We start from the raw sequence: 72,089 nt of genomic DNA on the forward strand, positions 1-72,089 counted from the left end.
TTCGAACTGTGTTAATATGAAAGAAATCACCAAAAAAAAAAGTTAGAAAAGCTATTTTCTACTGCTTGTCAATGGGCGAATTGATGCCCTAAACTGAACACCAGACCTGCTCACATATTATAGGAAGAAAGGTGATAGATGGAGCAGGAGAGATAAGAAAAAAGAACATAACACATGTCAAATAATCAATAATATATACAGATTGTGTATGTAGTAGCATACAGACAGACAAACATTATAGATAGACAGACAGACAGACAGACAGACAGACAGACAGGCTCTACACAGCAGACAAGACAGACAGACGATAAAATGTACTTACTGGAAGCGGCGCTTCTGCGCCCGGTGGCTCTCTCTCTCGTGTGTGTGTGTTCGTGTGTGTCTGTGTATGTGTCTGTGCCTATGCGTGTGCGTCTACGTATGCGTGTGCGTGTTCTCTCAACTTCTCTCTGTGTATCCATCTCTCTGTGTTACTCCTTACTCCTAAGCTACTCCTTACTTACTCCTTACTGCTTCCCCACAAATGGCCATTGGGTCCCACACACTTTTATAAACTTCTGTTGTGATCAGGTGGCCACGGCGGCACTTTGATCCACGGAGTCTCACAGCTTGTTTATGATCAGAGTTACAGACCCATAAGGGTCCATTTGGTTCCTAACTACCCATCATTTAGCTGGACCCCACTTTTAGAACCACTGTCCTAGACTGTGTGTGTGTGTGTGTGTGTGTGTGTGTGTGTGTGTGTGTGTGTGTGTGTGTGTGTTTGTTTGTTGTTAGCACTTAGCACTCATTAGCATGCAGCTCTATAGCAAGAAGTATTGCCAAACAGCGCCCAACTACGGCTATGTTTGTTCACCAACACGGTCGCGGAGGCTCTGCTTTTGCCCAATGACCACTTTAATAAGCTTCACTGGGCTTACACACCTGAAGCAAATGAATTAACGAGTGGAGCAACACGCGACGCGAGCACTACTCAGCTTCTCTGTCTTGAGTGAATGAGAGGCAACGCGTACGGTACACCATGTGAAACCCGACACCTACCCCCCCCCCCCCCACCCCCCCCCCACACACACACACACACACACACACACACACACACACTCTAGAGTCCTGCAGCTGCAGCAGCGAGACACAGAGGTAATCATCGGCTGTTCACATCGGCGCAATTTTGATATCGGACCGATACCGATTAATTAAAAAACTACTATATCGGCCGATATATATCGGTTGGCCGATATATCGCGCATCCCTAGTTACAAACTGTACAAGTGACTGGCTTTTGACTGACTCCACACACTCCTTAGCGGATTCCAACTTCCATGGCCACCGTCCTGCTGTCTATATCAACCAACACATTTTGTGGGGTCTGATGAGCGATCGCATCGGGCACCTTACCCCGGCGTTCGGTTCGTCCCGCAGCGCCAGTTCTGCTTACCAAAAGTGGCCCACTGGGCGCTCGCATTCCACGCCCGGCTCCGAGCCGGCGAGCCGGGCCTCTTACCCATTTAAAGTTTGAGAATAGGTTGAGATCGTTTCGGCCCCAAGACCTCTAATCATTCGCTTTACCAGATAAAACTGCGAGCTGTCGAGCGCCAGCTATCCTGAGGGAAACTTCGGAGGGAACCAGCTACTAGATGGTTCGATTAGTCTTTCGCCCCTATACCCAGGTCGGACGACCGATTTGCACGTCAGGACCGCTGCGGGCCTCCACCAGAGTTTGATTGATTGATTGATGTACTTTATTTAGTAAGACATGAGAACAACAGTACATGGAAGTACAAATTCACAATACAAGGTCTACTAAACTGGAAGACTCATAAAAGCACAGAGCTTGTTTCAAATGAGTTCCCCATGCACACAAATCATGATGACATATAAGAGACAGACAGATATACACAACTACTATAGAATGTCATACAATCAGTTTACAGGTTACTGGTATGAAGAGTGAGAAATATGTACAAAAGGAGAAGGAGAGAGGGGGGGGGGGGTAGGGGGGTAGGTTAGGTTAGGACTTAGACAGGGGCCATTTTCCAATTGCAGCCTCCTGAAGGTGTATCTTTAGGGCTGTTTTGAAAGAGAGTAGGGTTTTACACTCCTTTACTCCTTTTGGAAGGGCGTTCCACATTTTTGATGAATAGCATGAGAACGAGTTACTTCCCTTTGTTGAGCCAAAAAAGGGTTGGACAAGGTTTGTGGAGCTGCCTCTGGTATTGTGATCGTGGACATCATTAACATTTTGGAAGTATTTTGACAAATACAGGGGGATCCCAATGTTGTGATATATCTTGAAGACCAGGCCCATAGCAAGTTGCTGTACTCTGTCCGCAACCCTAAGCCATCCAATCCTATCAAAATGATCAGGGGTTAGATGGATTTTGTAGTTGAGGCCAAGAAGTAGCCTTACAAGTTTGTTTTGGGATGTTTGGAGCCTTGTTTTTAAGGCCTTGGTGGTGTTGTGATACCATGAAGTACATGCATAATCATAATGACCTTGTATGAGGGCCACTGCAAGAGTCTTCAGAGTCTTCTTACTGACTTTACGATCAATACTCCGCAAATAGCGTGTTTTTTTGTGGACCGTTTTGATCGTTTTCTCAGCATTTTTGTCACCAGAGAGGTCAGCCTCCAAGATAGAGCCCAGGTAGGTAATTTCGTTTTTTCTTTTGATGATATCATCACCCGCTTTGATCGTGAAGCTCTCTGCCTTTCTGAGGTTAGGAGTGGACCCAAAGAGGATGCATTCCGTTTTGCCCAGGTGTAATGAGAGCTTGTTGTCGGAGAGCCAGATGCAGATCTTGTTGAGTTCAGAGCTGAGAGTTTAAGGTGCCCTTAGCGATGAGGTAGTGGACGTGTACGGAGGAGGTCTGTCCGATGCGGTGGGCGCGGTCCTCAGCTTGTTTGAGCTGGCCTGGGTTCCAGCAGAGCTCTGCAAACACCACATGGCTGGCCGCTGTTAAGGTCAGTCCCTGTCCGGCTGCCTGGATGCTGAGGATGGCCACACGCGTGTCTGGATCAGTCTGGAACTTTTGGACCAACTGGCTTCTCTCAGAGGACGGGACATTGCCATCAATACGGATGTAACAGTTCTGAACATGCTTTAAAATCGCTTGCTGTGTTTTGCTGTGTCCACAGAAGCAGCAGTGGAAATGAGAACTTTTGATTCACAGTCCATGACACCTGTACATAATAAGTTATACAAATAACTTAACATTGTTAAGGCAATAAAAATGTTAACAGTATTCAAATTAGAATAAGTTAGTATTTAATATTACAATTGAGAGCTGCAACATTTATTTACATGCATAAATACCTCCATGTTTTAGAGCAGTCAGCCGGTGGGACTGAAGATGCGCAACAATTTTGCCATATTGTTCAACCTTGTTGCAGAGTCTGCATTTATAATTATTGGGGCCTTCAGGAATCGGTGGAATATAGGCATGATCTCCTTTAACAACAGTTGGGTGAATCTGAAAGCAAATGATTTTCTTCTTTTAAACTTATTTGCACTTCCAACAGTAAACATTCATATCACATAAATGACAGGAAGAATCTTAAATTAGATTTATTCTAATTATAATATGCTTATATAATTTAAGTGGGAACACATCATTCATATAATATTGCTAGTGTTTTGGCTCATTGATATTAGGTAGTTTATTATGTTATTCTTTAACCTGTCTTTTATAGTGTTAGGTGAGCTATTACATGTGTTGGATGACTAGACAGTGACTCTTCATTTAGCACACCTCTGATGATGCCCTAATTATATATTATCATTTTAAAGAGCCTGTTCAGGAACTACAGATATAAATTAGCGTATGGCCAACTCTGGCCCATTTACATAGATGTTAAAACTGACATGTTGATATAGTGAGCATTGTCCCTGTCAAATAAATAATGTTACATATAGAAGACAGATCTGCAGCTGACATTTAAGGGTCAATAATCTGTCTCTCGTGGTCATTACTATAGTTAAACTGTTAACAGTTACAACCTTAATTAGTACCACACATTGTATCACTCTATTCAACCACCAACTAGGCTTTGTTGTCTATCCATATCCATAACATTATTTGATTACATTACAATACGTAGGGCAGAGTACGTGTTTGTTTTGTTTTTGAATCATGCTAAGTGCTACCAGGTTAGCATCTAAGCCCCGGTTAGTGGTTACCATCTTAGCATCTACAATAAACTAAGCCGGTCATTAATTAGATTATCAATTTAGGTAACGCAAATCGGTATTGCTACCGACCATACTAATGTATTGACCGGTCTAAGCGTAGCGTTATTATAATACAGCTGTAAAGTGTATAGTAGGCCTGCATCATGCTAATCCTGCATCATGCTAATCTCTGATTATATTAAAGTCAACACCACAAACAGAGTCAAACTATGATTTACTTTATTAAAGGTAGGGTAAGTGATTTGCGTTGGTTAAAATAAGTGTTAAATAGCTCTATATTCTGATAGTACTCATTGCTATAGAGTGTTTGTTCAGTAAAAGGAGTCTCCTTGTCTCTCCACCTCTTTATTAAATAGAAAATGCATTTTCGTTTCAGTTTCAGTTTCATTTCCAATTTTATCCAATCAGGATAGAGAACTCAATCAGGATACAGATTAAACAAGTGAAATTGGAAGTGATGACACTAAGAAATGAGCAGACAAAATTGGAACTGAAACACTATACAAATTAAGCTTAAAAATGGGTACTTTCTCCTGATTGGCTGAGATTTTGACACCTACTGTACCGAAAAATGTATTTTCTGTTTATTAAAGAGCTGGAGAGACAGGGAGACATCTGTTACTGAAAAAAACACTCTATAGCAATGATTACTTTCAGAATATAGTATTTTAACCTTTTAACAAAATACTTTTTGTTTTAACCAAAAAATATCACTTACCCTACCTTTAACGCTTAACGAGGTTGGACAGTAGATTATTTACTTTAGTAAACTTTATTACTTTATTAAAAAATACATTTTTAATCAATACAAAAATGTAATGTATAAACCTACCACCCCTTCCTGAACGTAGTCCGCCATCTTGAAAGGACGTCTGCAATGGCGTCTTGTAGTTTTATGTAGTTTTCGGCCGTCTAACGATTCTATTGGATAATAATGAGGAATACGAAACGCCCCCCCCCCCCCCCCCCCCCCCACTACAATGGGAAACGCCCCAATAGGATACGCCCCTAGTCTGCAGTCTGCAGACAGACCCTGCTCCATGTAGCAGGACTTACTTACAGATAGTTTAAACCCCCAGTTATATGACCACTCCTCTACTTTTCCAATTGCTTCCTTAATTTGTCCTATTACACATTGGTTATTGCGTCCCCTTACCCAGATAGCCCCATCGTCTGCATATAAAGCGGACCCGATCCTTCTATCTAGTTTCATAAATATGTCATTAATCATTATATTAAATAGTACCGGACTAATTACACTTCCTTGCGGGATTCCGTTATCTATTATATATTCTTCTGACATCTCTGCTCCCACTTTAACCCTGAATCTTCTGTTAGTTAAAAAGTCGAGCACCCAGTTATAGAACCGTCCTCTAACTCCCATTTTGTCCAGCTTGATCAATAGCCCTTCCCTCCACATAGAGTCATACGCTTTTTCGATGTCATAGAATATGATTGCCATTAATTCTTTCATTTTAAATGTTTTTTCTATTTCATTGCTTACTTTAATAACCGAATCCATTGTTGACCTTCCTTTCCTAAATCCACTTTGGTATGGGGCCAGCAGTCCTTTCTGTTCCAAAAAGTAATTAAGCCTTCTGACTATTATCTTTTCCATCCACTTGCACAGGTGCGATGTTAAGGCTATTGGTCTGTAGTTACCTGCATCATTTGGGTCTTTACCAGGTTTGTTGAATGGTAGGATTACTGCACTCTTCCAGTTCTTTGGCATTCTTCCTTCTTCCCATATCTTATTAAACAAATGCATAATTAATTTTAGCACTTGTTCGGGCAGTTTTTGGAACATCGCGTAGCTAAGCTGATCCTCTCCTGTAGCCGTGTGCTTAATTCCATGTAATGCTAGTTGTAGTTCGTACAAGGTGATTTCAGCATCCAAGGCTCTTTCTTCTCTACTTTTCTTTCTATACACGTCCCTATTCTTTGTCTGTGTGTGTCATCCAGGTGATTACCACTGCACAGTGGTAATCACAAAATCTGCACAATTCTTTCCTAGTATATATGCCTTCTCTTTATCTGTTATTGCCATGTTCCCGTCCTCTACTAGGACTAGTATTTTGACACAAGCGTTTTTCCCATTCATCTTTTTTAACATCGCCCAGACATCTCCTATTTCCACTTCTCTTCCTATTGTTGAGCAGTAGTTTCTCCATGCATTGCGCTTACTGCTCTCAACTATCCTGCGGACTGACGCCCTTTTTTTTCTGATATTCATTAATGTTTTCTTGGTTCAAGTCTTTCCTCAGCTTTCTCATTGCTCTATTTCGGTTTTTAATAGCCTTGGTGCATTCTCCCATTATTTAAACAGACTAGTTCTCTTGCGTCCATCATTTCTTCCACTATGTTTCCGTTACTGTCTGTGTGTTCACTTCCCCATAAGTTATTGTGTGCGTTAAAGTCACCACACCATATTTCCCTTCTATTTCCTTGTCTGTTTGTTATTTGTTCTAGTGTTTCTAGATTTAATGGTTTACATGGATTGTATATATTCACTAGCATAATATTCCCATCTTTCTTACATATTTCGACTACTACATTTTCCATTTCTGTTGCTGTTACTATTCTTCTAAATGCTATCCCATCTTTAATAAAAGTTGCACACCCTCCACCGTTATTTTCCTCTCTGTCATATCATTCAGATACATACCCAGGTATGATGAAATCGAGGTGCGGCCGAAGCCACGTTTCTTGGATACAAATTGCCTCGGTTTAATTTCTGACTTTGCTATGTAGTGTTTTAGCTCTTGACCATTTGCTGTAAGGCTTCGTGCATTCCATTGTAGTATATGGAATACCATTATGATGAGTTTAGACATCATCCTGAGACACTCCATCCTGAGGTACTGTAGGAACATCGCATGAATTTCTTCTGCTTTCAGCTCTTCCATGTCTAAGTATTCATTTGCAGCTGTGACCACTGCCCTGATTCTGTCACTTCTCCCTTTGTGTAGTGGAACTACATTGACCATACTGCACATAAACATGATGATTTTTTTCTTGTCTACGATCAGGATATTATCCTTTACTTTACACTTGTGCATGGCTGTTGCTGTGCCATTGATCCGCTGGCCTTAGTTGGCTGGGCTTTCCTGGGGCCTGTTCCTCAAAAGGTGAATAAACTAAGCCTGGACTTAAGCCAAATCCAGACTTGACAAAGTCGGGTCCATATAAGCCTCGTTTATTCCGTTCCTCAAAGCAAAGCCAGGCTGAAAAGGAGCGACTTTGTCGAGCTAGGCCTTGCCAAGCCAGGCTGTGTCGAGCCAGGATAATGAAGCCAAGCTTCACGTATTTCTATAAAAGACCATGAAAGTCGATAGCAGAATCCTTGAACTTGACCAATCATGGAGTCCAAAACCAGAGTGGCGTTCCTCTCTGTGGCTGAGCAGCAGCATTGCAGCAGCTCATGGAATCATACAAGGAAGTGAAATGTATTATAAGCGAGAAACGCGACCGCAATAAATAGATCCAGGCAGAAAGCGTGGCAAAGTAGTGCAAGCACACACAGTGTGTGTGTGTGTGTGTGTGTGTGTGTGTGTGTGTGTGTGTGTGTGTGTGTGTGTGTGTGCGTGTGCGCGCAACGGGACGGGACGGGACGGGAGGGGGGGTGTACCGCTACTGGGGGCCGCGACGGGATGAGCGGGGAACGGGGGGACGGGGGTACGGGGGGGGACGGGGGACACGCAATAACCCCACATTTGCAAGACCACTTTGGTAGAGGTTTGGGTTGTGTAGTTCATGATGTAACTCCAAAGGTGGACAAGAAATAAAAAATAATTTCTCCATTGACTAGAAATTGATAATTTAAAATATGCTCCTCATTGACTTACATTCAGTGAAGAGGCTCTTTTAAACCCGTACAAAAAATATATATAAAAATATATAGACTTTTTTTTTATAATATTAAAAGAAAATCTGTAATATATTATCAAACATCTAACAACAATATGAACTATAGTGTTAACAGAGTGACAATGACATATCACGAGTCATTGTGAAACAATTATGATTCATGGTCACACTATTTCAGTAATCCTACTATAATTCTAGTAACCTCTGTGCGTTTGTAGTGGTGGTGAAGACACCCGGTTCTCCTCACTGGCTGGACCAATTGCTCTGATTTTGCACACAGCCATTGACCATTACCATCTGAACACAACTGTGAAGCCCCTTTTTCAATTTCATCAAATCTCAGCTTCTTATTAGCGTTTCTGTGTCAAACACTGTCGCCATGGTTACGGGGCTGCCCAGCTATGGGACGAACTGCCTCCCGGGTTGCCAGATCATGTGCGCATATCCCCCCACGGCTGCGCTGCGCCGACCGGGTATGGTCTAGTATAATTAATTTGATTATATCTTATTGTATTTATTTCATTTTATTTGAATGCAAGGTCATTAAAATGAGTCCATATTCAAACACATGTGTTGAATTAACTGTGGAAAAACTTGAAGAACAAGGCACTGGATTAAGTAAGCTTGGCTGTTAGCCTGCTCCTGACCAGGCTAACTTCACAGCTAAATTACCATGGTAACTAAGGTAGGATTGCTTCAATTCTCTTTTGAGGAATCGGGTCATGGCTAAACTTAGCCAGGGTGAACTGGCTAAACTAATCTTCAAGCTAATTCAGCTTTTGAGGAACCGATTCAGCCCTAATCCTGGCTAAATTAAGCCAGGATAGGTGTTAAAGGCAGGCTTAAACTCTAATTCCCTTTTGAGGAACAGGCCCCCGGTCATTAAGCTGGTGCTGGGTGCATATCCATAATAGGTAGGGCTGTTAGCCTGGCTATTGGAGGGGCTGTTCTCCTGTCTGCGGGGGGGGGGGGGGGGGGGGGGGGGGCTATTGTCCTGTCTGTGGGGGAGCCTGGGGGCCTGGTAGCTAGGGAGGCTGTAGCCTTGGCTGCTTTGGCCCTGTACCTCTACTTGATCATGCTGGCTTTCCCTCTCAATCGGCCTACTTCGTGTCCTTCCCTCTACTCCAACACTCCTTGCTGCCTCTGCATAATGACACTTTATTTATAGTCTTGAATCTCTGTACTTCCCTGGCTTGCTTTATAACTATACATCCCGCATAAGCAGCGCTGTGCTCGCCTCCGCAGTTACAACACTTCAACTTAGTATCCTTGTTACATTCCTCATATTCGTGATCACCTCCGCATTTTGCACACCTCTGTCTCCCTTTACACTGGTTTGCTGTATGCCCCATTCTCTGGCATTTAAAGCACCTTAGTGGTTGTGGAATAAACTCCCTCACTTTGAAGTTAATCCAGCCCATTCTTACTTCAGCAGGCAGTGCCTTCTCAAACGTTATCAATATGGACAAGCTATCCGCTTTAGTGCCACCTTTATAGGTTTGTAACCGTTTGGCCTCTATCACCTTTCCGCCTCTGATCTCTCGCTTCACCTCTTCCATGTCCATTTCCAATGGTACATTTGTTATAACTGTTAGGAAAATTAGATTTAAAGTCTAGAAGTATAATAAATGTGTCTATAGAAAACTGCATAAATGTAGGAGTTTAGAAGAGTAAAAAAGGGGGAACTAACACATACTTCTAGAATAGAGGACCTTTGATTTATAGCTACGGCCTGGTAGAGGTGTGCATTGGCACTGCCCTCACGATTCAATTCGATTACGATTCACCAGGTAACGATTCGATTCGATTGCAATTAACCTTGTAATAATTCGATTCGATTCGATTCGACGATGCATCGCGATGCATCACACTTTTCTATATTATTGTACAACATGGAAACCTTTTCATCAGTCAATACAAGCAGTCAGATATACTGAACGACATATAAATCTGCCTGCTTCTCTGTGCAATTGATTAAAAAACTAAAATTAAATACATTTAATAAAAAAAACATATTTTCTTTTTCAAAATTGATTATTCGATTAATCGATTACTGACATTTGTGAATCGATTCATAATTGTCCATGTCCGCATTGCGATTAATCGATTATTCGATTATTTTTGACACCACTACGGCCTGGTCATATGATGTTTTGATATTTTTATAGTGGCTCATGTTTATATCCTGCTGTTTAAACATATAACTGCTCTAAGTTCAGCTATTCTAGTCACTTAAGCCACACATTGATATATAGACTATTATACTGTGTACTACTGTGTATATATACGGTGTATATATACACCGTATATTTTAATCATTAGTATGACTAAAAGTGTTAAGTTTTAGTTTAACTGTGTCATTATTATATATTATAAAGATCTCCCTCCTCACACACCAGTGCATTTACGGTAATGCCCCCCCCCTACCTCAAAGAACTTCTCAAACCAAAACCGGCCACACGCAGCCTCCGCTCTTCCAAAACCAACCTTCTTCTCATCCCCGACACCAACCTCCGCACCATGGGCGACCGTGCCTTCTGTCACACAGCTCCTAGTTTGTGGAACGCTCTCCCTGATCACCTGAGAGCACCACAATCCACGGACGTTTTTAGAAACGGACTAAAAACCTACCTTTTTAACAAAGCTTTTAACTCATTTCTCTGGTTTTGTTTGTTTTGCCTAGTTTTATTTTGACCCTTTTTAGTTTCGCCAAGCTGGGTCCCCTGTAACTGTTTTGTTGCCTATATGTTGTTTTTATGTCACGCTTTTAACCTGTAGCACTTTGAGATTCGCAAGAATGTAAGGTGCGCGTTATAAATAAAATGCATTATTATTATTATTATTATTATTATTATTATTATTATTATTATTATTATTATTATTATTATTATTATTATAACCTTATTCAAAGAAAATGTGTTTACCAAGGATGAGAGGGGAGATCATAGTGAGAGGGGCCCTGTCTCTCCCCTCTCTCTCTCTCACTCCCATTTTGAAAGGAATGTCTCACTGAAAATACAGGCACCAGTGATGCCTAAAAATTAATATTAGGCCATGACAATCGTAGACTCTTGTTGTAATACTCTTATAGTAATATACTAAAAGCTTTAAATGGATATCAAAATGCCATAAAATTACACAGCAGAATTCAGGGTGTTAGTTCCCAGCCAGGAAATAGAAACTAAAAATGCCATATACCTTGGCCAACTTATTATAGACAATAGGTCTCATAGAAAGCTTATCAGCACACAAAAAGCAAAGGAAGTATAGCCATCCAGACGCCTTCCAGGGGAGGATGGAGGAGCCAAGGCTACCAACAGCGTGAGAACAGCAGGAAGCGGGATGAATCATCTTCGACAACCAACAGCGACACCTATTTGATAATGTTTTATGAGAATGTATACTATCGCTGGGATAGGGATAGGATGCTCCAGTACAGAAATAGCCCTGTCTGGAGCATCATTACTCTGTGAAAGGGATAGATTTTTGTATCCAGTGCGCTGTTATTGATTGGTATCGTATCTTTACTGTTTGTTTGATATTTCATTCTGATAGTTTCATAGGCTCATAAATAATTGTAAACTTAGTTTAAAGGATTATAAATGATTTGATCTTACAATTGTAAATCTCCTGTCACTTTCATTTAAGGGTGTTTTAACGTCTCCCCACTTCAAAGAACCACTGAACCAAGTACCTTGCTTATTTATGGAGTTAAGGTTCAGCTCGTAAATCTAACAGTCTCTATTACGTAACTTCAACCAGGTAGAGTCTTGTTGCAACAGGTCCTAATCACGCCCCTCACCCAGTCAGCCAGCCAGTGGTGGGTGGAAGGTGGAGAGTGGGGGAGGGTGGAGGGATGTGGAGGGGCCAACATTGTTCAGGGACAGTGAATGTTGGGCAATAATACTCAGGAGAATACTTATTTCATATTACTCCTTTAAAAAGTAATAATATTATATTACTTATTACTTGGAATCAAGTATATAAGTATATATACAAGTATATATTATATTACATATTACTTTTTGAGTACTTTTACTTAGGCACTCAAAGTATATTTTGATGCTGAAACATTTGTGTACACACACACACACACACACACACACACACACACACACACACACACACACACACACACACACACACACACACACACACACACACACACACACTCACACACACACACACACACACACACACACACACACACACACACACACCTCTCTCAACATTCCAACAGAGACTTTTTAACCCATTCAATCCAGGGAAGCATCTGTGTGTCATTTTAAGATTTCTTTGGCTTTTCAAAGAAATCTTTTCATAGCGCGGCACCGAGTGCCGCGCTATGAGCTTGTAGATCTGCTTTTTTTTTTTTAACTCTTGAAAATGTGTGGAAATCTTTGAATATTTATATATTTTTTAAAGCAAACATTTTGTAACTCAAATCTTTGCTTCTGGGGGGGTCCCTGGAACAACTTATTTTGAGATGGGGGTCCGTGGCCAAATACATATAATGTCGGGGGTCCTTGACATGAAAGAAGTTTGAGAACCACTGATATATATAATAAAAACATACTGCTGTTGAAAAAACTGTTAGGATTTAGAAGACTTTTGTAGAATCCTCCAGAAGCAAAGATTTGAGTTACAAATGTTCACTTTAAAAATAAATATATTCAAATAAAGATTAGCACAATTTTTTACAATCCCCCCCCCCACAAAAAAAATAGCAGATCTACAAGCTCATATGAGCTTGTAGATCTGCAAGTATAAAAATGAAAAAAACAAAGACAAAACATATTGGTCGACTAAAAGTACACGTTGTGAGCTTGTAGATCTGCTATTTTCATCACACATCTCAGTATGAATCAGGCATTACGTCACTGCGTCGACTAGAATCTTATAGTCGACTAAAACTAGACTAAAAGTAAAACATTTCAAAATTGACAAAATGACTAAAACTACATGGAATTTTATTCAAAAGACTAACGACACACACACACACACACACACACACACACACACACACACACACACACACACACACACACACACACACACACACACACACACACACACACACACTTAACACATTTGCACTCAAGGAATGGAAATAAGGTCTCTACGCTTTTACATGATTTAAATTCTCCCTTTTGACAGATATGAAGTATATTGTGTTCATGTATAATTATATATATGTGTCAATAAAAAACCTCATCAATCAATCTAAATGAAATCATGCAGGACCAGGAAAACAGTCCTCACCATTTATATTACTGACATGATACTGTACTTGTGGAGCATTTATAACAAACACACACGCTAAGGGTTTCCCACGGTCTTTCGGAAGGGCAATCTCCATTATGAAGTGTTAAGAGTCTGCTATTAAATGACCACACACACACACACACACACACACACACACACACACACACACACACACACACACACACACACACACACACACACACACACACGTTCCTGACCCTATAATTGCAACCTTACAAAGCCTGACTCATACTTACAGCTGCATGCCGGTATGTCAAGCCCAAAATAGCCGATCTACAAGCTCACACAAACGTTGCAGCGCGACACGTTGTGTGAGCTTGTAGATCGGCTATTTTCCCCAACGCGAGTGTAAAACCAGGCTGAACCCTGAACACCTAAACAGTCCCTTGAGAACAGAGCATTCACTCATCTTCTTATCTCTGTGAGGACTTCTGTTCAGAATAAAGACATGTTTTAAAGTCACACAGCGCTCAAAGTCTTTGTAAAAAAAAAAACGTTTGGAAAACAGCCGATCTACAAGCTCACAATGTGTTGCATCACAACTGGGAAAATATCACCATTGGATTTGAACCAACAACCAAGAGGTTGAAAGGCCTGTATCTTAACCACTACTCCAGTATGGTTCATACTTTCTCTGGTTTCTTGCACGCTCTTCACTAAAAGATTGGATAAAGGTGCAAGAGTCAAGTAAAAGTTGGAAAAATGCCCTGGTTGGATTTAAACCGAGAACCTTTTGGTTGCAAGCCGAGGTTGCAGAGGTTCTTACTTGCAGTGAACTTGCGTGGTATTCAGTGAAAGATTAGATAAAGGTAAAAGCCACAGGTATAAGTTGGAAAGATGTCCTTGCTGGTTTTGAACTCAGGACCTTCTGTGTGCAAGGCCTGTATCTTTACCACTTCTCCACCATGGTTCATACTTTCTCTGGTCTCTTGCACGCTCTTCATTGAAAGATTAGATAAAGGTGCAAGAGTCAGATAAAAGTTAGCCACGGAAACCCATGCCTTTTTTTTGTTTACTTCCCCACTGAAACTTCAACTCAGGCTGCATGTGATGATGATGATTATGATGATGATGATGATGATACAGACAATTTACTCCAGTCATGACCAGCGATGTTTGAGTTAATCTCCGTCAGTGTGGATCAATGTCAGTGTGGATCAATGTCAGTGCCAATTTGGCAGTCGCAAATATTTTGAAAAGTGATATTTAAAGAATTACGTTTTGCTAATCAATGCCAACATAGCTATGATACAGAGAGGTGTTGCACCGATAAACTATCTCCACATGATGGCAGGAGAGTGCTTCATCACTGTTTCAAAATCTATTCTCTTTTTGCCTGTTATTCATCAATGTGAATTCAAAACTGTTGAGAATTAAATCAAGTAAATTAATCTATAGGAGCAAATAACCCTTTATTCTGGGTTAACCCATTAAAAACGGGAACGCTGTGTCCTTTTAGATGTCTTTGGGCTATTAAAAAATAGCAGATATACAAGCTCATGTGCCGCGCTACGATCTTGTAGATCTGCTATTTTTGAAAAATCTTGAACATTTTGTATATATATCTTTTTTAAAACAAACATTTGTGAAATATTTTGTTCCAGGGGCCCCCAGAAGCAAAGGTTCGCTTTAAAAAGTATATATTCAAAGATTTGCACACATTTTCCACGATTTAAAAACAAATAGCAGATCTACAAGCTCATGAGCTTGTAGATCTGCTATTTTTTGAATAGCCAAAGGAATCCAAAAATTACACGGATGCGTTCCCGGCATTAAAACCGGGAATTTGTCATTTTAGATTTTTAGCTATAAACTGTATAGCAACATGTGTCATTAACTGTATGTGAGGTGATTACATCTCATTAATGTGTTCATAGCAGGTAAAGCAACCAATGGCCGTACAGTTTCAGACAGTACAGCATGTGTAGACTTTCACATTCATTTGCCATTTACTGGTCGTCAATTAGTGATCAAGGTATCGAGTTAATAATGATATCATAGGGAACAGTGGTGGAAAGTAACTAAGTACATTTACTCAAGTACAGTACTTAAGTACACTTTTGAGGAATTCTTATTTACTGGAGTATTTCCAATTTTCAATACTTCAACTCCATTACTTTTCAGAAGCAAATATTGTACTTTTACTCCACTACAATTATTTGAAAACTTTAGTTACTAGTTACTTTGCAGATATACATTATTATATTTTAAAACACACATTAACCACTTTAGCCCTATTTTATACCTAGGCTATTTGAAAATAGCCGATCTACAAGCTCACAACGCGTCGCATCGCGACGCGTTGTGAGCTTGTAGATCTGCTATTTTAAAACATTTTAGTACTTTTACCTTTGGTACTTTAAGTATATTTTGATGCCAATACTTTTGTACTTTTACTCAAGTAACATTTTGAACACAGCCTTTTTACTTGTAACAGAGTATTTTTATATTGTGGTATTGCTACTTTTACTTAAGTAAAACATTTGTGTACTTTTTCCACCACTGATAGGGAATTGACATCATAATTATGCCTTCATTTGTTTGTGTGTCTGTGTGTGTGTGTGTGTGTGTGTGTGTGTGTGTGTGTGTGTGTGTGTGCGTGCGTGCGTGCGTGCGTGCGTGCGTGCGTGCGTGCGTGCGTGCGTGCGTGCGTGTCTGTGTGTGTGTGTGTGTGTGTGTGTGTGTGTGTGTGTGTGTGTGCGTGTGCGTGTGCGTGTGCGAGTGCGTGCGAGAGCAGATATTTAGACTCATATAAGCTTTCATGAAAGTAGTTTTTTGGCTAAAATACGTTCCTCAAAACTAGATTCCCAGTTTACGTGTGCAGCAAGACTATTCACTTCAGGCTCCCTATAGCGTCAATGCGTCGTGAACTTGTAGATCTGCTAGCCTCTACCTTCACTATTTTAGAAAAATGTGGTAGAAATCTTTTGCCTAAAACATCATGTGTAACACAGGGACTCCAGGTTGAAAGTGGTTGATTTAGGCTCACAATTCTCACTATGAAACCTTACTTCAGCTCATTCCATGACAAAGTCTGTGCATCTTAATCCATTAAGACCGGGAACGCGTCTGTGTCATTTTAGATTTATTTGGCTATTCAAAAATAGCAGATATATAAGCTCATAGCGCGGCACTCATGAGCTTGTAGATCTGCTATTTTTGAAAAAGCATGTTTTTTTTTTGGCAAATCTTTTAACATATATTTAAAAGCGAACATTTATAACTGTCAAATCTCTCAATTAATGCCTATTTCTGAAAAAACTATTGTTGCTGGATCAGTGGTGCTCAAACTTTTTCTTGTCAAGGAGTAAGGACCCCCCAAAATTATATGTTTGGCCACCGATCCCCATCAAAATATTTTGTTCCAGGCACCCCCAGAAACAGAAGAGTCTGCTGGCTTAGCGGGCCAGGCGCATGCTGGTAATCCAGCATGACAGCGTGTCGCGAGTTCGATTCCTGGTCCCGATGGCCCTTTGCTGCATGTCACTCCCCATCTCCTGTCAGCCTGCTGTCCTATCAATAAAGCCCCAAAAATATCTTTAAAAAAAAAAACTGGTTACACAGATGCGGTGGTTTGAAGGGGTTAACACAACGTGTGCAGGAGGTGTGAAAGTTGAGCTGTTGGGAAGACGGAGAGAGAGCAGCCCTGCTGTTGACAGAGAGTTGATGAATTATGAATGTTGTGTTTCTACACGTTTTCATCACTTCAGCCTCCAACTTCCTGCCATCAAGTCTCTCTTTTTTTTTTTTTATGTTATTTGATGTATTTGGCTGACTCCAGGGTGGTTACCATGGTAACAAGCCCACCAGGTGCAGCATTTCAAGCTCTCCCATGAGGTGTCAAGTCTCACTGTTGTCTCCTATAAGAATGAAGGAGTCCAACACCTCTATATTCTATAACCTTTTTCATGTCAAGGACCCCCAAGATGATATGTATTTGGCTGTGGACCCCCATCTCAAATGTTTTGTTCCACTTCCAGGGACCCCCCCAGAAGCTTTTGAGTGACAAATGTTCGCTTAAAAATATATATATTCAACGGTTTGCACACATGTTCACAATTCTTTATTTTTTTAATTAAAAAATAGCTAAAAATGATTGTGATCCTATAACACATTTTGCTGGGGACCGCCTGGAACCCCATACTGTCGGGCAGACACCTCTTATCTCCATATTTTAACTCTTTTCGTAAAATTAATTCCGTACTTCGCCATTCTATGTCACACAAAAGTAGCAAAAACAGCCGATCTACAAACTCAAAACGCGCCGCTGTGTGACACGTTTTGAGCTTGTAGATCTGCTATTTAAAAAAAAAAATCCTGTTTTATTCTTTTCTTTGCTGTTTTTGAATCGGAATCCTGAAAAGTAACATTTTCATTTAATTTCAAATGTATTTAGTTATATTTATGTTAACTTGATGAAGTTAAATACAAATACGTTGGACATAAAAAAGACAACATACTGTAATTGTAATACTATTACTATTACTAAGACTGAAGTAATTAAAGCGGGTCATGTTTGCATGTTAGGAATCATAACAGCTGAAATCAATGATATATCACTATTCTGATATTAACCCGAGGGCCGCGTTAAGTGAAGGTGGAGGCCACATGTGGCCCCCAGGCCTCCAGTTGCTCATGTATGATCTAGTTAGTTGAGCTGCACAAAGTAACAAGCCCTGGTCTTTGGTCTATAGTAACAAGAACTACTGTAAGGTAATGAGACTGTCCATAATGTGTCTGTCAGGCACACCTGGGCAACGTAGCACGAGAGAGCGTGTGCTCCCAGTCCCCGCCTACCGTGGGGGGAGTTTAGCAGTGTTGCCAAGTCTGCCTGGTGGCTTGTTTCTCTCGCATACCTGGCAACGCTGGTTTGGCAGTGTTGCCAAGTCTGCTTGTTAAGCGATGCAGTTGGACATGCATTCACGGACCTGGTTGCTTGTTTCTCTCGCATACTTGGCAACGCTGGCTTGACAGTGTTGCCAAGTCTGCTTGTTAAGTGATGCATTTGGACATGCATTCACGGACCTGGTTGCTTGTTTCTCTCTCGCAATGTAACTGGCAACGCTGGTTTCACATTGAAAACAGGAAATACAAAGAAAAGGTTGAGATGTAATTTAGATATAGAGCATGTTGTCAACTGGACATGATGATAATAAATGGAGATGTTTGGACGTTGGAGGGACATCTACTGACATTGGTGAGTGCAGAATGCACACAATTAACTGGCCGCCGTGCCTGCTGTCAAAGTACTTGTACAAAAGTACAAAATGTACTTAAAGTATCAAAAGAAAAAGTACTCATTATGCAGAATGTGCCATTTCAAGTTGGCTGTGGACCCCCATCTCAAACATGTTGTTCCAGTGACCCCCCAGAAGCAAAGATTTGAGTTACAAATGTTCAAAAAAATGTATGTCCAATGTATTTGTAGGCCTATTTAAGTTCATAAAGTTAACATAGCTAAATGCATTTGAAATTAAATAAAAAATGTTACTTTTCAGGATTCCAATTCAAAAATAGCAAAACAAAATCTGGATTCCAATAAAAAAAAAAAAGCAAAAATAGCAGATCTACAAGCTCAAAACGTGTCGCAGTGAGCTTGTAGATCTTCTATTTTTGCTACTTTTGTGTGACATAGAATGGCGAAGTACGGCATTAATTTGCGGGAAAAAAGTTAACATCGGAGATAAGAGGTGTCTGTCTGCCCAACAGACAGACAACGTGGCCCTCTGGAGTGAGTGTAGAAATATAGTGGCCCTCTGCATCATCACAGTTGCATCACCCCTGGTGTAAGAGATCAGATGGCGCCTTTCTAGTAACCCAAAAAAAGACAGCTGGTTATGGAGTTTAGAAAACCTGGTAGGAAAAGAAGTGAATATCAATTCCACTTTGGCTGTAACAAACTTGAATTCACAAGCAAGTATAAACACCTTGGACTTTTCTTTGATGAACATATGTCATTTTTACACGGGACATCAGTGCTGGCAGTCGTGGCAGACTACATATACTCAGCTATACCAGTCATGTGCTTGTCCTTTATCTTGGATTATTACTCCTCTGGAGTCTGGGGTTTCAGGTACTTTAACAAAAGTGCAAGTGTGCACAATAGGGCTATTAGATCCTTTCTGGGAGTTCACAAATTTGCCCCTATAATGGCTGTTAACCCATTAAAACCGGGAACTGTCATGCTTATAGATTTCTTTGGGCTATTAAAAAATAGCAGACATACAAGCTCATGAACTTGTAGATCTGCTATTTTTGTGGAAAATCATGGGTCTTTGAATATATATATATATTTTAAACTCAAATCTTTGCTTCTGGGGATTCTACAAATGTCTTCTATATCGTAACAGTTTTTCTTTGGAAAAAACATATGTTGCTACAATATCAGAGGTGCTCAAAAATGGTATTTATTTGGCCGTGGACCCCCATCTCAAAATATTTTGTTCCAGGGACCCCCAGGAGTTGTAACAGGGGTTAAAAATGTTCGCTTTAAAGATAAATATATTCAAAGGTTTGCACAAGTCTTCACGATTTTTCAAAAATAGCAGATCTACAAGCTCACATGGAGCTTGTAGATCGGCTATTTTTGAATAGCCAAAGAAATCTTAAAATGAGACACAGACAGATGCGTTCCCGGTCTTAATGGGTTAATGGTGACATGGGATGAGATACCGTGTGACGTTAGGTGGAAGATTAACGTCATAAACCTGTGGAGCAGAATGCTTGCCAGATGACAGAGTGGCAAGTACTGTAGGATTTTCAGGTGGGATATTTTAATAGGAGGTTATTGGGCGCTGGAAGTGTCAGATCTTCTCCAGGAGCATGGAGCATGGACATCTCTACATCCACAGGCAGAGAGGGTGAATGTGGGGATGTTCAGGAAACACTACCCTTCCTCTTTGCCTGGCCTACTAGTTGTAGGAACTATTGTTGTATTGTTGTATTGGATCTATTAGCTCGTGCTCATTTGATTTGGCTATTTTATCTCATGTGTTAAGAAAGTAGGTAGCTGATATATTGCACTTTTACCTTAGCGCTAGGTATACTCTTGGTTGCTTGTTTTTACAGGAAATGCACTTAAGACCTCTGGTGATTAGTAGTTTCGTTCCCTACCTATGTTGAATGCACTTATTGTAAGTCGCTTTGGATAAAAGCGTCTGCTAAATGACTGTAATGTAATGTAATGAACTGGCCATGATGATAAATATAGAGCTAAATGGTTGGAAGAAATCAATGATAAACCTAAATTACGTACATATTGTCAGTTTAAAACTGTGTATCAATTTGAAAAATATGTTGTGTATGATATATCTAAGAGTCAGCCATCTCTGTGTGCACAGTTTCGCTGGGGAATATTGCCACTACATATTGAAACAGGAGGGTACAATATTATATACATTATATAATATTATATAATATAATATAATATTCTGTTACATATTGAAACAGGACGTACACTGGAACAGAATTAGATCAAAGACTATGTGGCTATTGTGACCTTGGTTAACACATTAACCCATTTTGGGCGGGAACCCCTAATTGTAACTATACCTTTCAGAATACCTTTTGGGGTTCTTGTTGCTATGTACAGTAGTGGTTCCCAAACTTTTTCATGTCAAGGACCCCCAAATTGACACTTATTAGCCCGCGGACCCCCATTTCAAAAGATATGCCAGGGACCCCCATAAGAGAAGATGTTTTACGGCTCTAGCAGTGATTCTCAACCATTTTAATTTCAAGGACCCCCAGTTTGACATACATTAGGGCTACAGAAATTAAATTAAATATTTTGAATAAATATTTGAAGTTTTTCAGAAAACTAAGGTCAGGATTTAGAAGGTGTTTTTAGAATCGGTCATTTTTTTATTTCTTTGGGCTATTTAAAAATAGCAGATCTACAAGCTCATGGCGCGAAAAAAAAACTACTTTTTTGACTCAAAACATTTGCTTCTGGGGGGTCCCTGGAACACAATATTTTGAGATGGGGGGGGGGGGTCCGCGGACAAATACATATCATTTTTGGGGTCCTTGACATGAAAAAAGTTTGAGAGCAACATAGGTTTTAGAAGACATTTGTACAATCCCCCCAGAAGCAAAGATTTGAGTTAAAAATGTTCGCTTTAAAAAATATATATTCAAATAATTGCACACGATTGTTCAAAAATAGTAGATCTACAAGCTCATAGCGTGGCACCGAGCTTGTAGATCTGCTATTTTTGAAAAGCCCAAAGAAATCAAAAAATGACACAGATGTGTTCCCGGTCTTTAAAGGGCTAACTGGAGGATGAAACCCACTTTCTATTGTACTGCCCATTTTATTATGATTTAAGAACATTTCTATTTGACTAAGTGTAGGTCTGTCCCTGGATAATGATTTAGTTGATTAACCATACATTCACATACTTTCATATTTTATGCATAAAGCCTGGAACCAAAGAAAACATAATACAACTTATACATAGTGGCACTGTGATGGATCATACTAACTTGTTCTCACCCCTACGCTTTGAGTTCTTTGTATTGATAATACAATATTTGAGTTCACAGTTTTGTCTAAGTTAAACATTCAAGTCTCTGTCTTCTGTTCATTCTCTCTCTCTCTCTCTCTCTCTCTCTCTCTCTCTCTCTCTCTCTCTCTCTCTCTCTCTCTCTCTCTCTCTCTCTCTCTCTCTTGCCCTCCACTCTCTAGTTTGACAATTAGAATAGTAAATTGTACTTCTGATCAGAGTTATGCATACAGTGTTGTATTTATTTATTTTGTTTATAATTTTTTTATGTCAGCATGTTGGCACTGGAAAAAAACTGTTTAAATTGTGTCTGATGGGTTGTGAAAGGCAGCCAGACACGAAAATAAATCATTCATTCATTCATTATAATAAGTACATTTTCATACCAATACTTTTGTACTTTTACCCAAAGTAAAATTTGAATTCCGGAACTTAATGACACAGATGCGTTCCAGGTCTTAATGGGTTAAAGGCTGGATTCTGAGATATGAGTGCATTGCAGGTTGACGACAGACCCAAGCACAGATGGCATTTGTTTTTTTTACTGTACATCACTGGTTCTCAAAGTGGGGTCCAGGGACCCCCAGGGGCCCTTGAGGGGGTTTCAGGGGGTCCCCAGCTAAATGATGGATAGGAACCAAATTACCCTTATGGGTCTGTAACTCTGTAACTCTGAAAGCGTACAATGGGGTCCATTTGGTTCCATTTGTACACTCTCAGAGTTAAATTAACATTGATTTTATAATATAAGTTGGGGTCCCACAGATAGAGATGCCATTAAACCTTTTTTTCAAAAGGGCACTTCTGGTCAAGAGGGCAAAGGGCAGGTGCTCTAGAACCACCTAGAGTCTATCTGTGCACGTCCCTGCCAGTGCTGTCAGAACGGCTGAATATCCACCGCGCTGTGTTCCTCCTTCAAATGAACAGAGGAGGACGGATGAGTGGAAAGGTGTTATGAATGAACAGAGGTGTTATGAATGAACAGAGGAGGACGGATGAGAGGAAAGGTGTTATGAATGAACAGAGGAGGACGGATGAGAGGAAAGGTGTTATGAATGCAGAGAATGTGTTAATGCTTGATGATTATCTTTTAATGACCCCGTCATTTCCCACCCACTCAACCATTTGAGTGTGTAAACAGATACGTAATAATCACTACCGTTTATTTGTATCTACTTTTATTTTATTACTTTTAACGTGTCATTTGCTGACAAAGGAACACAGGGGATTCAGAGGATTCTTGATTGCAAAGATAAAAGAACAAAAGAAAGAAAGAAAATGATATCCGTGCAAAAAATATATATATAAATATCCTGGTCACCTTGAAATAAAGGAACTGAAATAACACACCACTTATTTGAAAGTGCAAGAGAGACATTTTGAGGTTATCACAACATAGCTACAGCTAATCAGGGACGCAGAGAGCATATTGTAACCGAAGGGGACGCGTGCGTTCCGTGCATGTGTGCGCATTGGAGTCCCTGCGCGTGTGGAAATGTTATTTTTATTTCAGTTTTTTCTTACTTTCATTCGGTTAATTCGGTAAAAAAAAACATACTCCATGAAGTGTAGATGTGTGACAAAAAAGAAACGTCTCTCATCGCGCACCTCTCCATTCAGAAATGGATAACAAGAACCGTCGTCCTAAAACACCCTCGCCCCGGGTCTAATCCGGCGGCCTCGGTCCGCGGAAGAAAAAAAAACGGGTTAGTGTGTTTTAGGACGAGCTTTCTGTTTTCTACCCGTGAAAAAGGTTTTCTCTTTTTCGTTTTTCTTCATCCCAGAAGTGGGGGGGGGATATCCCCCCCACACAACCCCCCTATAGACCATATTCACACGGCGGCCATATTGCCATTAAGTCAATGAAATGCCACCCCAGTTGCCACAGAACGCAATGTTAAATTCCAATATGGCCGCTGTGTGAATATGGACTATGGAACTGGATACGTCTAAACCCCCCCCCCCCCCCCCCTCCTCCTCGCCCCACTGCGTCCCTGCTGCTAATACTAATGTATAAAGAACAGAGGAAAAGGGCAGAAGCTAAAATATTACGGACATCCTGGGATAACACAAACAGGCAAAACCAACACCTTGGTCTACTCACACAGACCTATACCAAGTTCAGTTTTACAATTCAATTATTATTTACAGTTGCATAATCGATTAAATAACAGTTTCACTTTCGAGCAACAGTGAAAAAATGTGTCCCTAGCCAAGGGTAGGAAGTACAAAGCTGTAATAAAATTAAGGTGAATAAATTAATAAAAAAAAACAGGAATCATAGAGGTTAAATCAGACGGTCAAAAGTGTGTCTCTGTTAACCAATAACACACAATTGCAATTCCACGAGGACCCCCTGTCAAGTGGTCCAGTTGTGATGAAAATGTTCTGAAAGTTCTTTCGGTTCCACAAACATAGACGGCTTTCCTGTAGATCGTTGGTTCTCAACCAGTGGTCCGGGGACCACCAGTGGTCCTTGAGGGGGTTCCAGGGGGTCCCCAGCAAAAGGTGTTTTTCACCCCTTTATAGATATGGTATTACGTTGGCTATAGCAAAAATAGCAGATCTACAAGCTCGCGTGCCGTGCTGCGAGCTTGTAGATCTGCTATTTTTGAACGTTTTAAAAAAATCTTCAAAGAATTTTGCATTTTTTAACACAAATCTTCTCCTCTGGGGGTCCCTGGTACGTTTTCAGATGGTGGTCCTCGGCCAAACGTATATCAATTTAGCGGTCCTTGGCATGAAAAAAAGGTTGAAAAATCCACTGCTGTAGATCTCCAAATAGTTCCAGAAAGCGCAAACCAACAAAGAGCCCTTTTTGGAGCCATGGCCTGTCCGATACGTTTTCGTGACGATATGTATCGTTTTGAGGGGAAAATGTCGTTTAAAAAAAATAAGAAAATAATAATAATAATCAGGCATGCAAACAGCCCCGAGGTGAAAAAAGTGACAACATGTCTTTGTTTTTTCGGGTCAGGTGTCACACTATTGCTCTATTTGGATTCAAAACGGCAATTGTAGCTGAAAAGCTACACGTTTGCATTGCTTTTTTCCCCCCCCCCATATATTTTCATAATAAAAAAGTGCCATATATCGTATCGATGTCGTGAGCCCAATATTGTATCGTATCGTTTCATGAAATTAGTGTATCGGCACACCCCTATAGGGCATAGCAGTGGCGGCCATTTTCTGGTTCCACTTCAAAATAGTCAATGCATTTTTCCCATTGACATTTCCAAAAATATTTATATCAATTAATTTAAGCCTAGAATCAAGCCATCCAGGGTCCTGGTGATTTTTTTCTGAGATTTTTTAAAATTTTATATTCAATTATATGATATACTATATTTAATAAATACCCTTTGTTTTGCCGTTTTCAAAAAAGTCTTTTCACACAATCAAACGTTTTATGGTCGTGATTCACCAGGACCCTGGATAGCTTGATTCTAGGCTTAAGATAATTGATATCGATATTTTTGGAAATGTCAATAGGAAAAATGCATTGACTATTTTGAAGTGGAACCAGAAAATGGCCGCCACTGCTATGCCCTATCTAGAATCATTGGCAACACCTGCGAAGGAAGTAAGGAAGAGGCCCAATTTCTTCCCAATATGGCTGCTGTGCATATAGAGCCTATGATACTGTACATGGGGGCTCAGGAGGTGAATGTGAACTGGTCCTGTTCTGTGGGTTTCTTCACCCAGCCCCCCAGGCCGGCCTTGTGGAAGGCCTGGACGAGAACCTGCGTGGCGCCGTGGTACTCCAGCACCGCCCGCTTGGCCTCGTGGTACGTGGCGGGTCGGGGCGTGTGGACCCTCAGAGTGGACGAGAACTAAACGCAGGTCACACGGGAGACGAAGACGTTTTAGATATCAGTGCATTTTTATAACTGGCATGAACAAACACATTGAGTAGCAGTTGTGTAAAGTAACTAAGTGCATTTACTCAAGTACTGTACTTGAGTATGCAATTTTGAGGTGCTTTTACTGTACTGGGGTAATTCCAATTTTCAATACTTTTTACTTCTACTCCACTACATCTCAGCTGCAAATATTATACTTTTACGCCAAGGTATATGGTCTGATGGTAATAGCTGATCAGCTATTTTCGGCACAAACATTTAGTGCAGAGGGCAAAGAATGAGGCGGCCAAGTATAGACCCCTGGGGGACCCTGCACTGTCTAACAAGTCTATGACACCTGATTCGGATGCTTTCAATGCATTGAATGGGACATTATCACCTTTTATTAGACCATTGAATGGGCGAGTAGGGCGACACACTGACCCACCCGCGACTTATCAGACCATTCATTGGGTGTTATCAAGACATACTGACCTACCGACGGAGATGACTTAAATAGTTTTGGTTTTGGTTTTGGTTTTGGTTTGGGACCATGACGGAGGCGCGCAGTCTCAGGCGAACTGGAGCCCCGCGAAGGACCACCGAGGGAGCTAAAGCGACCGAGTTGCCGTCCTGAACGTTGTGACGTTTGCCTGAGCCTACTCAGCGCCGTTGGAGTTATGTACCGATAGGTACAGAATGGTAAATCATGTTGTGGGGACTGCTCCGCCTCCGAGTAGGTCAGTAGCTCCTGATTACGCCCAATGAATGGTCTGACAAATCGCGGTAGGTCCGTATATCGCCTACTCATCGCCTACCCGCCCATTCAATGGTCTGATAAAACGTGATAATCTCCCATTCAATGCATTGATAGCATTCGAAGCCGGTGTCTATGAAGCCATCTATGAAATCTATGAAAAAGTTTAATCTGCAACACAATGTTATACAATATTTATAGTGGAGGGTCCCTGCTTCATATCTCTCTCTCTCTCTCTCAGCTAAGGGGTCCTTGGCCTGAATAATGTTGAAGACCCCCCGCATTAGACTTTGTCTCTCTGCGTTATGGTCCAGAGTAGTATACTGTACCTTGCCGTGCAGTCTCATCCAGCGGCTGTAGAGGGCGTGTTTGCACAGCCTGGAGGGCCGTCCCAGGTCATCCTTCCCCGTGGTGGCGTTGATCACCTCGAGTCCTGGATCTCCCACCGTCCAGTTCACGCTGAAGTTCGGCGCTTTCCCCGGCTGCCGGGCCTCTGCGTTGCTGATCCCTGCAGAGCAGAGTGTAGAGAATTATGTGAGGGAACCTCTGCTTTTGCTGATACCTACTTAAAGTACCAAAAAGTAGAAAGTACTCATTATTCAGAATGTCCCATTTCACAAGTTTTCAAATGTAAACAAATTATAAAAATCTTTTGAAAATAGCAGATCTACAAGCTCACAATGCGTCGCGACGCATTGTGAGCTTGTAGATCGGCTATTTTCGATTGGCCGAAATATATATAGGGCTGAAGTGGTTATATGTTTTGTAATAATAATACCCTGAGGAAGACTGTATTAGTCGAAACGTTGGTTTCATTTCATTAAACTTTTTGCATCGTGGCTAGAGTTGTGCGGCCTCATTCCTTTTTCAACATTATTATCTGCCGTGGCCAGCACCTCATCAACTCAGGTGTGCGCTCCTCACTCTGTGTTTGCCTTGTAATAATAATGAAAATCTAAGTTATTAGTAACTAAAGTTATCTAATAATTGTTAGTGGAGTAAAAGTACACTATTTGCCATTGAGATGGCAGTAGAGTAGAAGTAAAAGTACTGAAAATTTAAAATACTCCAGTAAAGTAAGAACATGCCATTCGGATGTAGTTTATTTATTTATTTTTTATTTTATTTTATTTGTTTTTTATTAAAAAAAAATCTGACCTACCAATGCGAAAACAAATAGCTTTCATCATGTTGCGCATGATCAACAATAAAGTTTGAGTGCATGCGCACTGTTTGCGCATGCACTCATTGTAAAGCGCTTTGAGCACTTCACAAAAAATGCAATTCATTATAACCCTTAACTAATATAGTTGGTTTCACTATTTTGTTTAGCCAGAGCAATTGTACATGTGCACGTGTGTGTTTATTATTGAACTACTATACATTATTTTATATAATTATATATTATATAAAATATTCAAATATATTCGAATATTAGAAATAATTAAGCATTGAAATTCAAATGGGATTATAGAGGAGAAGTGACAGCCCTAGTGTGAACCACTGAACACTGCAGCTTGCAGAGAGCTTGTAGCAGTCTATAGTGCGAGACAGACTCTCTGTGTGTGTGTGTGTGTGTGTGTGTGTGTGTGTGTGTGTGTGTGTGTGTGTGTGTGTGTGTGTGTGTGTGTGTGTGTGTGTGTGTGTGTGTGTGTGTTGTGTTTTCCGTCCTCCTCACCGCTGAGGAGGGGCTTGTTGAGCGTGAAGGGCTGCGGCAGCTCCTCCATGTCCGCGCTGATCCTCTGGTACACGGCCCGGGACAGGTGGTCGGCGTGGTACAGGCTGCCCAGGATGATGCTGCTGAAGTACAGAGGCTCCGTGAAGTAGCTCATCAGAGAGCCCTGGAAGCCCACCACGTTCCACCTGCAAGGACACACACACACACACACACACACACACACACACACACACACACACACACACACACACACACACACACACACACACACACACACACACACACACAGTTTAGCAATGTATTTATGTCCACACATAGGGACAACATACAGGGACACAAATATTTTAGGTGCAGTAAAGGTTGCATTCACAAACTCATGCATATGTCCTCATGGTACAACGCGCATGTCATTCAGCACTCCATGGACACAAGTAGTGGCGGCTATGAGCTTGTAGATCTGCTATTTTTTTCAGATCGTGATTTCTTTTTTGCAAATCTTTGGATATACGTATTTTTAAAGCGAACATTTGTAACTCAAATCTTTGCTTCTGAGGATTTTACAAATGTCTTATAAATCCTAGCTATTAGTGATGAGCGGGTTGGGTTTTTTCATGACCCGCACCGCCCCGCCCCGCGACGGAACCCAACCCGCATCAACCCGCCCCGCGAACCCATATATAAATCTATGGCTCAACCCGCCCCGCGACCCGCAATTTTCTTTTTAAATTCTGTAAAATCATGGTCAGAAAAGAATCCCCAAGTATATTCAAACTGTTTTATTGTTATTATTCTTATTCTTATAAGGAATACAGACAAAACAAGAGCATGTGATTATTTTTATTTTTTTTGCGTGTGAGAGCGGCTGACCCGCTCACCCACAGCCCGCATAATTGCATAAATTCTGACTCGACCCACCCGCGCCGCGGGTTGACCCGCGGGTCCCGCGGGTTACGGGTCGACCCGCTCATCACTACTAGCTATACTATCAGTGGTTCTCAAAAAAGGCCGCGGACTCCCATCTCAAAATATTTTGTTCCAGGGACCCCCAGACATTGTAAGAGAGTCAAAAATGTTTAAAAAAATATATATATATATTCAAAGATTTGCACACATTTTCACCATTTTTCAAAAATAGCAGATGTACAAGCTCGTAGCGCGGCACTCGAGCTTGTATATCTGCTATTTTTGAATAGCCAAAGAAATCTTACAATGACAGAGATGCGTTCCCGGTCTTAAAGGGTTAAAACAAAGACAATACAAGTGTAACTAAACATGTCATTGTCATTATGGGCCATATCACTTACATAGCCCTCCACCATATTACCCTAAATGAGTTCTTTAGATATGGTCTTTGTTTACATTTGTTTACCCATATTCAATAAACATTACAGAATGTACCTGAGATTATTTGGTCAGCGTTGGCTAAATCTCACTGAATCACTGAAAGCCATCAAAATGCATATTTAAATGAGGCTGTATGTATTAGAGCAATGCAGCAATTCTTTAGATAAAATAAACATTATAGTTACTTTCAAAAGGGTAACTTAGTAACTTTAACGTTACATAGGCTGAGCTCTGATAAAGTATACACTGCATATACAAGTGTTGAAGACGGGGGCAATCTGTGCTAATGGCTAGAAGTCGACATTAGACTGGTGGCGTGGGCCTTTTTAAATGGTGAATTCCCCGAGATTCCCTGGTTATTATTTTCCCAGAGATTCTTAGCACAGTGCCAGGCTCCCTGGCTTTGAATCAGAAGGCCCAATCAAGCTCCTGTGTCCTGAAGACACTTGGTAGAGCAGCTCACAGAGACAAACACATGGCTGCACCTCAGGTCCTTAGATTACATCCTCAGAGTCATTTCCTACACTTGCATCCTTTCTTTGCATGTTAGTCCCTCCCACAGAGGAAACATGTAGGAAACGAGAAGAGGAGAGAGGAAAGGAGGACATTTTGTTCACAGAAGTGGAACGTGAATTCCTCTTAAGTGTCATGTCCATTTCTGATGACAACAACACAGCTGACACACCCCCTCCCACTCCTAATCCTATTTCCTATATGTCCTTTGAACAGGCATAAAGCCAAATTCGCTCACTCCAGCTTGACCCGGAAATAGTTTCGTCCCAATAGAGTACAGAAGTCCTGACGTCACTCGTTCATCCCCTGGTTCGTAAAGTAATGTCTCTATGGAGAATAACATTGGGTCATCTTAGAATCGTCTCATATAAGAATTGTGGTCCAAAAATAAACAAACTGTCTCGGCGATATTGTCAGGGAGGAGGTTCTGTATCGTTTATGATAGTCAGTCACTCATATTTGATACAGTATGTTCCTGGCGAAAATTTTACTAATTCGGCGGAAGTAACATTAGCGTTTTCTCACCGTCAGTTGATATCCAGTTCATATCCATAAGAGTCAAACCGCCGGGGTCATTTGTTTATTTTTGGAACACAGTTCTTCTTTGATGCGATATTAAACACGTCTATGGTCCTCCTCCACATGTGTACGTATACATGTGGCCGAAAACACCGGCAAAATGGCGACCGACCGAGATAGGACAGATCAGAATAAGGACCTGAGATGCTGTGTACTGATGAGACCTGCGGTAACGAAGCTCAAAGAGAGAAACACAATGATTGTACTGATGACACGTGGGCTATGGCAGCTCACGGAGAGAAACACAATGATTGTACTGATGACACGTGGGCTATGGCAGCTCTCAGAGAGAAACACAATGATTGTACTGATGACACGTGGGGTATGGCAGCTCAGAGAGACAAACATAATGATTGCTACACGACAGGGAGGTAAAGTGGCTTCTTTTCAAACATTTCATAATCATTTGAATTGCAGTTGACTCTGGTGGAAGAAACAACAACATACTGAATTAAAGGAATTATCCCACATCATATTTCTTGTTTTGAAAGGAAATGAGAGCTGAATTACTGCTGTTGTTCCAACTGCACAGTTCAGCTGATGTCTTTGTAAATCAGACAATAACACTACATTACCCATAATACATTGTGGCACTGACTAGCAGACAACCAGCTGCTCACTGTACAGATACATATTTCTTGTTTTCTTCTGCTTTGTAAAACCTGTTCATTTCTACAGCAGAATGGTCATCATTCAGCAGTACAGCAGACATTATGTACTGTACTGTCCTATATTTGCTCCAACAAAAAACAACCAAAGGATTAATATTACTGTGGAAATCAGTTAATTTGATCACCATGTGACCAACGTATTTTATGATGATTAACTACTGTCAATTTCATCACAATCCGGGTTGACAATCAGCTATTAGAAATAATTATTGTCATTTACAAATAGCAGAAGCTTAGTACAGCATAATGTCTAGACTGTGGGAGCAGGAAATGAATAGACGTAGGTTTCAAAAGTCGACACGTTTTTTTCCAGTAACTTAGGAATATATAACATACTCAGAGTCTCAACTGATATGGAAATTATGTCATGAAACCTTGTGTTTACATTTACATTTGCAGCAGCTTGCGTGTGTGCGTGTGTGTGTGTGTGAGTGAGTGTTTGTGTGTGTGTGTGTGTGTGTGTGTGTGTGTGTGTGTGTGTATGTGTGTGGGTGTATGTGTGGGCAGTGGTGGAAAACGTACACATTTTTTACTTAAGTAAAAGTATCAATACTGCAATGTAGACATACTCTTGTTACAAGTAAAAGTCCGGAATTGAAAATGTACTTACTTTACTTACTTTCAGAGTAAAAGTAAAAAAAAAAAGTATTGGTATCAAAATGTACTAAAAGTACAAAGTACTCATTATGCAGAATGTCCCATTTCAAAAGTTTTCGAATGTATACAAATATTTAGAAAATAGCCAATCTACAAGCTCACAATGCGTCGCGTTGGAGCTTGTAGATCTGCTATTTTCAAATGGCCGAAATGAGCTGAAGAGGGTAGTGTATGTTTTGTTAAAAACTGTAGTGGAGTAAAAGTACAATATTTGCCTCTGAGATGTAGTGGAGTAGAAGAAAAAGTATTGAAAATTGAAAATGCTCCAGTAAATGTTACTTAAGTACTGTACTTGAGTACATGTACTTAGTTACTCTGCACCACTGGGTGCATGGGTGTGGAGGCAGTGACAGTACCTGGCTATCTTATCGCTACAGGACATGGTGAGAAGCCGCTCCCCTTGTAGAACTCCGTCCCAGGTCTGCAGGGTGCTGCTGGAGCGCACCGGGATGGTGCCCTCCCCCGACTCTATCTTGGTGCGCAGCTGTCCGCGGGCCTTCCTGTTGGGGTGCCTGTCCCCCTGGTCTGTGTGACAGAAAGGACATCAGTTTGCAAGCCAGGCCACTGACACGACCTTAAAGGTAGGGTAAGTGATTTTCTTTGGTTAAAATAAGTGTTAAATAGCTCTATATTCTGATAGTAATCATTGCTATAGAGTTTGTGTTCTGTAAAAGGAGTCTCCTTGTCTCTCCAGCTCTTTATGAAACAGAAAATGCATTTTCGTTTCAGTTTCATTTCCAATTTTATCCAATCAGGATAGAGAACTCAATCAGGATATAGATTAAACAAGTGGAATTGGAAGTGATGACACTAAGAAATAAGCAGGCAAAATTGGAACTGGAACACTATAAAAATGAAGCTTAAAAATGGGTACTTTCTCCTGATTGGCTGAGATTTTGACACCTACCGGAAAATGTATTTTCTGTTTATTAAAGAGCTGGAGAGACGGGGAGACTCCTGTTACTGAACAAACACTCTATAGCAGGGGTGTCAAACTCATTTTGGTGTCCGGGCAAGATTGGTCAAATGGTGACTTGAGGTGGGCAGGAACCAGTTGCGGATGCACATGCGCACTCACACGCATTCAGTTATACAGCATTGTTTTTCAATCTGTTGTCTTGTCTCAGAAAACAAACAATGCAATTTGTAACAACAATAATAATAATAATAAGGGTAATAATAATAATAATAATAATAATTACCCTTATTATTATTATTATTATTATTATAATTAGTATAAACCATTTTAAGTAGAATAATTACATTTGAAGTTAAACAATACCTGGTAATGTGTGTGGGTGGTTAAATAATTACATTTATAGAACAGTGGTGTAAAGTAACTAATTACATTTACTCAAGTACTGTACCTAAGTACAGATTTGATGTAGTTTTACTTTACTAGAGTATTTCCAATTTCCAGAACTTTCTACTCCACTACATCTCAGTCACTGCTATCTACAGTATATCACTTTAAAAAATGTTTTATGAAGATTAGCTACTTTAATTATTTACATTTACAAAAATAGCAGATCTACAAGCTCATAGTGCCGCACTATGAGCTTGTATATCTGCTATTTTTGAATAGCCAAATCAATCTTAAAATGACACAGATGCTTTCCCAGATTGAATTTAAATACGCTCTGAGTTCAATTAATACTGAGGATTTCACTGGGCAAGCTCCTGAGAAATAAAAGAAGCAGCTTTGATACATTTAAACTACCTATTACCATTATTATATTTTCAAAAATATCACATTTACATGGTGTAGCCAGCATGAAAATTCATCTAAATCACTTGCTGCTCCCAGACACATCTCTTTGCTTGAACAAACTCAGTTTTCATAACACTGCACTACGTTTGTGTGTGTGTGTGTGTGTGTGTGTGTGTGTGTGTGTGTGTGTGTGTGTGTGTGTGTGTGTGTGTGTGTGTGTGTGTGTGTGTGTGTGTGTGTGTGTGTGTGTGTGTGAGAGTGAGAATACATGTCCGTGCTGTGCTGACTCCTGTGTGAGGATCAAAGAGTAGCCATTACTACTCGACTAGTAGTTGAATAGACTCTTAACGAGACAATCAGCCACAACATTCCACAGCTGGGGAGACAATGGCAGGGCCATCAGAGGTACTCAGCCAAGTAGCAGCGAGTGAGGGAGAGCTGCTTGGCCGCGCACAGCAAGTGAGTGCAAAATGCGACTCTGTCTGTTAGATGTAGTATCAATTTACTATTTTTAAAAGTATTTCCTGGGCCGCCACGGACCTTTCCGTGGGCCGCAAAACGCCCGCGGGCCGCGAGTTTGACACCGCTGCTCTATAGCAATTACTATCAGATTACTATCAGAATATAGTGCTTTAACCTTTTAACGAAATACTTTTTGTTTTAACCCAAATATATCACTTACCCTACCTTTAACCCACATTCCCCCAAATCCTATAAACTACCATGAACCCTAAAGACCCTATTCTGGGCATATGTCATAGTACTGTAGGTGAACATTTGGCGAAAATAGGCGAAGGTTGTTAAATATTTCAGATCTATAAGCTCACAAAGCATCTCGTCCGAGTGCAAAAGAGAGGGGACCAAGTATAGACCCCTGGGGAAACCCGTCAACAAAGTATATAGGGTTTGAACCCCTTACAGGTGGTGTAAGTGATATTTTTGTCTCTCTTCCTTCATTGCCATTGAGTGTTTTTCAGTAACAGGAGTCTCCCCGTCTCTCTAAATCTTTAGTAAACAGAAAATACATTTACAGTTCAGGATACTAATGTTTATCCAATCAGGAGAGTGAAGTAATAAGGGATAAAGGCTATAAAAAAAGTGAAACGGGAAGTGAAATTGTAACTGGAACACTATAACATTGAAGCTGATGAAATATCTTTTGTAGGGTTCTCTCTCCTGATTTGATTTATATAGAGAGCTTTAACTGTTTAACAGAAAACATATCACTGAAAATTGTTGCCCATAATTTTTGCCTATAATAACATAACATAACTAGATAAAGTGCTCCTCGGAGCACAGGTCTCCGCCAGGTCAGATACGTTATTGTGGCCTCCTGGTGGCGCTATAATAGGCCAATGTGAAAAGGGTGCCATTTATTCTTAGGTCGTTCACGGCAATCGGACACTGCATTCATGATTTGAAGCATTTTGTTCCAAAAATGTGTTTTGCTAAATTAGACCTGCTGGTGGCGCTATAACAGGCCAATGTGAAAAGGGTGGCATTTCTTCCTCGGCCTAGTGGGAATGTGCGTGTGAAATTTCACGGAAATCGCACGTTGCGTTCATGGTTTGAGGCAGTTTGTTCAAAACGGACCAATCCTGCAAACTTTGGATGGCAACCTTAACCAATAAGGATGGAATATGGGAAATCGGACAGATCAGGGTTGATCACATGACTATAGAGTTACTGTGTACCGATTTGCATGACGTTTGGTTAAAAACTGTAGGAATAATGTGAAAAAAATGGGTTTTGCACAAATCGGCCTCCTGGTGGCGCTATAACAGGCCCATGTGAAAAATTTGAGGCAGAGGTTCTGAATTGGCATCCAGGGAGTGTGTGTGCACAGTTTCGCAGCGACCGGGCCAACGGTGCCGGAGATTTGGTGGTAACACACGGACACACGGACACACGGACGGACACACGGACGGACACACGGACGGAGGATAAAACATACTCTCTCGCCATGCCTTACGGCCTGGCGGAGACAATAACAACAGGTTGACAGTGGTTAATAGCACGCACAGTCATGCTGAACAACGTTCCAATCGTGTCAATGCTCCCAAAAGAAGAGAGAAAGCAAAGCAAAAAGGCCATTAAAGAAATATATGTGGCAGTGTTGTTTTTCTCCACTAACCCTCCATGTCAGCTTTGTGGAGTTAGAAGATGTTTAGTTTATGTTTAGTTCTAGTAAGTGAGAGGATATGTTTAGTTAATGTTTAGTTAATGTTTAGTTAATGTTTAGTTCTAGTTAGTGAGTAGATATGTGTAGTTAATGTTTAGTTCTAGTTAGTGAGTAGATAATGTGTAGTTAATGTTTAGTGTTCTCAGTAGAATCCACTCACCCTCCATGCCGGCTTCGTGTGGTGAGAAGATGCGTGCGTCCCCGCAGGGCGAGGTGCTGATGTACAGATGGAACTGGATGTTCTCCTTCAGCTTGAAGCCGTGGTTGTTGTTGTCACAGCGGCAGAAGACCGAGCTGTGCTGGTCCTCTTTGTTGGTGCTGCGGACACATACATAGCAGATATGTAGCTTCTTGTCCGCCCTGTCAGGTGATAACAAGCGGCTTGCTAGCTCTCATGCATTGAAGGAGGCATGAGCTCGGCTCTAGGCTCTCCCTAGGCTAGCAGAGGGAGTGTAGCGCCATGGATTACTTAGACAATTGGTCATGGGTGAAAAAATGGGTTACAAAATCGTGGGATAAAAAAAAAAAAAATTGGAGAGAGCTTTTCGTGCCAAGGAACCCCAAATTGATATATTAGGCCCGCGGACCCGCATCTGAAAATGTTTTGTGCCAGGGACCCCCAGAAGAGAAGAATTGTGTAAAAGAAAATGTAATACAAGCTTGCAGCGTGGCACAGAGTGACGCGCTGTGAGCTTGTAGATCTGCTATTTTTGACAACCACTGTTCTAACTACCATCACTGTCTAAATACTAATAATGTTCTGAAAAACGTATGGTGCTATATATATATATATATATATATATATAATACAAGCTATATATATATATATTGTATATATATATATAATACAATATATATATATATATATATATATATATATATATATATATATATAGCCTGGGATCAACACCGTTTTCGGGTTTATGATCTGGTCGGGAGCGGAAGTAACCCTACGTCACCATCCGCGTCACCAGGCTGCCGGAACCCGCAAGCCACACCCCAAAATAACTCCGGCCACGATCAAGGGCATTGTAATAGGGCCTACCTAATAAATTTCTTTATGCGCCGTAGTTTAGCTTATTTTTATTATAGTATTATATAAATGTGAGTGTACTTTCCGTAGACTATTTAGCGTCTGTCTACCTTTGTTATCCCACAGGGAAATTCTATTCCATTTAAATAGGGATTGGGGGAAACAAACAGGGGGAACGCCCGGAACCAGAAGCTTTTTTATTGTTTTTATTTTTTAGGCGTGGTCTAGACCAGATCACACAGGCAATTTAATAACGAATACCAGGCTTTCCTACGAGGTGGAAAGACTGGTGATGCGAGGTTAGGTGCTATATAGTTCAAATCGAAAATGGCACAGATGCTTTCCCGGTTTTAATGGGTTAATTATAATTGATTCATACATTTAAATAAACGTACACACATCCCCCAGGCATTCGTTGCTGTTGTCCAGCGTTATATATGAAGGTCTGCCACGTGGCCTTATTTAGTCCCAAACTAGCAGTCAGAAAATAGCATTTTGACCAACACAGCAACAGGAGTGGACATATGAGTTCATCTGAGTTCATTCTGCAGCGGGGTTGCTCACTGTGACAGTTCAGTGCACGGTGGAACTTTACCTTATAGCTTATTGGCCTGACCGGTCAGCTATTGCTGTATGAGTGAATGAGAGTCAAAGCAAAAATCAGACATCGTCTGTCTAACGGGAAAATGGTACTACCTCCTTTTTTGGCCTCCTGAAAGGTGAATTTTCAGGGCTGTTTTAAATGAATCCAGCGAACTGCATTTTTTGAGGGATGGGGTTAGACTATTCCAAACCTGGGTGGCTGTGGGTCCCAGGGGATGGCAATGGCCGCCCCCTAGCCTTCGCACTTAACCTCAAATTCAGTCCACGCCAATGAATCGCAACGCAACAAGTTGCAACTTGCAACCCCGTTGCAGGTTGGTGCAGTTTTGGGATGCGGTTGCAAGTTATAACCAAGCAGTTACAACCTGTTGCATTTTTTTGTTGCAAAAATTATTATTTTTTGCCACCCCACTATTTCCTTCAGAAATGCCCTCTCAGGCCTTACAGGGCTGATACATAACCATGCTATATGCCTGTCAGCTGTAGACTATCACTCCCCATACGCTCTCACTGCACTGATTGGTGCCTGTTTAAATAAGGTTGCTGCTGCTATCTGCTAAACTTCCTTCACCGCCCCAGCCGCCACCTGCTTCGGTTCTGCTCCGTATGCACCCTGAGTGGGTTTCAGTGGTAAATTAATCCTCATGGGGGATTAGGCAATACAGTGCTCCCTGCATGCTTTATCAGGTTTATTTCATGCTGTTTTGCTGGATGGCGGCAGCAGAGAGCCCTCCACGACGGTAGAACCATATACTGCCAAGTCAACATTACATTTAATGGTCTGGTTATGTGATACGGTATAGTGTAAGTGGTAAGATTATCAAGAGGAGACATGAGCCAATTAACTGACCTCTCTGACAAGCGTCAATGTTGAGTTACACACTATATAATTGAACTAACATTAACCTGAGGCCGATTCTTTTGAAAAAAATAAAAATAACGTTTTTTCAAAAAAATCTATGTTGCTACATGAGTGGTTCTCAAACTTTTTCATGTCAAGGACCCCCAAAATGACATGCATTTGGCCGCGGACCCCCATCTCAAAATATTTTGTTCCAGGGACCCCCCGGAAGCAAAGATTTGAGTTACAAATGTTCACTTTAAAAATATATATATATATATTCAAAGATTTGCACACATTTTCTCGATTTATCAAAAATAGCAGATCTACAAGCTCATAGCGCGGCACTCGGTGCCGCGCTATGAGCTTGTATATCTGCTATTTTTGAATAGCCAATGTGTAAAATAATGCGTTTTAGCTCAAATCTAAAAATGACACAGATGCTTCTCCAGGTCTTAATGGGTTAAAGGTAGGGTAAGTGATTTTCTTTGGTCAAAATAAGTGTTAAATAGCTCTAAATGGTGATAGTACTCATTGCTATAGAGTGTTTGTTCAGTAACAGGAGTCTCCATGTCTCTCCGGCTCTTTATTAAACAGAAAATGCATTTTCAGGTTGGGATACCAATGTTATCCTATCAGGATAGAGAACTCAGTCAGGATATAGATTAAACAAGTGGAATTGTAAGTGGTGACACAAAGAAATGAGCTGAACCAATTTGAACTGGATCACTATCAAAATGAAGCTGATAAATGGGTGCTATCTTCGGATTGGCTGACATGTTGTCACCCACCTGAAAATGTATTTTCTGTTTATTAAAGAGCTGGAGACACATGTAGACTTCTGTTACTGAATAAACACTCTATAGCAATGATTACTATCAGAATATAGAGCTTTTATTACAAAACTTTTTGTTTTATTTTTTCTTATATTTTGTTTTTTTTTGGCTTTTATTTATAGTTGTACAGTAGGGACAGACAGACAGGAGACGGGGGGAGAGAGATGGGGAGAGGACATGCGGCAAAGCTCGTCGGGCACGGGAATCGAACACGCGATGCGCTGTCAGGCTACATTGAAGCCTATAGGTGCCCGGACCGCTGCGGCAGCCGTCCGGGCCTAGTACAGTATATCCTTTCTTAGATTATTTAATGTTAACTAGTATACCGCTGTTCTGTTTGAGAGGTGCCGTTTCTTATCTTTTTGAGTGTTGTTTTTTTTGCCTCCACAAGAGAGCAACCCCACCAAGTCAAACTCCACGCGCATCAACGTGCGCGTTGGCAATGAATCCATTCTGATTCTGTGTGCTTTTGTTTCTCTCAGCGGTACAATTCTTAACCCTTTTAGACCGGGAACGCGTCTGTGTCATTTTTAGATTTCTTCGGCTATTCAAAGATAGCAGATATACAAGCTCGCTACTGTATGAGCTTGTAAATCTGCTAGTTTTTGAAAAATCGTGAAAATGTGTGTAAATCTTTGAATATATATTTTTTTAAAGCTACATCTTTTTGTACTGAAATCTTTGCTTCTGTGGGTCCCTGGAACAACATATTTTGATATGGGGATCCGCGGCCAAATACACATCATTTTGGGGGTCCTTGACATGAAAAAAGTTTGAGGAACACTGATATTATAGCAACATATTTCTTTTTCAAAAAACTGTCAGAAAATAGCAGATCTACAAGCCCATAGCGCGGCACTCGGTGCCGCGCTATGAGCTTGTATATCTGCTATTTTGGAATAGCCCAAAGACATCCTAAAAATGACACACAGATGCGTTCCCTTCCCGGCCTTAAAGGGTTAAGGCCAATTCACACTTCATCACACGATTGTGTCGCTGGATGAAAAGAGATGATTTTCAAAAGGAAAAGCAAGGCGGCGCGTTGTGAATGAATGAATGAATGAGCCCCCCTTCAGCCCCTACAGAGACTCACCTGAGTAGGCCCTTTCACCAACCCCTAGGTGGTGTTGGCGAAAGGGTTTGCTCTGTGTGGAGTTTGCATGTTCTCCCCGTGTCTCTCAGGGTAGTTAATACCCTCACAAAAACATGTAGTAATCCTGGTCACTATACCGCCTCCCCCATGACAGCCGGGGCGCCTGATGGAGGGGAAAGGAACTGGTTGGAATAACGTGTTTTTTCTGTTCTGGCCCCACAGTGGTGGATTGAACTTCCCACTGACAGGACAGCAGAGTCACTGCCCATCTTTCACTGCAGGCTGAAAACTCACCTCTTCAGGAAACACTACCCTTCCTCTTTGCCTGGCCTACTTGTGGTTAACTAGTTTAGTCGATACACTTATTTGTTTTAGATCTTGCTCATTAGGTTTCGAGAGCCTACCAGGCTTCGAAGCCTTATTACATCTCTACTGTTTCATGATCTTCCGCCGGTTTTGCCAGTTCTGGCCTAACCGCGTGGTCACTTTTTATGAAATTCGGCAATATGGTAGAGGGCTATGCCAAACGGCGAAAACCCGAAACTCACAACCATTGGCCAAAGGGTGGCGCTGTAGCACTCAATTGAAATATGCCAACTTTGAACAGGTACAACTCATGCCCTGTTTGACCCACAGCCATGAAACTTCGATGCACACATGCGTCTCCTCATGCCTAACAACTTTCACTGTTTGACTTTTGACCTCTGACCTTTAGATCTCCCACCATTTCGAATTCTATGAAAAGCAGTAAAAAGCAGTAAAAATCAAACTCCTCCTGGGATTTTTGAGCAATCTGTACGAAACTGTCTACACATGAACTTTGGACCAATGCCGACAGAACTAAGCAAGCGGATTTTCCATAAGTGAAAACGTTAAGCTTTTATAAGCCAATGAAAATTGCAAGTTTTATGACAATTATTCATCTGCCCCTAACACATACATGCAGACTCACATTTGTTTGACACTTTGCAATATTGTAGAGGGTCATTCCAAGTATCACTGAAACCAATCTTACTCCAATTGGTCAAAGGGGGGTGCTATAGCAATTTTTTGAAAATGCAAACTTTAAACAGGCAAAAGTCATGCCTCGTTTGGCCGACAGCCGTTAAACCTGCTTACACATGTGCCTTGACTCATGAGGAACACATGTATCACTTTGACCAGTAAGCTCTGCCCTTAGATTGTCTGCAATTTTGAGCAGTTTGAAAAACATTTAAATCCAGGATTTCTGAGCAATTTGCGTGAAACTGTGTCAAATACATGTTTGAGGCCCTTTTTCACAGGTTCAGGTGTGTTGGTTCAATAGCTTGATCGCTTAATCATCTGCCTTGAAACCATAGGGTAGCCGGTTCAAATCCCACCTCAGGTAGACTTCATTATAATTGCATTGCACACAACATGACTATATCAATGAATACATGTGCAATTGTTAAAGATGACGAGAAATGCATACTTGAAAGTAGTTATTTTCAATGTATGACGTACTTCATTCGCCCTTTTGTTTTGTTTTGTTGGATTCTCCCTTTTCACTGTTTAAGGCTGTGTATTGGATAGCTCCACCAGTAGAGTGTGAGTCTCATGTGCCGAAGGTCCCTGGTTCACAAGTCTATAGGTCCCTCGTTCAAACCCCAATTTAACCGGTCCAAATATAATTTACTGAACAAAAATCATGACTTTGTTAATTAATGCATGTTCACTTCTTCTCTCTCGCTCTCTTTCTCACTGCCTCTCTCTCTCTCTCTCCCTCTCTCTCCCTCTCTCTCTCTCTCTTTCTTTTCTCTTCCTCTCTCTCTCTCTCTCTCTCCCTCTCTCTCTCTCTTTCTTTTCTCTCTCTCTCTCTCTCTCTCTCTCTCTCTCCCCCCTCCTCTCTCTCTCTCTCTCTCTCTCTCTCTCTCTCTCTCTCTCTCTCTCTCTCTCTCTCTCTCTCTCTCTCTCTCTCTCTCTCTCTGCCACTCTGTCACTGTCTGTCTGTCTGCCAGTCTGCCACTCTGTCACTGTCTGTCTGTCTGCCAGTCTGCCACTCTGTCACTCTGTCACTCTGTCACAGTCTGTCTGTCTGCCAGTCTGCCACTCTGTCACTGTCTGTCTGTCTTCCAGTCTGCCACTCTGTCACTGTCTGTCTGTCTGCCAGTCTGCCAGTCTGCCACTCTGTCACAGTCTGCCAGTCTGCCACTCTGTCACAGTCTGCCAGTCTGCCACAGTCTGCCAGTCTGCCACTCTGTCACAGTCTGCCAGTCTGCCAGTCTATCACAGTCTGCCAGTCTGCCACTCTGTCACAGTCCGCCAGTCTGCCAGTCTGCCAGTCTGCCACTCTGTCACAGTCTGCCAGTCTGCCAGTCTGCCACTGTCTGTCTGTCTGCCAGTCTGCCACTCTGCCACTCTGTCACAGTCTGTCTGTCTGTCTGTCTGTCTGTCTGTCTGTCTGTCTGCCACTCTGTCACAGTCTGCCAGTCTGCCACTCTGTCACAGTCTGCCAGTCTGCCACTCTGTCACAGTCTGCCAGTCTGCCACTCTGTCACTGTCTGTCTGTCTGCCAGTCTGCCAGTCTGCCACAGTCTGTCTGTCTGCCAGTCTGCCAGTCTGCCACAGTCTGTCACAGTCTGCCAGTCTGCCAGTCTGCCACTCTGTCACAGTCTGCCAGTCTGCCAGTCTGCCATTATTCTCGAAACCGCTCATTGCTGCTTGCAGCTATATTTTGATTTTGCTATTTTGTCTCATCTGTTTAAAAAAGTAGGTAGCTTATATATTGCACTTTTACCTTAGCGCTAGGTATACTCTTGGTTGCTTGTTTTTGCAGAAAATGCACTTAAGACTTCTGGTGATTAGTAGTTTTGTTCCCTACCTATGTTGAATGCACTTAATCTAAGTCGCTTTGGATAAAAGCGTCTGCTAAATGACTGTAGTGTAATGTGTTCCTTCCACGCGCTACAAGAAGGTCAGTGGGCTCTCATGCATTGAAGGAGGCATGAGCTTGGCTCTGGGCTCCCTAGGCTGGCGGGGGGAGTGTAGCGCCCAGGATCACTTAGAAAATTAGACCGGGTGAAAAAGCGTTGCAAAAATCGTGGGACAAAGAAAAATAGGGGAAAAAAAGAAACTCACCCGAGGAAGAGCTCCAGCTGGCAGTAGAGGTATCTGATGAGGGAGCGGCGAGCCACGATCTCGGCGTGACAGTCGTTGAGCGCCAGGCCGCGGTCGCTCATGTACTCGCCGTTGATGCATTTGGTCCCCGTGGACACGCAGATGACCTGGGCCTCCTTCACGTCTGAGCCTGCACCGGTACAATGTATGGAGAATGACACTTCTTTTAGTTTTTGTGTTGCTTTTTCGCCCCCTTTTTCATTTTTATGTTAATATCGGCCGATATAATATCGGGGGGGACAATGTTAAGCTAGTTTCAAGCTTGTAGATCTGCTACTTTTGATGCTTTCGTGTGACGCTGTAGTATGATCAAGTAGGGAGCTAATTTACGAGAAAAAACACAAAAAGTTTAAATAACGGAGATAGCCTCGACAGCGACCAAATACCTGTAGTCATGACAACGCCGGCCAGGACTTTCCGCCGTGCGTGTGGAGACGAGAAGTTGTCCGTCAGCTCGCTGAACTTGTCAACGACCAGACGAGAGACGGCGTCCGCCAGGACCTGAGGAAAGCCACCGAGCCAAACATTAGAACAACAAAAAAAAAACAGTACAGAGGAAGGGTTCCTCGAGGTGAAGGATGGAACGGCCAAACAGGGAGGTCCTTCCAGAGGATAATGACTTCCTAAAAGAAACTGCTTCTGTCAGATGTTAGTTACTACACTGTCAGTTCTTTTTTCTCACAAATCTCGCCAACCTCACATTTGAGAGAAACCGAGACAGGGTCTAAACGGCTTGGCTTTCTTTCATGTGGATCTCATTATTGATGACGTCAGTCTTGCCCAAATATGGATGGACCGTGGGTCAGAGAATATGAATTCAGCGAAACGTGAGACAGACAGACAGACAGACAGACAGACAGACAGACAGACAGACAGACAGAGCATCTCTATATTCCGAGGAACATTAGCCGAAAATAGCAGATCTGCAAGCTTGTAGATCTGCTATTTTTTGGCAAAGAGGTTAGGAGCAAACAGACAGACAGACAGACAGACAGACAGACAGACAGACAGACAGACAGACAGACAGACAGACAGACGGGCCTCTCTTCTTGCCTCCTAGAACCGCACCATAAAACTCATGATCTGATATAAAGGGAGGACATTTTTCCTTTTTATTCGGTGGCCGAAATGGGCTTCCATACTAATAATAAGAATGAGCCATGATGTAGACATTAGCGTTCGGCACGAGAAAAAGCAGGTAAAAAGCACAGAAAGCACTGTCACCGTTTCAATTAAACAAGGTTGTGCTGCCGTGAATGACGGCTGGACAAGTGGGAGGCTTTAAACCGTAAAACTCCTGGCATTCCTGACTGATCTGTGTGTGTGTGTGTGTGTGTGTGTGTGTGTGTGTGTGTGTGTGTGTGTGTGTGTGTGTGTGTGTGTGTGTGTGTGTGTGTGTGTGTGTGTGTGTGTGTGTGTGTGTGCGTGCGTGCGTGCGTGCGTGCGTGCGTGCGTGCGTGCGTGCGTGCGTGTGCACGCGTGCGTACGTGCGTGGGGACGCTTATATAATCAATAGCGGTGTTTGACTAGCACTCAGGAGGTGATGTTAATTAAGATAGTGGTTTACTCCTCTGCACCGTTGTTATCTGTGGCCGTGGATTAGCGGTGGTGGTGGGGGATTAAGCGATGTGCAAACAGATGTCCAGTGCACGCAGCATTGAACTCCCCTCACGGCCTTTCAATCAGACTTTGTCAGAGAGAATGGGAGGTAATGAGCAGCGATAGAAGACAGAGGGAGTGGGCCGAACGGTGCGATCAATCAAAGGGCTTCTCTAATGTTCTCGGCGCAACGGCGCGTTAGAATGTCGTTCTGCGCGATGCCAACTTTGTGGCAAATGATACAACAAAAGTTTCGACGTCGTGGGTTGAAACGCCAACAAAAAAAAGACGATGAAACGACAAAGATTATGCTGTTCTGTTTTGTTTATTTTTTTTCCCCCAAGACCATAGTGGTTGTCAGGCATGTTTACCCATCAATAAAGACTCACTGTATGTGATACTACAGCTCACCATTTCCCAAAGAATACCATGGTTTGTTTGATTTTCATGGAAGCCATTTGATTCCCTTGAGATAATATTGATTCATGAGTGAAAGTCTTGACATTTGGCCAACATTGGCTGAATTGTTCAGTTAAGTTTGTAACGTTTCAGTGACTTTGGATAATAATTAATGTTAACAAACCAAGGTACGCTTTGGGAAATGGTTGACAGCAATGTCGAGGTAAGCAAACCTATGTTCCCTCAAACAACCCAGACCCCTAACCCCAACCCACACCCTTAATCTGGAGTGTTGTGTTGCGGGCATTCTTCCAATTAAGACCGGGAACGCATCTGTGTCATTTTTTTTATTTCTTTAGCTATTCAAAAATAGCAGATCTACAAGCTCATAGCGCGGCACCGAGTTTTTCTAATTTCTTAGAAAAATCGTGAACATTTGTGCACATCTTTGAATGTATATTTTTTTTATAGCGAAAATGTTTTACTCAAATCTTTGCTTCATGGGATTCTACAAATGTCTTCTAAATCCAAAGTGTTTTTTTTTTTTTTTTTTTTTAATTGCTATAATAATACTTGTTGCTATAATATCAGTGGTTCTCAAACTTTTTCATGTCAAGGACCCCCAAAATGATTTGTATTTGGCCGCTGACCCCCATCTCAAAATATGTTGTTCGAAGGACCCCCCCAGAAGCAAAGATTGAGTTCGCTTTAAAAATATTTATGTTCAAAGATTTGCACAAATTCTTGCTTCATGCTTTTTTTTTTTTAAATAGCAGATCTACAAGCTCGTAGCGCGGAGCTTGTAGATATGCTATTGAATAGCCCAAAGTATAAAATAATGGTTAAAGTGGTTACACAGATGCGTTCCCGGTTTTAATGGGTTAACATAGGACTGACCCCATGTCGAGAAGAAGAGTGAGTCGTAGTCTATAAGGCCTAAAAAAAAGACCAGTTCCTTTTGGTGTTCTGCTTCCTAGACATGCTTACCTGTGGCAGGTGCAGCTGCAGTCCTTCACTGGGTATGGGCTGTTTGGACGGCGCCTGGTCCACCTGCATGTTGAACAGGGTGGAGAGCGCGGCCTGGGCGGCGCGCGCCTTGGCCAGCTTCTTGTTGCGCCCGGAGCCCCGGAAGCCCTGCGCGTCCACCGTCACCGACATGACGAAGCTCTTGGCGTGGCTCTCGCCGCTCTCCGACACAAACTCGTACTTGAGGCCCGGCCGCAGCTCGTTGAGGATCATGACGGGGTTCTTGCTGCCCGTGGTGGGCGAGGCGAAGGCCAAGGGGCCCAACGGGCCAAGCGGGGCCTGGGGGATGCAGCTTGGGACGGGCGAGGCCGGCGGCGGGTACTCGGACCCCGACGAGCCGAAGGAGCCGTCGCCGTTGGACGCGAGGTAAAACGGGTCGTCGGCCGCCCGGGCGGCGGACGACCGCTCGAAGCCGTTGAAGAGGGCGTCGGCGAAGTCGGCCTGGTCGGACGTGAAGTCCGTGTGCACGGACAGCGTGCGGCCCATGGCGATGTGGGCCTCCGAGGCGTTGGGGAACTGGACGAAGGAGCGCAGGGCCCTCTCCGCCGCGTTCAGCTTGGCCTTCTTCTTGGTGGGGCCGGAGCCCTGGAACGTCTGCCCGTTGACCTCCACGGTCATGATGAAGACGGGCGCGTGGACGGGCCCCGTCTGGGACAGCATCCTGTACTGCAGGCCCGGCTTGACCTCGTTGAGCTGCATGAGGGCGTTCTTGGGCAGGACGGGCCCGGGGGCTTTCTTGCGCTTCTTGGGCTTGTACGCGTGCCCGTTATTGCCCTCCTCTAGGGGACGCTTCCTTCCGCCGCCGCCCCCGCCCCCGGCGCTCCCGTTGGGGAGCAGCGGGGCCTCGGGCCCCGCCGGCCCCTGCTTGGGGAGCAGGTTGTCCACGTTGCGGTTCTCCTTGACGTCGGTGCTGCAGGAACCTGCGGTGCCCAGAAAGAGTAACTTACAACGCCTTCGATGCAGGACCTTGTAAATGTCAAATTTAAGAGATTCCTTATCTCCCTTTGTAACAGAACTATTGATTTGTGTTCCTTTCTTTGACACTTTATTGTTAAAGGACGACTTTTTGCCCAATGTCAACCTATCTTCATATCATTGTTTTCTACTCTGTCTGTGTCTCATAGGAGGGCTGTGGACACTTCAGAAACCTGCCTACCAGTGACATCATCATTAGGCAGGTATTTTTTTCCAAACAAGATTTATGTTTCATTGTCTCCGCCAGGAGACTATTGTTTTCGTTCTCGTCCTTCCGTGTGTCCACCGAGCTAACATTGGTCAAGCTTCACGTGACAATATGTTGAAAGGGTGTGCTTTGATTGGCTAGCGAGACGCATGACGAAATACAGACCTATAAATAGGTGTGTCACTTCAAAACATCATTTACATGTTTTGAAGTGACATCAGCCAAGTTAACATTGTTAGCTTGGCTGATTGAACATGTTAGCCAAGCTAACATGTTCTAATCCTTAGATGTTCTAATCTAAGAATCAGAACATTTCTAGAAAACTATGGTTAAAGATAGGGTAAGTGATTTCCTTTGGTTAAAATAGCACGGGTCTGCTGGCGGAGTCTTGTGCTCCGAGGAGCACATTTTCTAGTTTATATTTGTATTAACGCGAGAACAATGGCTTCCATCATAGCATGCTAACTTTCCAGGAATAGAAAGCCTGCCGTTTCTATTAGCTTGGATTCCCCATCGATGATGTCACTGGTAGGCAGGGTTTCTGAACTGTCCACAGCCCTCCTCTGAGACACAGAGTGAGTAGACAGACATGGTGCCATGTTATCATGAGGATAGTGAGGACCAGGTTGTATGAAGATTGGTTGAAAATGGCTGAAGTTATCCTTTAAGTTTTAGTTTGTGGATAGGATGTAACAGTAACATTAAAAAAAATAAGCTTGTGGCCATATTTTGGTAAATTAATAATTAAAAACAAAAAAATAAACAATACCAAGTGATGAATAGCACAGGTGCATCTAGTATGAAATGTAGTCATTTAGGCTATATATATATATATATATATATATATATATATACATATATATATATATATATATATATATATATATATATATATATATATAATACTTCCTTTAACTACTGAAGGTAACATCAAATACTACATAAATATGGTGAAAACTATAAGTCAATGAAGCAACATTTTAGTGTCTGTGCACTTGTTGTGGCGATTATCTACATACTATCAAACATATATTTGCTATTTAGATTAGTATCAATGCTGCTTGTCTGATGAACCTAACTAAAATATACATTTTTTTCTCTTGACATAGCTAAGTGCTACACAGCCTGCTTTTAACTGATAGGCTACTCTGTTGTAATAATGAGTTGCTGTGGATGCACTAGGAACACATATCAGCGGGCCCTGTTAACAAAGTTGATGGAACTTAAGGTAAATTTCCATTTATAACATCCTCCAGCAAAAGATCGATAGGTTACTGCTTTTGGTGCTCAGGACGGAAAGCCATCCTATAGAAAGTAGCAGGTTTAGGTTTAGGAGGCTGTGAGGGGAGAGAGGGGAAAGAATTGAGTTGTTCTTTGCAATAATGAAGCCCAAGGGCCTGACACACCTGTTCACATCGTCTGTTTAAAGGTAGGGTAAGTGATATTTTTTTGGTTAGAACAAAATGTTTTTTGTTAAAATGTTAAAGCGCTATAGGATATTCTGATAGTAATCATCACTATAGAGTGTTTGTTCAGTAACAGTAGTCTCCCTGTGTCTCCAGATCTTTGATAAACTTAATAGAGAAGTACCCATTTTATCAGCCTTTTTTTCTTTTTTTTAGCGGCGCTAGCCGCTCTATACCTGACTTTGTCCGTGTGCGTCAACGTTCTGATTGGTCAGGTGCGTCAACAAAGTGATTGGTCAAGCTTCACGTGACACGTGGCTATAAACACATATCGATGACAAAATGTATCAAAGGCGCCGCTACCTTCACACAGGGTGTGATTTTCACATTGAGTGCCAGGGGTTTTTCAAAACAGGGTACCTCCAGTGCCTGGATTTTTAACCATTTTTGGACCTTTTTCAAGTAGTCACAAAATATTTTCAGTGATCACCGTCCTCATGGTGATCCCCTCATTACACACACAGGGGTCTCGTACAATCCGGGGAAAAACATTAAAAACATTCGGTAATCCGTTCCATAGTTGTAGCCAGTTGAAAATAGTCAAAAATACATACTAAAAAAGAAAAGTACACAGGAGCCGAGATACAGGCTTTTGAAGTCATAAGTTAACCAGGAAGTGGATTGGAGTCTAAATCTTCGAAAGATCATATCTCCTGGTGCTGTGAAGGAAAAAAAAAGAAAACAAAATCATATTTTTGCCCAAAAACGGTCATAACCGTTTTTGGCACACCTCGTTTGGATTATGAAAAACGGTCCGGACCCTTTTTGGCACTCAATAGTGTTCCAGTTCCAATGTTGTCTGCTGGTTTCTTCGTGTCATCACTTTTTCACTTGTTTAATCTGTATCCTGACTGACTTCTCTATCCTGATCCTCTATTCTGTTTAATACAGAGCTGGAGAGACATGGACACCCCTGTTACTGATGATGATTTCTATCAAAAATATAGAGCTATTTAACACTTATTTTAACCAAAGGAAATCACTTACCCTATACCTTTAATTTACAAATGGTGTCACATATTGTGGATGATCTGTGCTGCACATCAAAGCTGCTAAATAGAACTGAGCTCTGAGAGGCGCGTCAACAGGTTTTGACATTTAGACTCAAAAAATCAACTGAACCACAAAACGTTCTCCATGCGTTTGATCAAAAATCTGGCAGGTCACTTCCAACAGGAAAGAGAAGAAGAGAACAGAACAGAGAATTAGTGTGTTAGGTCAGAGATACAACATTAAGTGTTCCTCTGTACAGACAAAATTCAGCCTCTTTCACCACATTTGTGCTGAATGTGGTGAAAGATGCTGCATTTTGGCACACAGATTAAGCCATTAAGACCAGGAACTGTGTCATATTAGATTTTAGCTATAACAATCATTTTATACTTTTGCTAAATAAAAAAAATAGCAGATATACAAGCTCTTAGCGCGGCACTTGTAGATCTGCTATTCTTTTTAAACCGTGAAAATGTTTGCAAATCTTTGAATATATATTTTTATATAACATTTGTAAAATATTTTGTTCCAGGGACCCCCAGGAGCAAAGATTTGAGTTACAAATGTTCGCTTTAAAAAAATATGTATATTCAAAGATTTGCACACATTTTCACAATTTAAAATAAATAGCAAATCTACAAGCTCATAGTGCGGCACTCGGTGCCGCGCTATGAGCTTGGGGAAAAAAGGGAGGGAGCTTGGAGCTTGGGGAAAAAAGGGAGGGATTAGAATAGAACCATGGGTGACGTCCCCAGTCAACAGAAAGATCGTTGAAACGTTATCGTTGAACATATTCAGATAGATAATCATTGCTATGGAGCGTTTCAATATAACACACATCTGCATTTTTTTAGTAAACAGAACATATTATGTTCAGGTGGGTTACAAATTACATCCTATCAGGATAGAGAATCACACCACAGATCGTTCATCGCCATACATTCTATAGTGTTTCAGTTCCAACTGTGTGTGCTAATGTATTTTTTTTTTTACAAACTTCCAATTTGACTTGTGTATATCCTTGGTCCTGAAAATGTATTTTCTGTTTACTAAAGAGATGGAGAGATGAGGAGACCTCTGTTACTGAACAAACACCCTCGATTGCTATGGGAATATAGAGCTATTTAACACCATCTTTAAATGATGAAAAATATATATATATATCTATATATATCTAGCCCCATCCCCATCAAGATAGCGTCACCATAATGTCACTTTTAACCATTATTTTATACTTTGTGTATTAAAAAATAGCTGATACACATACAGGTTCAGATTCTGTCTGGAAGCAGCTCTTGACATCCTTAATCTACCTGTGTTGACACATCTATGACATCCATATAATCTGCCCCGTGTTGACACATTTAAAGTGTCTGTCACTGTGTTGTGACGCAGCCTGTCATGACACACACTCACATCCACTCACAATGGGCTTGGGCTCACTGTCACAGCACAGAACGCAAAGGAAATAACCAGCAAGCCAGAGCTCAAAAATATCATAAAACATAAACACAATAGCATCTTAATGCCCCGAGCAACAAGCAGAGTGATTATAGGTCTGTAGGGGAAGGTGGGGATTATTACATTATAAAACATACATCAACCGCTTTAGCCCTATTTTAGGCTATTTGAAAATAGCAGATCTACAAGCTCACAACGCGTCGCACCGCGACGCGTTGTGAGCTTGTAGATCGGCTATTTTCAAACGTCTTTGCACTTTTACTTTTGGTACTTTTAAGTACATTTTGATACCAACACTTTTGTACTTTTACTCAAGTGTCATTTTGAATTCCCGGACTTTTCCTCGTAACGGACTACCTCTACATTGTGGTATCGATACTTTTACTCAAGCAAAAACATTTGAGTTCTTTTTTTCCCCACCACTGCCCTTGGACAACCTTGACTTACAGCGCTACCACCATCGCGCATCGCTAATGCCTGTTATAGCAACCCTCCCCCCCACTATAATCCACACACTCTCTCTCTCCCTACCGGGTTCACTTCAGCTTTTACGCAGAGACCAGGGGGAAAAGGATTACTGGTGTCCAAACACAAATCACACAGTATTTACAAAACGGGGATCCGTCCCGTTTATAGCGCCGTGGCGGGAAAAGAGAGCCGAAAAGGCGCCAAAGTGTCAATTTCTTTTGGCTATCTGGTTCAGCGTCTTTGAGCAACAAAGATAGACAGCCACTTGGGCTTGAAAATGGGTTTGAAAATGGGTTTGCCCTCTCATCCTGATAGCGGGTTCGGATCTGTCCTCCCCCCCCCCCCCCCCCCCCCGGCCAGCTAAATAGACGGCTTATCGAGCTCAGCTTGCAATTTCTTCCAAATGAAACAGAAAGAAACAGGCTTTTTTTTTCCTGCCGGCCAGCCGCTCTATGAATGCCGTGAGAGCTAGCAGTAAAAAGCCGCTGCCTTGCTAACTTCACACAGAATCTTCTGTATTATCCAACCTTTTTCCTTAACCCATTAAAACCAGGAAACGCATATCTGTGTAACCACTTAAAGGGATAGTTCACCCCCAAAATGACTTTTTTTTTTCTCCTATCGATTAGTCACCCCGTGGAGATTCTAAGCCAATTCCCAATAATTTGATGACCGGCAGCGGTTCCGGTAGGAGACACAAAGAGTCTACTTTGTGTCTCCTATACCGGAACCGCTGCCTACCGGTCCGCTGGTCATCAAATTATTGTCTTAGGAATGAGACAAAAACAAAAAAATATCCATGAATTCAAGTGTCCATGGGGTGACTAATCCATAGAAAAATGTAATCTTTTGGGTGAACTATCCCTTTAAGCCATTATTTTATACTTTGGCTATTCAGAAATAGCAGATCTACAAGCTCGTAGTGCGGCACTCGTGCCGCACTACGAGCTTGCAGATCTATAAGCACACGCCATATCGTGCTGTGACGCGACCGTGAGCTTGTCGATCGGATATATTTTCAGTGCACGACACAGACTGGGCGACTAAATATATAAATCTAGGGGCTTAACCCATTAAGACCGGGAACGCATCTGTGTGTCATTTTAAGATTTCTTTGGCTATTCGAAAATAGCAGATCTACAAGTTCATAGCGCGGCACCGAGTGCCGCGCTACGAGCTTGTAGATCTGCTATTTTTTGAAAAATCTTTAAGGTTTTCGCAAATATTTGAATATATAGTTTTTTTAAAGTGAACATTTGTAACTCAAATCTTTCCTTCTGGGGGGATTCTACAAATGTCTTCTAAATCCTAACAGGTTTTTTTGTCGCTATAACATCAGTGGATCTCAAACTTTTTCATGTCAAGGACCCCCAAAATGACATGCATTTGGCCGCGGACCCCCCCATCTCAAAATATGTTGTTCCAGAAGCAAAGATTTGAGTTACAAATGTTTGCTTTAAAAATATTTATATTCAAAGATTTGCACACATTTCCACGTTTTTTTTTACAAAAATAGCACTCGGTGCCGCGCTACGAGCTTGTAGATCTGCTATTTTTGAATAGCCAAATAAATCTTAAAATGACACAGGCGTGTTCCCGGTCTTAAAGGGTTAACGGTGGTTTGAGTCCTGAATGCACCCCCCCCCCCCCCCCCCCCCCAGCTCCCTGCATCTATAGGTGTCATTCAGGGGGGTTTTAGGGAGCTTTTTGGTTGAGAGCAGGGGGGGGGGGGGGTCAAGCTTACAATCAACCATCAGAATGGACTGAAATGACACGGCAGATACACCCTGACCCTGGGATTAAGCTCTGATCCTGCGTCTCCTGGAGGAGCAGGAGGAGGAGGAGTAAGAATGAGTTGGGTGCCGTGTTTTCAAGGACAATCTAAAGCTTATAGGAGGATGACAAACACAATGGGTGCATCCACACATATAAGATGCAAGTCATCGGAAGTCCCATCCACTCCCATGTTATAGGAAAAAAAAACGGAAAGACCGCCCCGTCTGAAGCACATATCCGGGATCCGCTCTCCCTTGAGTAACGGCCGGAAATGGCCGGAACCGGAACAAGGGCTTGGGACAACTAGCGTCAACTTGTGTCTGGATGCACCCAATGAGAGGCAGCCTATCGTAGATGTATTTTATCGAGTCTGACTTTTTACTATCGTATCTACGAGAGTCTTAGCTCCACCCCCCACCAGTTTGCCCTGGAATGTCACCAGTAAAGCCCGTATTTCTCCTAACATGTACAAATGCAAAATATAAGGTGCTTACCCGCTTGCCCCAAATGTTAACTAGGTGTCCGGAGTCTTTGCGCTAAGACTCTGGTAGATATAAAAGGACCTCCAGGGGTCCTTGAAGGGGGTTCCAGGGGGTCCCCAGCTGAATGATTGATAGCTATAGGAACCAAATGGATCCTTAAAGGTCGGTAACTCTGAGAGTGTGCAAATGGAACCAAATGGAGCCATAATGGAACCAAATGGACCCATACCATTTGCACATTCTCAGGAGTTATAGGGATCCGTTGCCTACTGCATAGCAAACTTGGGCTCCTTCAAATAAATAAAAAGAAGTTTGATAATAATCACTGGTCTAGGAAATTAGAGGTGATTGCTTACACAGGGACCGTACCTATGTTTCCTATGTTCCCCACTTTCCTAGGGAGAGCGGGGAACATAGGACCTAACCTAAACCTAACCCTAACCCTAACCTTAGTGGGGGAACATGGAACCCGGGGAACATAGGGATGACCCCCTTACACACACTGCTTCTGTGTGAAAACAACAAGCCCTCGTTCCAAGTTAACTTTAAACGCTTGTTAGTTTGTTAGTTTTTTTTTCTCCTGTGAAGGTCAAAGGTCAACTCACTCATGCTGCCCTCTCCGTCTCCCTGCATGGCCAGCAGCCTCTGTTGGCCTCGGTGTGGACGCATGCCGGTTCGCCCTGCAGGAAACACACACACGCGCACACACACACACACACACGCACGCACGCACGCACGCACGCACGCACGCACGCACGCACACACACACGCACACGCACATGCACACACACGCACACACATAAAACTCATTTAGAGGGACAAAGTTCACACGTGATTCTCTTTACATTTGACTGTCTGCTCCTCAGCCCATAAGGGACTTTGACTGTGTTTAAAGGGACTACACCATGAATTTTAACTTTTTCTTCTTTTTTGTGTGTTTTTGGTCTCCCCTACCTCTCTTCTATCCTCAAAAATACCCCAGTTTGAACACTCAGGCTTTCACAGCAAATCTGGGGTTTTCTGTAAATTGGTCTAAAAACAGGCCAAACTGATTTGGTAAATTTGGTGATGTCACCACATTTATGTCACTAGCACGTTTTTCAGTTCCAACCAAAAAATAAAAAATAAAAAATAAATCTTTTTTTTAAAAAGAAATATATATATTTTTTTTCTTCTTTTTTTTCACTTTTTCCACACAGAACCAGGAGATAACATGCATACAAACTGGCTCAATAGCGCCCCGTGCCAAACAGGACAATGTGGTATTGCAGGTGAAAGTGCTTTATAAGCCAGAGAGAAGTTAGTTGGAATGAGTATATCTGAGGCTTGATTTAGGCTCAAACCTTTTGAAAAACGTTTGAGGGACATAAACAATATGATATTAAATGTTATAATTTTGTTTTAAATTCATGGTGTAGACCCTTTAAACGTTTTTGGACATTTGTGACTGGATGCAGTGCTTTGTGCCGCAAGGGGGCCATGGGGTCATTTTTCAGTTCTTTACATATTATGAAAGTACAGAATGCAATCTTTCAAATGATGTGTTGCTTATTGAAATATTTGAAAATTTGAAGTTATGGTCATTTGAATCTTGTCTAACCGGAATTGTCAAAGCACATTTAGGCAATTCTGTTCTTCCGATAGGCTCTATGCACAGCAGCCATATTGGAAATAAATTGGGCCTCTTCCTTACTTCCTTCACAGGTTGTTACCAATGATACTAATGAAGGCTCTGTTCCATTTCGTGTAGCACAGTGGTTCCCAAACCTTTAATTTCTAGGACCCCGATAACTCTGAGAGTGTACAAATGGAACCAAATGGACCCTTACGGGTCCATTTGGTTCCATTTGTACACTCTCAGAGTTACACACCGTCCATTTGGAACCCCCTCAAGGAACCATGAGGGTCCCTGGACCACACTTTGAGACCCACCGGTGTAGCAGAGTGTTTCCAGTGAGCCAACATGACACAACATCAGCACCCTGACTCTGTTTGACCAGAATGGAACAGAGCCTTCATTAAAGTACCATTGGTAAGACCTGTGAAGGAAGTAAGGAAGAGGCCCAATTTCTTTCCAATATGGCTACTGTGCATAGAGCCAATTGCTCCCTTTTGGTGTCTGTGTTTAGTCATGTTTCTCTGCCAAAGACTCTATTCACCTGTTTCCTAGGCTGTGTGTTTTCCACATCCTGTCGATTTTATTGGATATCATTGGTCATCTGACCGGTTTCATTGGATTGCATTGGCTCGAATCGACAGGAAGTGGAAAACACACAGCCTAGGACGTTGGTTCTCAAAGTGGGGTCCGGGGACCCCCAGGGGTACTTGAGGGGGTTCCAGGGGGTACCCAGCTAAATGATGGACAGGAACCAAATGGACCCTTATGTGTCTGTAACTCTGAGAGTGTACAAATGGAACCAAATGCCATTTGGTTCCATTTGTACACTCTAGATTAACTCTTAGATTAACATTGATTTTACAATATGAATTGGGGTCCCAGAGATAGAAATGCCATTAAATGGGGGTCCGTAGCCTAATGCATGTCAAACTGGGGGTCCTTGAAATTAAAATGGTTGAGAATCACTGCTACAGAGCCGTAAAAATCTTCTCTTATGGGGGTCCCTGGCATATCTTTTCAAATGGGGGTCCGCGGGCTAATAAGTGTCAATTTGGGGGTCCTTGACATGAAAAAGTTTGAGAACCACTGGCCTAGGAAACAGGTGAATAGAAAATGGTCAATGGCTTTGACACTCAGACACACTAGCCAAGACAAAAAAAGGAAAAGACACGCCATCTCCGGTTTACTTCCCGTATCTGTGTGGAGTAGGTGGCCGCCTTGTTAGGAGACCAGAAGCAGGTTGGAGTCTATTCATTCTATTCATGCCTCTGAACCATTCTTTAGCTCCATGGTCACTGAACTAAATAGCCTATTGGACCCCATAGCCACAAGCCACACAATATTCCCAAGAATTTCATACTAATATATATTTTTTACAGAGAGACAAATCAGGAGAAAATTAACTTTATTATCGACCTTTCTCTGTCCCAGCAACTCTCACGGGATCTAGCACCAGTAAACATAGGGCGAGAGACCATTTGTACTAGCGTCATGTTCTTTCTTTCTTTCTTTCTTTCTTTCTTTCTTTCTTTCTTTCTTTCTTTCTTTTTATTTGTTTCGAACATCATACAATAAAAAAAAGTCACAACAAAACAATAAAGTAAAGAATACAAAATATTTTAAAAACTATTTCAACTATCTCCATGAACAATACATCATAAGTGTTCGAAAGGAGCGGGAAGAAGCTAATGCTTATAATATCCTACCCCCCTATTACAGTTTTATATTTACACAATCTTATTGTAAAATATAATAACCCTGAGGCCGATTCTACAAAATATCTGTTTTTAGAATGTCTTCTAAAAACTGTTTTTAAAAAAAACTTATGTTACTATGTCAGTGGTTCTCAAACGTTTTCATGTCAAGGACCCCACAATCAATGTATATGTATTTGGCCAAGGACCCCCATCTCAAAATATGTTGTTCCAGGGACCCCCCAGAAGCAAAGATTTGAGTTACAAATGTTCGCTTGAAAAAAAGTATATTCAAAGATTTGCACAATATTATTTTTACAATTTCTCAAAAATAGCAGATCTACAAGCTCATAGCGCGGCACTCGGTGCCGCGCTATGAGCTTGTATATCTGCTATTTTTTGAATAGCCAAAGTGTAAAATAATGCTTTTTAGCTCAAATCAAAAAATGACACGGATGCTTCTCCAGGTCTTAATGGGTTAAAAAGAAAAAAAGAAATGTATACATACATTTGTACTTCAATACAACTTCACCATGCACAAACCTATCCGTCACCATCAACAATTCACATTAAAATGTCCCTCCTCACTGCTACAGTATACTTCTTAAAAATCAAGCCGCCTCACGCTACAGAAACAGGAGATAAGCTCTTGCCCCTAATGGGCCACATGGCTCGGTAAGGCTTACTTACTAGTCAGGGGACATTAAAAACATCTTGGAATAAATTCCTTACCAAAAAAAATCTTCACCAATGTGTTTGTAAAGGTGTCTAGTAACACATCTCACAAAGACTGAAATGCAGTTTCCCTAGGAGAATTTTTGACAGCTCTGAAAGTTGGGGTACCCACCATAACCTTGTGTGGGGGGGGAATCTAAATTTAATTCTGTTTTAAGTAGCATGTGAGGGGTCAAACTAGGGTGTTTTTATGATTCTGAATCCATTGCAAGCATTTGTTTTGCACCAAAACCACTCCTTGGGCTAAAAACGGCCATAGCCATCCTTTTCCAGGTATACTTTTTGTGTAAAAAACCCATTGAGATTGGGCCGTTTTTAGCCCAAGGAGTGGTTTTGGTGCAAAACAAATGCTTGCAATGGATTCAGAATCATAAAAACACCCTAGTTTGACCCCTCACATGCTACTTAAAACAGAATTCATTTTTTTCCCCACATAAGGTTATGGTGGGTACCCCAACTTTCAGCAGCTGTCAAAAATTCTCCTAGGGAAACTGCATTTCAGTCTTTGTGAGATCTGTTACTAGACACTTTTACAAACACATTGGTGAAGATTTGTTTTGGTAAGGAATGTATTCCAAGATTGGAAATCTTACTGCTAATATCCCCTGACTATACTAATACTACTCATGTTTCCCTGACTGTGTACTTGTTGGTTTCTGTAGCTCTGTAGTTCAGTATGTGTCTTGGTCTTGCAGTCTGTCAAGCCCTTATTTTGTAGTAGTATTCTTGTGCTTCCTGTCTATACCCTCGTTTGCTGTTAACTGTCTTGTCTCACCGCCCTCTAATCATTGTTAACCCTAGTCACCTGTGTCCTGTTTGGCTGTTAGCCTATCCTGTGTTGATTGTATTTAGAGTTCACCTTTGTCTAGTTGGTTTTCTGTCTATATATACCCGTCTGGGTAACCGTCTTCCATGCCGACATCTCGCCACTCCGACTAGTGGCTTCCGCGTGCGGTTAGGGTTAGGGTGAGGGTTAGGTATAGGGTTCGTTAACGTCGGAAAGGCGACATGTCGGAAAGCCGCCATGTAACCACCTGTCTGTATGGCTGGGTGTTTGTCAGATGGTAAATGATTGTATGTTTAGTGAGTCTGTACTCAGAAAGTCCACTTGTCTATGCTCTGGAAGAACAGTGAATACTCTTAGGTTTGTCTGCTCTGCCTGTTGCCTGCTTATGGGTCCTCCTCCAAACCCATTCTAACAGACCGGCTACATGGGCGCATTTATTTATTTATTTTGAACCTGCACGTTCTATTCATTGTTTACAATTAAAATACATCTATATGGTGCCTCAGGCGAGGATTGTTATTTTCACCCTTTCAACACAGTTGTACTGACAAAGATGTTGGTTTCTTGTGGGTGCTTAGCCTCAAAATCAGCTCTAAGACGTGTTTTCAACGATTCTAGAATGGTTCAAATGGAGTTTAAGTTACAATGGGTTTATATAGGAAGGATGGGTGTGACAAAATTAATATCAAATATTTTTTTTTAAATGTAAAAACTGTCTGGGGTGTTCACAAAAGCCTGAGTAGATATACAAATGACCATTTAAGTGTTTAATGGAGGAGTTCACGCAAAAAAATGACTTATTTTCTATCAATTGCACACCATATGAAGCCTTGAATCCATGGATTCTTTTTTGTTTTTGTCGCATTCCTAGGCTAATAATTTCATTCCCGTCTCCTACAGGCTAATGTATCCGGTAGGAGACACAAAGTAGATTATTTGTGTCTCCTACCGGCTAATGTATCCGGTAGGAGACACAAAGTAGAGTATTTGTGTCTCCTACCGGAAATACACACGGTCATCAAATTATTGTCTTAGGAATGCCACAAAAACAAAAATAAATCCATGAAATCAAGGCTTCATGGGGTGTGTAATTGATAGAAAATAAGTCATTTTTTGGGTGAACTCCTCCTTTAAACGCTCAGAATGGACTCGCTCAGACATGCAAGGCAGAGGACATACACTCTTAACTCAGCTCTCACTACATTGTCAGAATACATATTCCAGCAGGGCCTAATCCTTTCTGTGCTGACGTTCCAGAAGAGGCCGAGCAATCTCCCTGCCTCTTCCATTCCATTAGCCCTCAGTTCAACCAGCACCAGTCTGCAGGATCCCTGAACTTTACTCAATCTGTCACAGAACACAGCAAACATTGTTTTTAGAGAATTGACACGGTTGTGAAAATGTACACGCAATTAAAAATCGTCTTTTTCTTCTCACTATAATATCATCTTATGTCCCCAGACATTAATTTGCCCTGAGTGAGGAGGTGGTAACAGGACAGAGAGGGTCATATAAGTTGGCGTTGAGTGGTCGCTGTCATATGAGACACTGATATCGTCCTTCTAATGCGTGAGTAGACCGTGTTTTTTCAGTTACTTTTTTCATTTATTTATTATACTTTTTTCAATATTATAAAATGTTTTCATTTTTCCAAATAAAAACATTAAGAAAAACACGGTCTCCTCACGCATTAGAAGGACAATATCAGTCACCAGAACCAATTATGGGTGTTTTCAATGAATCGAACATGGTTAAAATGGATGGTTTGAAGTTACAATGGGGTTTATATAGGAAGGGGACCTGTCTGATAAAAATGAATATCAAATATCCAAATACTGAATCAAGCAACTTAAAAACTGTACGGGGGGAACGCAAAAGCCAGAGTAGACACTAAAGAGTTCACCCCCCAAAAAACGTTTTTTTTCTATCGATTAGTCACCCCATGGAGACTTGAATTCATGGATATTATTATTTTCTTTTTCGGTAGGAGACACAAAGAGTCTCCTTTGTGTCTCCTACCGGAACCACTGCCTACCGGTCCGCCGGTCATCAAATTATTGCCTTAGGAATGAGACAAAAACAAAAAAATGAATTCAAGTCTCCATGGGGTGACTAATCCATAGAAAAAAGTACTTTTTTGGGTGAACTATCCCTTTAAAATGACATAAGATAACATGTTTGAAAGTGAAATATCCCTTTAAGTAAAAATATAATAAAACATCTTCCACACTGACAGAACACCTGAAGCCGTGCCTCTCTCACACAGACCAACGCTCCTCTCACTCGTCAGCGATAAGACGCGCCGAGGCGCCATTATTCCTCGAGGGCTAATCAGCAAACTGCCACTCAACATGCCACCCTCGGACATAAATAAATACAGTCCGCCCGGCAACGGCGAAATTGCCCGATGATAATTATCGCTGCTTTTCAGCGGTGGAAATTAACTAAAGTAACTCATTTACTCAAGAACTGTATACTTCAGTACAATTTTGAGGTATTTTTTTTTTTACTTTACTGGAGTATTTCCAATTTTTAATACTTTTACTTCTACTCCACTACATCTCAGAGGCAAATGTTTTTACTCCACTACAATTATTTGAAAACTTTAGTTACTAGTTACTTTGTAGATTTAAATCATTACATTATAAAACATACATTAACCACTTCAGCCCTATTATTTTATACATAGGCTATTTGAAAATAGCCGATCTACAAGCTCACAACGCGTCGCATCGCGACGCGTTGTGAGCTTGTAGATCTGCTATTTTCAAACATGTTAGTACTTTTGTACTTTTGGTGCTTTTAAGTATATTTTGATGCCAATACTTTTGCACTTTTACTCAAGTAATATTTTGAGCACAGGCCTTTTACTTGTATAACAACAGTATTTTTATATTGTGGTATTGCTACATGTACTTTTAAGTAAAATATCGGAGTACTTCCTGGCCGAGGCACTCTGGGATTATAGGTGTGGTATTATAGGTGTGATGTGACTATGTTGAGCGGGGGTCGTTTCTCCCCACACTCGGGGGGGGGGGGGGGGGGGGGCCCTGGAGGCAAGCTTATCTCGGGGGGGATTTAACACTGAAGTGGCTGAGACGTGAGGCAGATACTGTATCTGTGGAGAAGATTTGGAATTATTAAAAAATGTTCGAAACACTTTCAAAATGTGAGAAATGGCGATTACTGCCCTGCTAGCACTGGGGTCATGCTTCTTAAGGCAAGAGTCATATTCCAGAACCACGGACAGCGCCATTCTGGCCATAGCTGAGCACAGAGCAGTATCATATGTTCAGCAAAGACACAGAAAAGCTCAGGACAGCAAAAACAAAGTGTCAGCGCACAGCCGCCACACAGCCGGTGTCACCATGATGTTCAGTTTGATTACGGACCATGGCAGTAGAACATATGCTGCTGGGTAACGCCTCCATCAGCTCATTAGCCTCCATTAGCTCATACATCTCTAGGGAGAGACCAGCAACATGCCGTGAGAACTGTCATTTCATGTGGTTTCTAGATGCCCTGCGGATTAAGCCCCTATGTAGTGTAGTGCAGTGGTTCTCAAACCTTTTTATGTCAAGGACCCCTAAACTGATATTTGGCTGCAGACCCCCTTCTCAAAAAAATGATTGTGCCTGGGATTTTTCAAAAATAGCAGATCTACAAGCTCATAGCACGCGGCACTCAGTGCCGCGTGCTATGAGCTTGTAGATCTGCTATTTTTGAATAGCCAAAGTATAAAATATGGTTACAGTGGTTAAAATTATTGTGATATCGCTATAACTCATTCAGTGCCAAAGACGTGTAAATCATCAAAACAACGTTTTCAGTGTTCACTAGATGGCGCTGTTCGCCAACCTATGACTGATCCTATGACTATCCTAAGAGTGTACCCGTAAATAACGTGATCACAACAAACCCAGCCCTGTCCCATCTAATGTTACATTTCTCTCTGCTTTCTTGTTTTTTTCCCCCAGTGTTTTTGGTGAGAACAAGCTATATTCAACAGCCAATAACTAAAGAACGGAGGGTGGTGATGACACGCTTTTCTCCCCCCCCGATGGAAGCAGAGACACTCCTCCGTCTTCTGCGACACTCGGTGTGTCGATCGCCCTGGAGCGACATATTCTGTGGCTCTTGAAAGATTAGTAAAAATGCTCAAAAACGCCGGCACTGACTGCACACTGCCAGAAAAAAAACTCCGGCAGTGAACTAATTTAGCTGGGGACCCCCTGATACCCCCCCCCGGCACCGAGTGCCGCGCTACGAGCTTGTATATCTGCTATTTTTTTTAATCGTGAAAATGTGTGCAAATCTTTGAATTTCTATATTATTTTAAAGGAAATATTTTAACTCAAATCTTTGCTTCTGGGGTTCCCTGGAACAACATATTTTGAGATGGGGTCGGCGGCTAAATACATATCATTTTGGGGGTCCTTGACATGAAAAAGTTTGCGAACCACTGATATAGAAACATACGTTTTTCAGAATACTGTTGGGATTAAGAAGACATTTTGTAGAATCGGCTTCAGGTCTTAAAGGAGCTACACCATGAATTTAAAAAATAATAATTATATTTGATATGATATTGTTTATGTCCCTCAAACGTTTTTCAAAAGGTTTGAGCCTAAATCAAGCCTCAGATATACTCATACTCATATATACTCATTCCAACTAACTTCTCTCTGGCTTATGAAGCACTTTCACCTGCAATACCACATTGTCCTGTTTGGCACGGGGCGCTATTGAGCCAGTTTGTATGCATGTTATGTCCTGGTTCTGTGTGGAAAAAGTAAAAAAAAAAAATAAGATTTTTTTTTTTTTAAATTAAAAATGAAAAAAAAAAAAAAAAAAAACATTTTTTTTTTTTTTTTTGTGGTTAGAACTGAAAAACGGGAGGAATTGTTCCCAGACGTGACGTAGGGTGGGGGAATAAATCTGACGGACTGTTTTCAGACCAATTTACATAAAAACCACAGATAGCCTATGAAAGCCTGCATGCTCGAAGTCGGGTATTTGTTGGAACAGAAGAGAGGTGGGGGAGACCAAAAACACACAAAAATGAAGAAAAAGTTAAAATTCATGGTGTAGACCCTTTAATGGGTTAATATACGCAATATTCCCTCTAGTGTTCAGCACAAGGAAATGCATTTATTTTGATGAAGCGAAACTATTAATTTTCAATGAATGAACAATGCTATCGAGTACCCTGAATAATAACCTAATCGAGTTATCATTAACACCTGAATTGAATAAAATGCTGTCTTCTGCTTGTTTCCTGGCACACAATACAGTCTTTTCGAAATCGGTAAAAAGGTGTCTCTATACCGCCTCCCCCATGACAGCCGGGGCGCCTGATGGAGGGGAAGGGAACTGGTTGGAATAACGTGTTCCTTCCACACGCTACGTCCTACCGGGGAAACCCCCCTCCTGTCAGGTGACAAGAAGGTCAGTTGGCTCTCATGCATTGATATAGAGAATGTGTGATGAGCTCGGCCGTGGGCTCCCTAGGCTGGTGGGGGGAGTGTAGCGCCCGGGGGAAAAAGTGGTGCTCAAACTTTTTCATGTCAAGGATCCCCCAAATTGATATGTATTTGACCACGGACCCTCATCTCAAAATATGTTGTTCCAGATACCCCCAGAAGCAAAGAATAGAGTTAAAAATGTTCGCTTTAAAAGAATATAAATTATATTCATTTGCACACATTTTCACGATTTTTCAAAAATAGCAGATCTACAAGCTCGTAGCGCGGCACTCGGTGCCGCGCTACGAGCTTGTAGATCTGCTATTTTTGAATAGCCAAAGTGTAAAATAATGCTTTTTTAACTCAAATGAAAAAGTGACACAGATGCTTCTTCAGGTCTTAATGGGTTTAATCAGGCCATCACACTACAGAGCTCAATGGGAACGTGAAGCCTTGAATATATAAGCAGAGTTGTTGTTTTGGCCGCATTCATTCCTTTTACAGCGAATACAGAATCCAAACACGACATGAGAGAGAAGTGAATGGTTGCGGTACGTCGTTCCACGCTAACTAAATCCTACGGGCTATAGGGCTACGGCTAGAAGGAAACGGGCCGTCTCCGCTTAAGCTAAATGTGAAAGCGGACCGTCGACAAATTGGCAACAAAATGAGATTCCCGCGGATAAATGTGTGAGGAAGGCGCAAGGGAATGGGAAGCGGCATTTTATATTAAAGCGAACCCGTGGGCTGCCATCCATGTCGTGCGGGGAATCAGCTTTTTTTATCAGACAGCCGGCGCGGCCCCGAAATAGATGAAAATCAACGGTTGCCAAAATGTCCGCTTTGCAGCGCTCTCCAGACAGGAGCCCAGCGCATCACGCACCGCGGCACACTAATGCAGAACACGCTTCACGACTCCGCAGACCGCCTCTACCTGGAACCGTACGACACAGAGAAGCAGCGGGTGGAAGAACTACTCTGATTCGTTTTTACTTAAAGGCATAGTTCACCCCCAAAATGAACATTTCTATCGATTAACACATTAAACGCCAAGAACGTAGTCCTACGGTCCATTAAATCCAACTGTTAAGCGCCGAGACCGTAGTGCTACGGTCCGGGTGCTTTTTCCTTTTTTTCGAAATCTTTTTTTTTTTTTTCAATTTTCTACACGGACCATTTTCAGTGTAACACCACCGGAACGGAACTATTTGCGATCCGGTTTTGCCGTTCCCGTCGGCCTCCATTCTAAAGCATTGTAGTTTTTTCTCCTTGGTCATCACTGTTTAACATAAACCGTTCTAACTACAACATGGATGCCCCGTTTGACACGTGGTCTTCACTGGTAGACACAGGGACATGTGCACGATGTTTACAAACAGTGCATCTATGGCGACGTAAAGAAAACAAAAAACAACAATAAAACCTTGGCACTGGTGAGTACATTATGAGATTAACCGCTGGCGGTGGATGTGTTAATGATATGTTTTTCTTCTTTTTTTTCTCATTTCTAAGACAAAATTTCACGACCGGCGGCGGTTCCGGTAGGAGACACAAAGAGTCTCCTTTGTGTCTCCTACCGGAACCGCTGCCTATACCGGTCCGCTGGTCATCAAATTATTGTTTTAGGAATGAGACAAAAACAAATAAATATCCATGAATTCAAGTCTCCATGAGATGACCAATTGATAGAAAAAAATGTTGTTTTGGGGTGAACTATCCCTTTAACCCATTAAATCTGTGTAACCGCTTGAAACGTTATTTTTTTGAAATTTTTGAAAAATTGTGAAAATGTGTGCAAATCTTTGAATATATATATATTTTTAAAGCGAACATTGTTAACTCAAATCTTTGAATATATATATATTTTTAAAGCGAACATTGTTAACTCAAATCTTTGCTTCTGGGGATTCTACAAATGTCTTCTAAATCCTAACAGTTTTTTGAAAAAAATGATGTTGCTATATCAGTGGTTCTCAAACTTTTTCATGTCAAGGACCCCCCAAAATGATATGTATTTGGACTCCTAATTTAACACCTGACAAAAAGAAATCTAGGCGGTTTTGTTGCGCCACGCTGGCGACAATCCAACCACTTCGCTGCTTGACCTTTTCCGCTTGACAGGTGCAAATAGAACGGATATTAACCCATTGAGACCTGAGGCTGATTCTAAAAAAAATCTTATAAAACAGTGTTCTGAAAAACAGTAGAAACAGACAGTATAAAGTCGGCGAAATGTTCCCTGTCTGTCTGCAACACAGCAGAACGCACGCGACGCCACTAGTCTGTGATTACTCTGATGCGGCGGGGGGCATGAGCAGGAGAGCTGACTGACACACATGGCCAGTCTGAATACCACAGTGATTTTACCAATAAATGAGCTCCGGGTCCAGTATGGGTCTAGAGACCCGGTCAGACCGGGTCTAATACATTTGAATTATCCTCTGTCCCGTTTCGGAATGGGTCCAGTTTTCCTCGGTCTCGTTTCGGGCCGGGTCCACATATCCCGGGTCCGTTTCAGACCGGGTCCAGTCATTTAGAATGTTTTCTCGGTTCGGTTCGGACCGGTCCAATTATCCTCGGGGCCGTTTCGGTTCGGATCCCATTTTTTGACCCGTGCTACCCTCTAGACTGAAGGGACAGTGATGAATGGAAAAACCTACGTTGCTATATCAGTGGCGCTCAAACTTTTTCATGTCAAGGACACCCAGAATTACATGTATTTGGCCGCGGACCCTCATCTCAAAACATTTTTGATCCAGGGACCCCCAGAAGCAAAGATTTATGTAAAAAAAATGTTTGCTTTGAAAATAATATATGGACCTATTCAAAGATTTGCAGAAATGTTCATGTTTTTCTTTTTTTTTAAATAACAAATCTACAAGCTACGAAGTGACGCGCTGTGAGCTTGTATATCTGCTGTTTTTGAATAGCCAAATACATCTAAAATGACACAGATGCCTTCCCGGTTTTGATGGTTTAACCTGCAAGGCTATTTGTGTGGAGGGCAGACAGCGGGGTAGAGGGTTTTGAGGTGTTGCTCTTGTTGCTCTAGGTATGTTGGCGCGGTGATATATTATATACAGTATATTATGCTGTAAGCCTGAATTAGGGTCGTACGTGTCACTGTGTGTCTTATTGTTCTTATCTATTCGTCTGGTAGTGTATTGTATTGTGTATGCAGTGGTGGAAAAAAGTACTCAAAGGTTTTACTTAAGTAAAAGTATCAATCCTGCAATATAGAACTACTCTGTTACAAGTAAAAGTCTGGAATTAAGAGAGAGAGAGCGAGAGAGCTACGTACCTTCTGTCATTGCTGTATTGATGATTCCTGTGGAGAGACAGAAAGACAAAACCCACATTAGAGTCACATGAACCCATGGCTGCTCTATGTCGGTGCGAACATTCGGCAAAAACAGCTGGGATGCCATTATCACGCTGATGTGTAGTACTAGTGAGCTTGTAGATCCTATATTCTCGGGTTGAGTGTTTTGACGTGGACCATGGGTCTTCAACAGGGGGTCCGGGACCCCTGGGGGGTCCTCAGAGTTACTACAGGGGCGCCGCCAAATCCTTCTGTGATGGGAGCGTTTGTTGACTATAACTATATTATGGTATATAGGTTTTAAATCAGTGGTTCTCAAACTCTGAGTTACTAGAGGGGGTTCTAAATGGACAATAGAAAATAACAACGAGCACTCTCAGTCTGTATATGGAGCAGTTTTGCGGATGCACGGCTCACAAAGATTCACAGTAAATAAAGCAATAGCCAGCACTCCGAAGTCCTTCTGGTACTTTTAATTCATATGCACAACACAGCACACACGGACGCGTCTCGGCGTCAAGCCTTCCTCAGCGTGTATCATTGCTTTATTTATTTATATTACCCTAACGATCATGAGATTGTGAGCTTGTAAATCTGCAATATTTCGGTGTACGACACGAGCACCATAACTCTAAGAGATCTCTCTCTCTCGCTCTCTCTCTCTCTCTCTCTCTCTCTCTCTCTCTCTCTCTCTCTAACTAAATGTCTAATCCTAAACCTATAACCCTAACCTGAATCTTTTCCTAATTGTAAACGTATCTCTACAGATGATTCTTTCAACCATAAAACAAACCGTTTTGTCTTGTGAGGAGGACCAGGAAATGTGTTCCTTACAACGTCTATTTCTAATATATATACCATAGTTGTGGGGGACATTTGGGTCCTCACAAGTATAGTAACGCACACACACACACACACACACGCACACGCACACGCACACACACACACACACACACACACACACACACACACACACACACACACACACACACACTCCATCATGTCAGAGACATTAGCCTCTAGTGTCAGTGTGTCAGGCTCTTGCACACGGCCCTCGTGGGAAAACCCATCAACAGGAAGGAGACGGGGATTCAGGCAGAGCGTCCGTCAACCACTAACCAGTGACTGAAGGGACAGCGATGAATGGAGGCCCCTGGAGGCTGCTGCTGGCGCCTGCAGGGCCCGCCAAAACCACTGCTGCTGGTGTGCAGCTATTTGAGTGCACAGGAGTTGTGAAAGTCCCGGAAAAGACGTGCTGTGATTGGGACCCTTTGAGTGGCAATGGGGGCAAACGCAGGGCCGGCCCTAGGATTTTCGTGGCCCTAAGAAAGATTTTTTTGGGTGGGCCCCCCCCCCAAACACCCCCATTATAAAATCGTGCCTCTCGTGGCTCAAGTTCGCTTGTGAAGGCGCGCCTCCGTCGTGGTCAAAAACTACACTTTATCGGCGAAAACGATATAGTCCGCGGTTGTTGGAAAAATAATGGCGGCAGCGGGACTCGATCCCAGGAGGTTGGGGTTCACACTTGGCAGTCTAATGATTAGCGAGGCACGCCACGAGGTGCTGGAATGGGGTTTACTGGGCTGCCCCCACCGAAGGGGCTTCCCAAGTCCAGTAGGGCGAAAGCCCCGCCCAGTGGCGATGGGTTCCATATATCCTGCCACACTCCAGGTTTGCTCTCTCCAGCGTCCCCGCACGGAGTAACAAGTCGCTGTTGGAGGCTGTGTGTGTGTGTGTGTGACACACACTGTGTGTGTTTGTGTGTGTGTGTGTGTGTGTGTGTGTGTGTGTGTGTGTGTGTGTGTGTGTGTGTGTGTGTGTGTGTGTGTGTGTGTGTGTGTGTGTGTGTGTGTGTGTGTGTGTGTGTGTGTGTATGAGGAGTCTAGTCAATAGTTTGTTTGGTGGCGGCGACCACACTAGCATGGGGGGACGCCCGTCGTTCAGAGTATGGGGAAGTCTTGGGGAAGTCTCCCCATTGGCTTAAAGGATTGAAGGACAGCCAATGACGAAAAGGTCGCTAGAAAGTGTTTAGAAAGTGTCGAGAAAGTGTCGAGTAGTCGATCAGTCTCTTCCTAGACCAGGCTGCAAGCAACCTGGTAAAAAATTGGACTTGAAAGTAAAAGTACAAAAGTCTGAAACGTGATTGTAACGTCACCAGGTTTACAGGATTAGGAATTAGTTTCTGTGCAACAAGTAACCATCGTTTTTGATTGTTTCCAGATAGAGAAAGAAAAGAAAGAAGAGGGGAGGACAGGAGGAGGCAAGGAAAAAAAAGAGACGGAATCAAAGAAAGACAACGAGGTATGTACATAATTTACACGTAGCATATCCATCCAAACAGTGTGTACATGAGGTTTAGACACCAGCTACTGTAGCAGCTGGTGTATCGTCTCTGTCGGGTGGAAAATGTCCAAAACTGTTACTTTTCAGGATTCAAATCCAAAAGCATCAAAAGTAGCAGATCTACAAGCTCAAAACGCGGCGCTTTGCGCCGCGTTACGAGCTTGTAGATCTGCTGCTTTTGATGACTTTGTGTGACACTGTAGTGTGATCAAGTAGGATGTTGATTTACGAAAAAAAAACACAAAAGGTTAGATTATGGAGATAAGAGTTTTCTGCCCGACAACAACGATCTACTGATCACGATATACTGTTGACATGAAGGTGCAAGAAGAGTGTCAGTGTGTTGTACATTGTGCAGAGTATTGCCGTCAACATATACTTTACACAACCATTTTACAAGAACATTTTTTCAAAATGTGTCAATATTTCTTCTTTCAAAAGTCGTGAGTGACGCGTTTGTGAGCTTGTAGATCAGCCATTTTCCAATAGGCCGAAGTATAAAACAGGGCTTAAAGTGGTTAATGTATGTTTTGTAATAATCGTACAGTACTTGAGTAAATGCGCTTACCCAGTGAGCCATAGTCGGCTATTAGACCTCCGTCTAAAACGGGGTTATAATTGGTCTAACAGTGAAAGTTTTTTAGACGTCTAAGCTGTTTTTTAAGCGTCTACATATAGACGTCTATATTATAGACGTCATTTCAACGGCTATAATAGACGGTCTATAAATAGACGCTTAAAAAACAGCTACTCAACGTCTAGGCTAAGCCTAGACCGCTAAAAAACTTTCACTGTTAGACCAATTATAACCCCGTTTTAGCCCCGAAAAATGCTCAGTGGGTAGTTACGTTCAGGGGAACAAACGAGTGCAAACAGCTGTCAAGAGAAATGTCTTAGAGGTGTAATGCAGACGGATGGATCGGGCCGGGCGAGGAATGAAGGCCCCGCGCGTTACACACACAAATTAACAGGCAGCTTTCCTCACACACTCTGTTTTCTCTCCATCAAATTACATTTTTTAGACACGTTCGGACACTCACAGAGGTGTCACGCATGACTAAAAGGTGAGGAGACGCTCGACCCGGGATTATATTACAGATTGAACTATATTCAGCGATGGACATAGTGTACTGTACTGGCACACGACGGGTTATAGATTAAATAAGGTAACATACTGTAGCAGCTGGTGTATCTAATAACCCGCCCGATTGGACAGTTTACTGCCACGTCATACACTGACGTGGCAGTAAACTGTCCAATCGGGCGGGTTATTTAAGCTCACTTACATTTGTGTTCCCTCTGTTGTGTGTCATGGGTTGTTGTCATGCTGCGTTTGCTCCCACCACCACCCCAGCACCACCAGTGGGCTCTGCTATTGGTTCTGTTCCCCATGGGGGGTTGTTATTGTATATCTATCTCCCTGCTCTTAAAGGTTAATGATGGTTGTCTTAATTGTGCTGAGCAGGGAGAAAAATGTAGCAGAGCCTGAACGCCAAGATAAAATATTACATCCACACTTTTATTCTCATTCTATAATGTTGGTTCAATCTATTCGTGAGTTATCTGACAGAACTCTGAGAGTGTACAAATGGAACCAAATGGACCCTTACAGGTCTGTAACTCTTGAGTGTTCAAATGGAACCAAATGGACCCTTACAGGTCTATAAATCTGGGAGTTATGGGGGTCCTTGAAATGACAAAGTTTGAGAACCACCGAATTAGGTATTAGACAACACGGTGAAGTAATCAGCATGTTGCACTACTTGTCACTACTGTGTTTTGTTTTGTTTATTTAATTAAAACTAAAAAATTGCCCTTTGAGTCCATTCAACCCTCCACGACACCTCATTCCACAATCAACCTGGCCTTACAGGAATAATGAGGTGGTTGCAGCTCACTGTAAACCTAATTGAACGCCTGACAAAAAAGAAAAGAAAACAGGTAC

The 72,089-nt window shown here is 41.9% G+C and overlaps 1 protein-coding gene across 1 annotated transcript; it reads right to left on the bottom strand.

Annotated features, from left to right (window-relative positions):
• Nucleotides 1–25,505: 25,505 nt before the first annotated feature.
• Nucleotides 25,506–54,849, bottom strand: LOC311040975 (double-stranded RNA-specific editase 1-like; the record flags this gene model as incomplete). The annotated part of the gene is made up of 10 exons (XM_084051413.1): nt 25,506–25,682; nt 26,778–26,956; nt 28,127–28,311; nt 32,247–32,415; nt 35,944–36,101; nt 43,289–43,457; nt 43,714–43,828; nt 46,313–47,353; nt 53,715–53,743; nt 54,786–54,849. The coding sequence occupies 10 exons, from the start codon at nt 54,847–54,849 to the stop codon at nt 25,506–25,508; spliced, it is 2,286 nt and encodes a 761-aa protein (XP_083907539.1).
• Nucleotides 54,850–72,089: the final 17,240 nt, after the last annotated feature.

This window comes from Gymnoscopelus microlampas (assembly GCF_963454915.1).
Source record: "Gymnoscopelus microlampas genome assembly, chromosome: 24".
Lineage (NCBI taxonomy): Eukaryota > Metazoa > Chordata > Actinopteri > Myctophiformes > Myctophidae > Gymnoscopelus > Gymnoscopelus microlampas.